The sequence below is a fragment of the Gossypium arboreum genome, chromosome 7 (assembly GCF_025698485.1).
Source record: "Gossypium arboreum isolate Shixiya-1 chromosome 7, ASM2569848v2, whole genome shotgun sequence".
Taxonomy (NCBI): domain Eukaryota; kingdom Viridiplantae; phylum Streptophyta; class Magnoliopsida; order Malvales; family Malvaceae; genus Gossypium; species Gossypium arboreum.
Window position 1 is genome coordinate 9,734,626 of NC_069076.1, and position 72,089 is coordinate 9,806,714.

The window sequence follows — 72,089 nt, forward strand, 5'->3', positions numbered from 1 at the left end:
ACCGAGTCTCATAATCTTCCTGGCCATAGTGAAACCATTGGCATGTGTCCCACAAATTCCCTCATGGACATTTTCAAGTATTTTTCTGGCTTTAAGAGCATCTACGCATCTCAGGAGCACTTGATCTTTTCCTCTTTTGTATAGGATGTCCCCATCGAAAACAAAACCCGCTGCCATTCTTCTGATTGTTCTTTTGTCGTTCTCATTTGCTTGCTCGGGATACCTTTGATTCTTGATCTATTCTAAGATATCATGAAACCATGGCCATCCATCTGGTTCTTTTTCAATGCTGAAACAATGTGCAGGGACTTCATATATGCTCATTTGAAGAGGCATTATTTATGTTTCTCTGTTTGCTTTAAACATTGAAGCCAAAGTGGCCAGGGCATCAGCTAACTGGTTTTCTTCTCGTGGGAAGTAATTAAAAGTTATTTCTTTGAATTCTTTAATCAACCCTGCCATGGGATCACTGTATTTGACTAATTTTGAATCCCTCACTTCCCAATCTCCACGGTTCTAATAAATCACCAATGTTGAGTCTCCGTATACCTCTAAAGTTTGGATGTTTCGTTCAATTGCTGCACGAAGTCCCATGATACAGGCCTCATATTCTGCTATGTTATTGGTACAGAAAAAATCAGCCTGGCAGTGAACGGATAATGGTTCCCTTCTGGTGATACTAAGACTGCTCCAATCCCATGCCCCAATGCATTCGATGCACCATCAAAGCTCATCTTCCATGACTTTTCTTTTGATGACTCACATTCTTTTTCTGTAATGCACATCAAGTCTTCATCTGGGAAATCAAATCTCAATGTCTCGTATTCCTCCGTTGTTCGAATTGCTAGGAAGTCAGTTATTGCGCTCCCTTTTATCGACTTTTGGCTCACATAGACAATGTCATATTCTGATAGTAAGATCTGCCATCGTGCCATTCTTCCTGAGAGTGCAGGTGATTCCATCATGTACTTTATTGGGTCCAACTTTGAAATTAGCCATGTCGTATGATACAACATATATTGCCTGAGTCTCCGAGCTACCTAAACCAGAGCGCAACAGTATTTTTCTATGGATGAATACTTTGCCTCATATTCAGTGAACTTTTTGCTGAGGTAGTAGATCGCCTTTTCTTTCTTTCTTTGACTCGTCATGTTGCCCCAGTACGCAACCCATTGAATTCTCGAACACAGTCAAATACAATATCAATGGTCTTCCCAGCATTGGCGGTACTAGCACTGGAGGACTAGACAAATACTGTTTTATCTTGTCAAAAGTCACTTGGCACTCCTCGTTCCATTCTTTGGGATTATGTTTTCGAAGGAGTCAAAAGATTGGGTCGCATTGGTTGGTAAGTTGAGCGATAAATCGGGCGATGTAGTTTAATCTCCCTAAAAATCCTCTGACTTCCTTTTGCGTGCGCGGGGGTGGTAACTCTTGAATGGCTTTTATTTTATTTGGATCAACCTCGATACCTCTTTCACTGACAATGAAGCCTAGCAACTTTCCCGAGGTAACCCCAAACGTACATTTGGCCAGATTGAACTTTAGCTGGAACTTTCTCAGTCTGTTGAACAACTTCTTCAGGTTCGCTACATGTTCTTCTTCCCCTCGGGACTTAGCAATCATATCGTGGATGTAGACCTCTATTTCTTTATGCATCATGTCATGGAATAATGTTACCATAGCCCTCTGATATGTTGCCCCAGTATTCTTTAATCCGAACAGCATCATCTTGTAGCAGAATGTTCCCCACATTGTTATGAAAGTAGTTTTCTCTATATCCTCGGGGGCCATCCTGATCTGATTATATCCCGAGAATCCATCCATGAAAGAAAACAATGAATGCTTTACTGTGTTATCCACCAACGTATCAATGTGTGGTAAGGAAAAATTATCTTTAGGACTTGTTTGATTCAGGTCACGATAATCCACGCACATTCGTACTTTGTCGTCTTTCTTTGGTACCGGGACTATGTTAGCCACCCACTCTGGATATTTGGAGGCTTGTAGGAAGCCAGCATCAAATTGCTTCTTGACTTTTTCTTTTATCTTTAACAGCATTTCAGGTCTCATTCGTCTTAGCTTTTGTTGAATGGGTTTGCATTCTGGCTTTAATAGGAGCTTATGGACCACTACATCTTCATCCAATCCTAGCATGTCCTGATATGACCATGCGAATACATCTTTGTACTCGCGGAGCAAAGCAATCAAATTATGCCTGGTATCCCCTGAAATAGAGGTCCCAATCTTCACTTCTTGCTTCCTTTCTTCAGTTCCCAAATTTATCATTTCAACAGATTCTTGATGAGGCAAAATCCGTTTATCCTCTTGTTCCACCATTCTTAGCAAGTCAGGAGATGAGACATAGTCTTCAGCATTTTTTTCGGCTTCGAATTCTCCTAAACAAACATCCTTCTCAAAATCGATTTCAAGACTCGTAACGGGTTTGTTCATATGGTTGATATCTGAGCACCTGCAAGTTGAATGGAAAAGGAAACTATAGAGGAGTATCAAATTATTAGAACCAACAAGCAGAATGTTATGACATGGCATGAGGCAAATGTAAGGATAGGCTATAAAATGAGGAAATGATTATGAAATTAGTGATAATGCAAAAGATCGTGACAAAATGTATCTTCATTGATGTTCATTTAAATGATAAAGAACGAATCATAAGCTCTTACAAAAGAATCCCTCTATTTACTTAGGGACACACAAAAAGAATAGTGTTAATATTGAGCATTACTCTGGAGAAGATTTAGAAACTACAAGGAGCTCCATAGCAATCCAATTGTTCAACATGAAACCAGGAGGACAAGGGCGTATCGTTGAAACATCTTTAATTGCCTCACTTCCTTTGTCAATGACATTTATACTGACATTCTGAAGACCCCTTTCAATTAATAACAGCGTGCTTTGTGTATTATCCTGTCCGGGGTATATCATCCCTGCAGATGTAAATGTTTTTGACAAAGGAGGGTACGTTATAGGCTCCCATTCTACTTCTCGGCCCAAAGTTCTTGCAATCCTTCTCTCCTGATCCTTCTTCCACTATTTTCTTCTTTGACGCATGTCTGGCTGGAACCCCAAACCGTATCGGGCTTGTGGTGCACTGGCTTTAGAGCCCTGACTATTCCTTACAGGTACCTTCCCAAACCTTTCCTTGCTCGGGCTCCCTTTCCTATAGTCAACTTGACACCCATCCTGGTATTTCTCGACAATTTTGGCTCGAAAATTCTGTTTCCCTCAGCGACGAATGTGGCATTGACAAATTCAATAGATCGGAAGGAACATTCCATAGCGTCTTTACTTACTTCAATGTATGGTGCGTCGGCAGAAATAGATGCTACAATGTCTTCTTCTCCCTCGACAGTGACCAAACAGTCATCCATGATAAATTTCACCTTTTGATGGAGAGATGATGGGACTGCTCCAGCAGAACGGATCCAAGGTCTTCCCAAGAGACAATTGTATGATGGTGTAATGTCCATGACTTGAAATTCAACATCGTATATGTAGGGACCCACTTCTAAAGGGATCTCGATTTTTCCCATGACTTCTCGTCTTGTTCCATCGAATGCCCTTACTGTAGAATGGCAGGGCCTTAAATAGGACAAATCCATCGGAATCCTGGAAAGTGTGGCCAAAGGCATGACGTTGAGTGCCGATCTATTGTCGATGAGCACGTTCGGTATTATATAACCCTTACAGCGGGTTGTGATATGCAATGCTTTCACGGAGCCCCTACCATTGGGTGGTATTTCATCATCACTAAAAGAAATGAAATTATCCACGTTTAGGTTATTCACCCATCTGTCAAGCTTCTCAACGGATATATTGTTTGCCATGTAAGCTTGATTCAACACCTTTAACAAGGCGTTCTGGTGCGGTTCTAAATTTAACAGCAGAGATAATACCGAAATTCGTGCTGGCTGCTTACTCAATTGTTCCACCACGTTGTACTCACTGTGCTTAATAAATTTTAAGAATTCCTGTGCTTCCTCCTCGTCCACAGGGTTTTTAGCTTCTTGCTCAGGCACAGTTTCATACTCATCTTCGGTCACACGCATTGGTGCTTTTCCTTTCTGTTTCAAGTCACTATTCTTCTTTGCCGGCTCAATCTCTTTCGAATAACATCTCCCAGTACGAGTGAAATGACCTACTTCCCCAACACTTCTAGTCATGGCTTTGGGTTTTTCATCTTCAGGTGTAACGATATTGACGTCGTATTTCCATGGTACTGCTTTATTGTCCTTGTAAGGGAAAGGAAATGGCACCTCGATTATCAATTTTGGTTTCGCTGGCTCCTTCTTTGCGTCGTAATAAATTATTAATGGTCGGTTGGAGCTATATGGGAAACCTGACGATTGATGGTCATAGGTGCATATTTCTCCTCTATCGGTCTCTTTGCCTTTATAAAAAATCCCAATCTCCTTATTATCCATCATATTTTGCAGTAACCTCCTGAACTCTTCGCAGGATTGAATGTCGTGCCCTACAATTCTATAGAATTTGCAAAAACTTTGACCTTTTGTATTTCTTCCCTCAAATACTCTGTTAAGATGACACAGCAACCCTTTTCAACTAGCACCTCCCAGATTTTCTGCAGAGGTGTTCTTATTTCAGAAACCCATCTTCTACTTTGTCGTTTGTCCTCCTCTCCCACTGCGCTTACATTCCCTTTGGCGTGGTTTGGGAATGGGTTCCTGGACGTACCACTAGTTCCATCAAATCGCAGAATACCCGCGTCGATGAGTCCTTGAACTCTCCTTTTGAAGGCCAGGCAGTTTTCCATAGAGTGCCCCTGATTCCTAGCATGGTATGCACAACTAACATTTGGATCGTACCACTTCGGGTATGGTGGTTTAAGGGGTGCCATGTAATGGGGAGATATTAGTTGTTTCTCTAAAAGTTTTGGGTACAATTCCCCATGCGACACAGGAATAGGGGTAAATTGCGGTCTCTCGGGATTGGGCCTTACTGGTCTTGGTTCATTTCTGGGTTGGCTTTGAGCGGGTAGAGTGTTTTGTGGGAATGTGGTGACGGGCCTTTGGTTGTTCGAGGCGTATATGGGGTAGGAAGGAGGTGGTGCTTGGTAGTAAGGGGTCTGAGGAGGATAATAAAAATTTGGAAGAGGATAATTTCGAGGTCGAGGTTGGTTTGGATATGGATTAGGGGTATAACGGCTTCCCATTCCCACCATATGGGCTTCTGGTTCCTTCTTATTCTTGGGCGCTGCCCTTTTTGAACTTTCTGAACCTTCCATCCTCCCACTTTTGATGGCGTTCTCAATAAGTTCCCCGGATATTACGATATCTGAAAAATCCTTCGTAGCACTTCTGACCAGCTTGTCATAGAATGGTGCTCTCAGAGTATTGATAAAAAGGACTGTTATCTCAGTCTTAGTCAATGGAGGCTCCACTTGAGCCGAGGTATTTCTCCAACTTTGCGCATACTGTCTAAAGGTTTCTGCTGGTTTCTTTTCCATTATTTGTAGGGTCATTCGATCAGGCACCATATCCGATACATGCTTGTACTGCTTACAAAAGGCTGACGCCAAGTCTTTCCAGGATCGGATCTTTTCCCTACTAAGCTGGTTGTACCACCGAAGAGCCGATCATACTAGACTATCCTGAAAACAATGTGTGAGTAGCTTGTCTTCATTCACGTAACCAGTCATTTTCCGATAAAACATGACAACATGCGCCTTTGGACATCTCGTGCCATCGTATTTTTTGAAATCTGGTACTTTAAATTTCGGAGGCAGAACCAGATCGGGCACCAAACTGAGCTCTTTGGCACTCAGTGCAGAGAAGGCTTCAGTACCTTCTATCGCTTTGAGTCTTTCTTCCAAACTCCTATACTTATCCTGAACATCATGATCATCCATTTTCAACCTAGCTATCTTTGCTGGATCGTCCAAATCTGGAACGAGTGGATCAGCAGGACTAGCCCCCGGGTTCGATACGAACACTCCCTGCCCTAGATTAGCAGGTGGTACAGGTCGCTGCTTCAGGCCTGTAGGTTCTCCTTGAGGGCGTTCTCTTTGCATTACATGTGCGTAAAGTAGAGTGAATCCTGGGGGATAGAGCGGATCTTGATCGTGATTAACCCTTGACTTTGGTTTCACAACGTCAAGATTCATAGGTCCCTTTCCTTTTACTAAAGCTGACATCATTTCCATCATCTTGGCCATTTGGTCTTTTTGTTCGAGTGATTCTTCTCGAGATCTCACCATTAAGTCTCTTGTCTGTAATACCCCGAAAATTTTTATGGTAAAATATTATCCGTGATATAGTAAAATAAGGAAATAAAGTGACAAAAAGGGAAATTTTGAGTTATGTCAATATTGGGAAGTATATTATGACATATTGATTCAAGAAAGGATTAAATTGTAAAAGTGAGAAAAGTTTTGTGGCCCAAAAGTAAATACTCAAAATTTGAAGGATTAAAGTGTAAATATAAAAAGTTGAAGGACTAATAGTGCAAATATTTTAAGGGTGGAATGATCTAGAAACCAAGGAAAATTGATGAATTAGGACCAAATTGAATAGGTGAAGAATTATGAGGGACTAAATTGTAATTTTACCAAATTAAGTGATGACTCAAGAATGGAATTTTAAAAGATCACAAAAGGCAAAATGGTCAATTGGAAGAGAGAGAAATCTAGAGACAATGATGATGTTGGAGGTATTTTAGATAAATTAAATAAATAAATATTAATTTATTAATACTTTAAAATTAATTTTTAAATGATATTTTATTATTTTATTATTATTTTATTTAATATATATATATATATATATATATATATATATATATATGTAAGGAAAGAAAAGGGAGGATGATATGACCACCTTTCTCATGTAACTAACGTGAGAAAAAGAAGAAGAAAGAAAGTTTTCCTTTTCTTACAATTTAGTCCTTCCTCCAAAAATTCATTATTTTCACCTAAAAATTGAAAGAATTTTCATAGCCATCAAGAGACAAAGATAGAAAGGAGATGATGGGGAGAAAGAATATCAAGTTGGATTCAAGAAATAGAAGCTGGAGGAGAGAGAAAATCAAGTTAAAGATTAGTATAAATAGAACAAGGTAAGTATATCAAGATTTCAATATGTTTTTAAGTTCATTATTATTGACAAAGCATGGAAATAATGTTATAGTAGAGTTTTATTACATAAGGTCCTATGTTCTTGATATGTTAGTGAAGAGAAAATAAGAGAAAGTGATGAGAAATGGTGTAGAAAAAGAAAATAAGGGTGTTAAACATGGTAATTAATATCTTGCACTAAAATAGTTCTGGACAGCAGCAGTAGTCTAAATTTAAAAAATCACCAAAAATTTTAGAAATAAAATTATAGAATGAATAAAATATTAGATTAAATCTTATTGAGTCTAGTTTCTTATAGAAGAAACGGTGTAAGTAATGGATTTGTAAATCATGAGATATAATGAATTTTGTGATACAAGGTCAGAATGAATTCGGGTTCCCCTGTTCTGACTTTGAAAAATCATAAAAAATTTGATAGAAATAATTAGGGGCTTAAATTTATATTTTTAGAATATTTAATGAGTCTATTTTCAATATAAATAAACAGGAATATCATTTGAATTCTGTACAAGGAGATAATTAATTTTTAGTGAAGAAGGGTCAGAACTGTCAGACAACAGAATAGGGGTAACTTTAAAGAATAAACTGTACTTATTGGCTAAACAAAAAATTATGAAAATTTTATGGTAAGAAGATATATGAGTCTAGTTTCAGGGAAAATTATAAGATCTTAATTTGGAGTTCTATATCTCCAGATATAAATAATTTAGTGACTATGACACAGATGGACAGCTTGAATATTCATAAAAGTAAATAATAATAAAAATATAGATAATGTTACTTACAAGTGTGTTATATACATTAAGGATGTGGAATGGAGTGGAGGGGAGGAAAACATATATGAATATTCATTTAGCATGGCTAATTTGCATATTTTAGGCTCGGGGACTAAATTGAATAAAAGTAAAACTTTATGGGCAATTTTGTAAAAATGTCGAAATGACCAAATTAGTGAAATGGATTAATTTTATTATTTAAATTTCAAAATTGAATGAAATTATTAATTTAGTTCAAGATAGGGGAAAACATGTTTTAGGATTAAATTGAAAAGTTTTGAAATTATTGAAAATTTTGATATTTTATAGAATTCATGGATTGTTATCAATATGTATGAGAATAATAGTTGGAAATAAGGATTAAATTGAAGAATTTTATTTTCCGACCCTAAGGATGAAATCATCATTAATTAAAGTTTAGGGAAAAATGGTAATTTTTCCTAGAGCATTAATTAAATGCATTAGAATATGAAATGAATGAAAATGATGATCAAATTTATTTATAAAGATCCGGACGACTCAAATATGAGACTTGATCGTGGAAAAGAAAAGATATCATATTAATGAAATTATAAACACAAACAAGTAATGAGGTAAGTTCATGTAACTTGAATTATATTCTTAAATGCTTGAAATGTATGTTATTGATGTGAATATGATTTGAAAGTTCATTGTATGAAAATTTATGAAACATTGATATATTTGATAAAAAGCGGAAGAAATCCCGATTGAATGAAAGGAAATTTCGATGGATCTCTGAAAAGGAATTGACGGTAAAAAGGATCTAGCCTAGACTGGTGATCCTATCCTGATATGAATATGTGGAAAATGGATTTAGCCCGGATGGGTAATCCGAATTAAGGTCTAAATTTAGCCTGGACTGGTAATTCAGACCAAGCTTATTAGAGTAATTGTCGTTGCAGGGGATTTAGCCTGGACTGGTAATCCCGACAATGCTCTATGAGTTTATATTACAGGGGATTTAGCCTGGACTGGTAATCCCACTGTAAGGATGAGGTTCACGGGAGTGTGCTCTCTGATATGAAATGTGTAAGACCATGGTTGAAAGATACCATAGCAACCTGATATGAAATGTGTAAGACCATGGTTGAAAGATACCATGGCAACCTGATATGAAATGTTTAAGACCATGGTTGATATGAAATGTGTAAGACCATGGTTGAAAGATACCATGGCAACCTGATATGAAATGTTTAAGACCATGGTTGATATGAAATGTGTAAGACCATGGTTGAAAGATACCATGGCAACCTGATATGAAATGTGTAAGACTATGGTTGAAAGATACCATGGCAACCTGATATGAAATGTGTAAGACCATGGTTGAAAGATACCATGGCAATCTGATATGAAATATGTAAGACCATGGTTGAAAGATACCATGGCAACGTGATATGAAATGAATAAGACCATGGTTGAAAGATACCATGGCAACATGACAGAAAATGAGTAAGACCATAGTTGAAAGACATTATGGCATCATGTCAAAGATAAATAAGACCGTGGATGGGAGACGCTATGACATCTATTGAACAATTGATATTCAGGTAATACGTATCAGATGACGAATGGTTATATGAAATGGTTGTGTGAAATGTTTACAAGAACTGGTCATATGGAAATATATGTACAAAATATTTGTATGAAATAATTATGAAGATAGATAAACGAAATAAGTATAAGTACATGGAGTATAATTTATGTTAAGTTTGATATAAACTATCACCGAATAAATATAAATAAAATATATGGAAATGATGGAGCATGAAATATTGATATAATGAAATGAATGATATATGCTTATGAAGAAACGGTAAGAGCATGATATGTTTCATGACATGTACATATATGATTATCTTTGATATGTTGATACAAGGAAATTATGTAAGTTGAGACGATTATTAAACTCAAGTGCGATATGTCAAGAAAATAAGTATATCAATGTTGAATTTAGATGAAATATGTGCAAGTATACTAACAATGATGTTGTTTGACGCTTAGACAAGTGTCAAGCTATTGATTGAATGGTAACATGTTTAATTATAAGAAGCATTGAAATAGTAAGTACTTAGATGAAAATAAAATTTAAGATTTTGCGAATTTTTTTTTTATGATCCCGATTTAATTTCGGTTGGTTTTTAATGTATGTTTGGGGCTTCGAGGGCCAATAAAGAGACTTTATGATTATTTTTAAAATATGAATAATAAATGACTCAGAATTATCCGAATATGTTCAGTAAACTCCGGTAATGCCTCGTACCTATTCCGGCAATGGATACGGGTAGGGGTGTTACATTGTCTCTTGCTGTGACTTAGCCAGTTGTTATTGTAACTCCCTTTGGACTCTTTCCATTCTTTCGATTCTTTCATTGAACTCAGCCTCCATTGTTCTAGCTTGTCGACGCATTCTATACGAATGGCGTGATTCCAGATTTGAAGTGTTGTGACTGCGAATTATATGATTCTAACCTTAGCGAATGATTATGGGATAGATATATGCAATGAATGAATGAGTGCATAAATGAATGTTAATTATGAAAGATATGCAAGAAATGGGTGTTGATTTCAAGATAGCCCCTATTTAGGCATTTCATTCATCAAAAGAGTTCATTACAAAACATTTTTCCATTTTCGATTCAACCATTACACAAACTTTTTAGCTATATTGCCGTATTTCTTTACTCGTGCTAAGAACTCTGATATGTTTGATCTTCGACTTAGAGGGAATTGGCAAATGAGAATTTCAGCTTCTTCCGATAATTGTACCACGTGCATGGCTACCCCACGAACTTCATTGATCAAATAGCTAAGTTGCATTTCTTTTTCTTGGAGGCCCTCTTCGTAAGCACGAATGTCTCTATCATACTGACTATCTTTTTCTTCCAAAGCCTTCAAGAGAGTATCTAGCTGTTGTTGACGATCTTGTAGCATATCTTCTAACTCTTGTATCCTCTCTTTTAGTTCTTAACGTTTAGATCGACTAGTCATTACCTCGGCAGACATAGCTTCATATTCGGTGTTCTTCTTCCTTAGCTCCATCATAGCTCGCGCAGCCTTTTCCTCCTCTTTCTTCGCTTTTCCTTTCCAAAATTTCATCCCGCATTTAATGTTGCTTATTTCTTCCTTCCATTCTGCCGACGACTTGCCCAGCCCACTATTCTTTATTGTGCTTCTTAACTTCTTATTTTCCAGATTAAGATCTCTTAAGTCATTCCTTACGACTTCAGCTTCTTTTTGCACTTTCTCTGTTCTGGATCTTTCAATCTGAACGTCGATATTCAATTGGTAGTTTTCCTTTTGAAGAGCACTAAGGTCCCGAGACATCTTGGCCTTTTTTCGTTCAAATTCTTGTATTGCCATTTCTAGCTCAGACGGTATTTTCTCCGAGAAAGGATTCTTGATGGTGTAATTCGTTGACGAGATTTGCTGACTATTCACCTGTTGCTTCCTCCATATATCGTAATCTTGGGTGAGGGTATCAGCATATAGAGCCAATTCCATCAGGTGAATTTTCTTCCAAGACTTTACAGTGTCTCAGACCCTCTTCATATACCCTTCACCCGCAAAAGCGAACTCGGACTGTGCTAATCCTCCAGTGGCGGGTATGAATTGTCGCGAAGAAAATTGCCTTTGGACTAATAGCGGGACGTATCCAACTCCTCCCCATAACCCGAGTAGTGGTACCCAATCTTGATTTCCAACCTTGTATCTCTCCAAGTTACATCTTCTGCTCGAAGGTTCTGAAAAACTGAAGCCCAATGTTCTTCGGTGACATCCTTTGGCTATTCTCTCTCAATATAGGCTTCCAATGGGGCGAAAGTTTTTGAAAACATGTGGTACGGTGTGCGCTCTACTTTCCAAAATGGCTCAAAATCCAAACGTTCAGCAACTGTGCGTATCCGATAAATCGTCCTTCCCCTTTTATCCTACAACTACTCAGGGATCTGAAGGTCTCGGCTAGGATAGTCGGGACAGGGTTGATTCCTTGTTTTAATTTTTCAAAGAAATCCACCACCGCAACTTCTATGTGTCCAAGGACTTTCGGGAAGATGATCAAACCGTAAATGGCCAAAGCAAATAGATTTACTCTTTTCAACATGTCGGGATGGTTCAGAACCAAATCTCGTAGGGAAGACCATGGGATGCAAATGGTTTCATTCTTCTTCTTTATCTATTTTTCGGCCCATGCGTCAGTCATGTCTGTCAATCTTACTAACTTCTTCTTGAAGGTCATTGGCTTAGGCTCCTTCACATATACTTTATGGAATTGCGCATTTTCAACACGAAGCAAAGCAACGTACTCCTCTATAGTTGGAGTCATATCTTCTTGATTGAAGGTAAAACATTGGTAAGTCGGATCCCAAAATCTGACCATGGCTTGGACCAATCATTCGTCTATGTTGACGGCAATCAAATTGGCTATGTCTCCATATCTCTCGGTGAAGATACCTCTAATGTCCGAGTCCCACTGATTCCAAACCCGAACCAAATCTTCAAGGTTATTCTGGCGAACATTCACAGTTACGTGCTCGGGTAGATTGGCAATACATCCCTCCACTAGACTATCCCCTTTTTCTTTCTGAGTTTTTAGAGACCAGTCCTGAACCACGGCATTCTTCTCGGTTGTTTGTATAATTAACTCTTCTATTAGAAACCCGTTTTTTGGCAACCAAATCTCTAATCAACACCTTCCTAATATGATGCCTATAATGCATGATGTAAAATAAGACTGAAAACAAACAAACTTGGTTAGTAACCACAACAAATATAAATTACGGTAAATTCAGATAAAAAGTGCAAATGTCAAAGAGATAAAAGGTAAGAAGCGTGTCTCCTATGTACTTATTTTGGTGACCATTAACAGACGGAGGTTCGGCATGGCTCTAATTAGGTGGCTCGTACGGTTCATTATATGCGGTTTAGGTTCTAGATAGGTAGTCGAATTGTCCGTACTGTCATCTACTAAGATTAGTACGAAGCCTCGATCATAGCCCATCACAGGCTCACGAGTTCAATTCGAGGGATTACATTTACTTATGCCTATGCAGAGGGACAAGTTAACTCACGAAAGCATAAGTCATATGTAACCCGAAAGTATTCACTAGCCTGTGCGGAGGGACGAGTTAACTCACAAAAGCATAGCGTTTACTTTCACTTAAACGGACGGAGCTCGGGTATAGAGCTCATGTTATGCAAAGATGCACGTGCACGGTGTGTGGGGAGAAACTCACAAACCTTTCATTTTATTTTAAAAAAACTACTAAACTAAAACCATAAAACTTAAAGTTGAAAAACAAAAGGACAAGATGAGTTAGAAAAAATATTTACAACATAGTGCGAATGCATGACTTTTTGAAAACAAAAATTTGAAAATCACGACTAAATGTCATTTTGAACAAGGAACTTTGAAAATTTTGACAACGCAAGTTTAATTCCAGACACGACTCTCAAAAGGCTCCCCAGCGGAGTCGCCAGCTGTAGCGACGTGAATTTTTTTTTGCTTGGTCGCTAATTGTAGTGATTTATTGAAAACTTGAAACTGAAATCTCGGTTTTATAAAAGGGGGAGTCGCCATCGATCCTTTTTCCTAGGTGTGATCGGACACATAATAAATTTATTTTTAAAACAAAAGAAGGCTGAGTTTGGGTCTACGTTAAAATCCAGAGAAAAAGTAGGGTTCGGGAGTTGGTTACGCGCGAGGAAGGTATTAGCACCCTCGCGACGCCCAAAATTGTTATCTCATAAACATGTGTCGTCTTGATTTTCAAAAATACGAATTCAATGTAACATTTAGTCGCGATCCAATTGAAAAGACATGAAATTTTAGTTTTTGATTTTTGAGAAGAATATACCGTTTTAACACGAGCCGACAAATTCCATCCAACATAGCGATGAAACTTACGGTTTAATATTAAATCGATACATTGCCTCACTTATTAAAAACAAAAATAAGATTTTCGAAATAATGCAAAGCAAATTGATGTGAAATAAAAATAAATAAAAGAGCCAGAAATATATGAAAGCAAATAACGAATATGACAATAATGAAAAAAAACAATAACAATGCATGCGAGGTTAAAAGTAATAATAGTATCAAATACGAGAAAACAATGAATATATATAATAATAATAACGGTATTAAGAATATGCACGCCAATATATATATATGTGAATAGTAATAGTGTTAGAAATATACTATACATAATATTTGAAATATATACATGAAATAGTCAAAATATATATATACTACTTATATTGTCAATATATACATGATGTATAAAAAATTTAAATCTTGAAAGATGTATGTACATAGTAACACTAAAATACACGCATAATGCATACCTATATAATATATAATGAATATGTACAAAGTACATTATAAATACTAATAACATAAAGAAAATTATATACATTGATAATACTATATAAATACATGTATATATATTTTAAAATGAATACATAATAACATTAGAATAAAATAATAAGTATAGTAATAACTATAAGGATATATGAAAATAATACTATATATAAAAATGTATACAAAAACTATAGAATATATGTACTAATATTAATAATAAATATAGTAGGAATAAAATAAATGTAATAATAATATACACACAATATGGTAATAAAAATATGCATATTCATATAATAGTATCTAGGAATATATATATATATATATATATATATATATAGGTGATATGGAAATATGTACATAGAATAGTATATATAAAAAACTAATAATATTGAATATATATATATATACATAATATATAAAAATGCATATATAATATAACATCAAAATATTTACATAATATATACATATTGGAAATAATAAAAAACCTATTACAATACTACATGGATATATACCTATATATATACTAGAGATATATACATACATATATAAAACATATACTAAGATTAACAACAATAGTAATAAAGATAAAAAAATGTATACATAAAATAGTACTAATATATATATAACTAATAAAATAAAAATAAAGAAACATGTATGACATGTATATAAACCTATATGATATATATATATATATATATTTATATTAAAATGATAATAAAAAACTATTCGATGCGCTATATAGATACGTATATATATATATAAATAATAATGATGTTAAAATATATGATGGTATTAGAAATGTACATAAAATAGTATGAAAGATAGATAGCTAATAATATTAAAACATATACATAATAATATAATATTAAAACATATATATATATATATTAATATGAAAAATGCATGTGTATATATGATATAGTATTAGAACACTTATATAATATACAAATATAAATACTATTAATGTTTAAAAAACTTAGTAATTATATTACATAGATACATTATAAATAATATATACGTAACATATATATATAGTAGTAACTATAATAATAATATATTAGTAATAAATATAAAAATAACAGTAATAATATATAAAAAGAAAATAAAGACAATACGAAAATAAACTTAAATCTGAAGAAAGGACTAAATTTAAAACAAAAACAAAGTTTTGGGGTAATTTTAAAAATAAAAAAAGAGAGGGACTTATTTGAACACGGGCAGCACTAAGGGGGGCTAAAAATGCAATTTTTTGAACTATTTTAAAACGCACAACAGTAAAGGGACTAAATCGAATCACGCAACAACTTTCAGGTCCAAATTAAAGTAAATTAAAATTTGATTGTAAATTAAAAAAAGGCGGAAGGGCTAAATGCGCAATTAGCCCTTCCATTCAAAAACACGCGGACCCTAGGCCGGACAGGTCGGGTTGGATCGGGTAAGAGCTTAAACGACGTCGTTTTGGGGCTTAAGTATAGCCTCCAAAACGACGTCGTTTCGGAAGGCTATAAATAGGCCTATTTCAAAAAAAAAAGTCATTTGTAAGGGGAAGAAGAAAAAAAAGGAGAGGAAGAGAGAAAAAGAGAGAGGAGGGAGAGGGGAAGGATTCCGGTGGGAGGAGGGGCACCGGTCCTGTAACGCCCCAATTTTCGGGAATTCTGTGAATGTTGACAAAATTTCATGCTTTGATTTTGTCATTTGTGAGTGAAATTATGAAATAGGACCTATGTGAAAATGTTTGAAAATGCTATAGGCTAAATTGAAGTGGCCAAATAAATAGGAGTGCAAAATAGGAGGATTTGCATGATAAAGCTCCCATTTTACATGAAGTGGCCAGCCATCATGTTGTTGTAGACAAAATGTACACTTGATATCCATAATTTATAGTACAAATTGATACAAATTGATAATGGGTTAGGTAAATGTTCCATGACAATGGATTAGGTAAATATTCCATGATAATGGGTTAGGTAAATGCTTCATGATAATGGGTTAGGTAAATGTTTCATGATAAGAATTACATGTCTTTTGTATTAAAGAATTAAATGGATAAAATATGAAGTTTTATTAAAAGAAAAAGGGGTGAAAAGAACAAAGTTTTGTCCATCTTTGTTCATCATAGCTGAAAGTTAGAGAAGAGAAAGGAGAGGAGAAAGCTCTTGAGTATTCGGTCATTAGGAGGAGGAAAATTGAAGGTAAGTTCTTGGTACCTTGCTTTTATTTTGAGGTTCATGAGTTCTTCTTGATTCTACCTTAACTCTTGAAGTATATTTTGATTTTTGGTTGTGTTGTGAGCATTTGGTCATGAATTAAAATGAAGGAAATGGTTGTTGTTTCATGTTCTTTTGATGAAAAATGGAAGATATGTGAAGTTGAGCCAAACAAATGAGCATGCATGTGCCTTAGATGCTAAAGGGAATGATGAAATGGAGATTATGCTTAAGTAAAAATCATAGATATGTGATGATTGATTGGTGATATACATGTTTAAATAACATGCATGCAAGATAGGTGTATGAAAGAGTGATTTGGTAATAAATCTGCTTGGGACAGCAGCAGTAACGTGACTTTGGAAAATCACCATAAATTGTGGGAGATGAATTAGAAGCTGAATAAATTATGTAATTAAAGATTATTGAGTCTAGTTTCTAATGAAATAAACAAGAACATATTTTGAATTCTGTACAATGATAAATTTGATTCGTAATGAAGAGTGGTCAGATTAGTCAAACAGTGAAACATGGGAAACTTTGAGAAAGATCTGGTATTGATTGGCTAAACTAAAAATTTTGAAAATTTTATGGATAGAAGATATATGAGTCTATTTTCAGGGAAAATTAACGGAACTTGATTTGGAGTTTCGTAGCTCCAATTATAAATAATTTAGTGACTGTTGCTCAGGAAGACAGCTTGCAGTGAAATTATGATTATGTGGTAAACATTGACAAAAATTTGTTAATGAGTTGCTTATTGATTTCTTATAAGCTTACTATGATCTGTAGGTGTGGTTGGCCGAATGTGGTATGGGGTTAATATGTAGTTCGTGTTTGAATAGTTAGATTAACATGATAGTAATCCAATTGTAGGCAGTTCGTGTGTGTGGATCTCGTCAGCATATCGTCGCAAAAGCCGAAATGCCGAAAACCGGTATTTTGTAGATTTGCGAGTGTGCGAATGCTCTTGAGGTAAAACGATTAATGTTTTTGGTAAGCTGCAATGTTTGGATTGCAAAGTGCATGATTTTTGTGCCCTCGATATTTTTGGGCTTAATGGGCCAAAATTGGAATGATGGGCCAACGGGCCCAATTCGGTAAGAACCCTCGGTATGTGATTCTGTTAGTACGTGAAAGGTAGGAATATGCATGAAAAACCCTAAAATAGATAAATTATTGAAATACCTTTAAAAGTGGAAAATTTACGCTTTACCCTAGTAGATAAATTACCAAATACCCCTAGGGTTAAATTGACCTAAATGCATGTTTGATTTGTTATTTATCGCATGCCATGTTCTTATTATCGATGCATGGGATGGGATATTGACGGAGGAAGTACTGAAAGTGGCTTGTCCACGTCTTGGAGGCTTTGCCTCAATTTATCGATAATCGAACGCAAAGAAGGTCGCAACTGTGGAGTGTTAATTTGGGTGGGTTGAGCTATTCCCACATGGAGTGTATGGTGGTACGGGTGGAGTATAGTGGTTGGTGGGTTGAGTAGTCTCCCCAAATGGGCTTGCATATGTTATTGATGTTGCATGTATTTTGAAACGGGCCTATGGGCCATACTGTTATCTGAATAAGGGGCTAAGGCCAAGTTTATTGTAATCTGAAAAGGGCTCTGGCCCAGTACCACTGTTACCTGAATGGGCTTAGGCCCAATAGGCTTGAGCTGACTTGGGTTTTGAATTGGTTTTCCTTACACACTGAGTTTCCCCAAACTCACCCCTTTTATTTTCATCCACGCAGAAATCCCCAACCATAGTGGGCTTGGAGTCGTGAGGGAATTCGAGTGGCCACCGCTCTAAAAGTTTGATTTTCTTCCGTGAACTGGACATCCTTTTAATTACGTTTGAGGTTTTGGGCTTTTAAATGTAATAAAGCCCTTATTTATTTTTGATGGTTTTAATATGTATTACTAAGATAGGTAATACTTATTTTAACTGTTGAAATTGGATAGCTTTAGGGCGCGTTTTCAAAAACAACAGTTGATTTCAAAATAACACGACAACAAGCAAAGCTTCCGCAATGAAAGTATTTTACAAAATTAATCACTTTTCCTAAAAATGACTTAATCGAATCGGTTTCCTAGAAATATCCATGACGTTAAGGTGTGGCAATGGCGGTATGCATGTCTAGGATTGGATCCGAAGGGAGCTTGGTACTTAAGCAGTCCGATAGACTCACCACCTCTTTTCCGGTTTCCTACCTGGTGTACAGCTTCCATTCACTTTAACCCTTAATGAATTAATCTTTTGAACATCAAGTACGATTTTCTGGACTTAGAATGGAATTTTTTTTTTACGTTTTTGATGTGGCATGCCGGATCAGGCCATAACTTCTGGGTTGGGTTTGGGGTGCTACATTTAGTGGTATCAGAGCCTGAATTACAACAACTCGGCTATGGAATGGGTTTACAAAAACAAAGATTTTTGAAAGCAAAAATTTTATAAAGAATGCGAAAAACTTGATTTTCAAAATTTATATCTTTAGAAGGTGGCATTCCGAATCTCCAGCTCAAGTCTGTAAGTATTCTAAATTTTTCTGAATATTTTCCTGAATTATCTATCTGTACTGAAACCCTACTAGGACACTCTAGATAGGATGATACTGAAACCATAGGAAAATCTGATAAGAGATTGAAACTGTAGCTAGACTTCGATTTTGCGAAAATAAACTCTGAACTACTGTCTGATTCATAAAACATCTGTAATAAACACTGGAATATTAATTGATGCATAAAAATTTGTAATCAAGATAAATCGATATGAGTACGAGAGCTACTTGGGGAAGAGGCCGTGGTCGAGGCCAAGGTAGTACTCAAGCTGGAACTTCGTCTTCTAAACACATACCCACTGAAGTAGCACGACCACCACCGACGGATGAGAATGGGCCGTATGATAGGGCCGCCGAGGATGATGCCCTGTCATAGGCAATGCTTCGTGTTCTAGAAAGGGTTGCCGGAGCAAGTTCGGGCAACGAAATTCAGGGATCTATTTCTGAATGACTTCGGGACTAACGGAACGGAGATCTTTAAGGGCGTGTCTGGTATAGCCCCGAATGTGGCGGAATATTGGTTGGAGGCCACAGAACGGATTATGGACGACTTAGACTGCTCTGAGGAGATTTGTGGGGTATTTGTACTAAGTCCCTTGGGTCACTCGGTTAGGGTAGACAAACTGTATAGGCATGTACCCTTAGAAACTCAAGGCAAGGTTTTTCCTGGAGATCTGATGGAGTTACCGTTCGGAGAGTTTGACCTCATTCTGGGAATGGATTGGCTTGTTAAGCATAAGGCGACTCTGGATTGTGCTGCTAAATGAATGGTGTTAAGAACTACAAAGGATGAGGAGGTTATGGTGATAGGTGAGAGAAGGGATTATTTGTCCAATGTGGTGTCGGCATTAAGAGCCGAAAAGTGGATTCGGAAAGGTTGTGAGGCCTAATTAGTATTTGTAAGTCAGTCGGAAGAGGAGGGACTGACAGTGGATAAGGTTAGGACCGTAAAGGAGTTCCAAGATGTTTTTCCGGAGAAGCTTCCAAGATTGCCTCCGAATCGAGAAGTTGAGTTTGGAATAGACTTGTTGCCTGGAATGGCGCCTGTGTCTATCACACCATATAGGATGGCACCGAAGGATTTAGTAGAGTTAAATGCTCAAATTCAAGAGTTGTTGGATAGGGGCTTTATTAGGCCAAGCGTATCTCCATGGGGAGCACCAGTGCTATTCGTGAAAAAGAAGGATGGTACGATGCGGATGTACATTGATTATCGCCAGTTGAACAAACTGACGATTAAGAATAAGTATCCACTGCCAAGAATTGACGATCTATTCGACCAGCTTAGAGGAGCTTCTGTATTTTCCAAGATTGACCTTTGATCTGGATATCATCAGTTAAGGGTCAAGGAGGCAGATATCCAAAAGACGACATTCAGGACTCTGTATGGTCATTACGAGTTTCTGGTTATGCCATTTGGACTAACGAACGCTCCTGTAGCATTTATGGATCTGATGAATCGTGTGTTCCAACCATTTTTGGATCAGTTCATAATCGTCTTTATCGACGATATCCTGGTATATTCTGAAACTGAAACGAAACATGATGAGCATCTCCGTATAGTGCTGTAAGTATTAAGGGAGAAGGAACTCTTTACAAAGTTCAGCAAGTGTGAATTTTGGTTGAGGGAGGTAACCTTCTTAGGACATGTGGTCTCTGCTGAGGGGATTAAGGTGGACTCTCAGAAAATTGAAGCGATTTTGGAGTGGAAGCCGCCTAGGTCGGGTCGGAAATACGGAGTTTCCTAGGGTGACGAGGATACTCTGAAGGTTTGTGGAAGGTTTTTCTGTGATAGCAGCACCTCTGACAAAACAGATAAGGAAAGGAGTATCGTTTGTATGGACTAAGAAACAGCAGGAAGCTTTTGAGAAGTTGAAAAAAGTTCTGACTGAAGCACTTGTGTTAATTTAGCCGAGTCAGGAATGATTTTATCTTGTGTACAAAGGACGCATCACACATGGGTTTGGGCTGCGTGTTAATGCAAGAGGGTAAGGTGGTTGCATATGCATCACGATAGCTTAAGCCTCATGAGGGAAACTATTTGACTCATGATTTAGAGTTGGCAGCAGTGATATTTGCACTTAAGATTTGGAGACATTACTTGTACGGAGAAAGGTGTATTATATACACTGACCATAAGAGTCTTAAGTATTTGTTGACTTAGAAGGAGCTGAACCTTAGGCAAAGGAGATGGATTGAGTTGCTTAAAGATTATGACTGTTCGATCGAGTATCACCCAAGCAAGGCTAATGTGGTAGCCGATGCTCTAAGTCGTAGAACAGATCTCGATCCGAGAGCAATGTTTGCTCGTCTGGTCTCAGATGATGATGGAAGTCTGCTTGGTGAGTTGCAAGTAAGGCCAACCGGTGGATTAGATTAAGGAAAACAGTTGAAAGATGAGTCTTTGGTCGCTCGTTTTCAACAAGTTAAGGAAGGAAACTTCGAGTTTGGGAGCTAGAAGAGACGATGCAACAAAGAATACCCTCATCTGTTTGGATTAGGTAAATTTCGAGGACGAAATTTCTTTAAGAAGGGTAGAGTTGTAACGCCCCAATTTTCGGGAATTCAGTGAATGTTGACAAAATTTCATGCTTTGATTTTGTCATTTGTGAGTGAAATTATGAAATAGGACCTATGTGAAAATGTTTGAAAATGCTATAGGCTAAATTGAAGTGGCCAAATAAATAGGAGTGCAAAATAGGAGGATTTGCATGATAAACCTCCCATTTTACATGAAGTGGCCAGCCATCATGTTGTTGTAGACAAAATGTACACTTGATATCCATAATTTATGGTACAAATTGATACAAATTGATAATGGGTTAGGTAAATGTTCCATGACAATGGATTAGGTAAATATTCCATGATAATGGGTTAGGTAAATGTTTCATGATAATGGGTTAGGTAAATGTTTCATGATAAGAATTACATGTCTTTTGTATTAAAGAATTAAATGGATGAAATATGAAGTTTTATTAAAAGAAAAGGGGTGAAAAGAACAAAGTTTTGTCCATCTTTGTTCATCATAGCTGAAAGTTAGAGAAGAGAAAGGAGAGGAGAAAGCTCTTGAGTATTCGGTCATCGGGAGGAGGAAAATTGAAGGTAAGTTCTTGGTACCTTGCTTTTATTTTGAGGTTCATGAGTTCTTCTTGATTCTACCTTAACTCTTGAAGTATATTTTGATTTTTGGTTGTGTTGTGAGCATTTGGTCATGAATTAAAATGAAGGAAATGGTTGTTGTTTCATGTTCTTTTGATGAAAAATGGAAGATATGTGAAGTTGAGCCAAACAAATGAGCATGCATGTGCCTTAGATGCTAAAGGGAAATCGGCTAACATGTTGTGCTTTAAAATGATGAAATGGAGATTATGCTTAAGTAAAAATCATAGATATGTGATGATTGATTGGTGATATACATGTTTAAATAACATGCATGCAAGATAGGTGTATGAAAGAGTGATTTGGTAATAAATCTGCTTGGGACAGCAGCAGTAACGTGACTTTGGAAAATCACCATAAATTGTGGGAGATGAATTAGAAGCTGAATAAATTATGTAATTAAAGCTTATTGAGTCTAGTTTCTAATGAAATAAACAAGAACATATTTTGAATTCTGTACAATGGTAAATTTGATTCGTAATGAAGAGTGGTCAGATTAGTCAAACAGTGAAACATGGGAAACTTTGAGAAAAATCTGGTATTGATTGGCTAAACTAAAAATTTTGAAAATTTTATGGATAGAAGATATATGAATCTATTTTCAGGGAAAATTAACGGAACTTGATTTGGAGTTTCGTAGCTCCAGTTATAAATAATTTAGTGACTGTTGCTTAGGAAGACAGCTTGCAGTGAAATTATGATTATGTGGTAAACATTGACAAAAATTTGTTAAGAGTTGCTTATTGATTTCTTATAAGCTTACTATGATCTGTAGGTGTGGTTGGCCGAATATGGTATGGGGTTAATATGTAGTTCGTGTTTGAATAGTTAGATTAACGTGTTAGTAATCCAATTGTAGGCAGTTTGTGTGTGGATCTCACAAGATATCATCGCAAATGTGTGTAACTAACACCCTCTTTCTTAGTCTAGATCGGCAAAAGCCAAAATCTTTGGCCGGTATTTTGTAGATTTGCGAGTGTGCAAATGCTCGTGAGGTAAATCGATTAATGTTTTTGGTAAGCTGCAATGTTTGGATTACAAAGTGCATGATTTCTGTGCCCTCGATATTTTTGGGCTTAATGGGCCAAAATTGGAATGATGGGCCAACGGGCCCAATTCGGTAAGAACCCTCGGTATGTGATTCTGTTAGTACGTGAAAGGTAGGAATATGCATGAAAAACCTAAAATAGATAAATTATTGAAATACCTTTAAAAGTGGAAAATTTACAGTTTTACCCCTAGTAGATAAATTACCAAATACCCCTAGGGTTAAATTGACCTAAATGCATGTTTGATTTGTTGTTATTTACTGTATGCCATGTTCTTATTATCGATGCATGGGACCGGGATATTGACGGAGGAAGTACTGAAAGTGGCTTGTCCACGTCTTGGAGGCTTTGCCTCAATTCTATCGATAATCGAGCAGAAGAAGGCTTCAATCTGTGGAGTGTTGGGTGGGTGGGTTGAGCTATTCCCCACATGGAGTGTATGGCTGGTACGGTGGAGTATAGTGGTTGGTGGGTTGAGTAGTCTCCCAAATGGGCTTGCATATGTTATTGATGTTGCATGTATTTTGAAACGGGCCTATGGGCCATATTGTTATCTGAATAAGGGCTAAGGCCAAGCTTATTGTAATCTGAAAAGGGCTCGCCCAGACCATCATACTGAATGGGCTTAGGCCCAATAGGCTTGAGTGACTTGGGTTTTGAATGGGTTTTCCTTACACACCGAGTTTCCCAAACTCACCCTTTTATTTTCATCCACGCAGAAATCCCCAACCATAGTGGGCTTGGAGTCGTGAGGGAATTCGGAGTGGCCACCCGCTCGAAAGTTTGATTTTCTTCCGTGAACTGGACATCCTTTTAATTACGTTTGAGGTTTTGGGCTTTTAAATGTAATAAGGCCGCTTATTTATTTTTGATGGTTTTAATATGTATTACTAAGATAGGTAATACTTATTTTAACTGTTGAAATTGGATAGTTTTAGGGCGCGTTTTCAAAAACAACAGTTGATTTCAAAATAACACGACAACAAGCAAAGCTTCCGCAATGAAAGTATTTTCCAAAATTAATCACTTTTCCTAAAAATGACTTAATCGACTCGGTTTCCTAGAAATATCCATGACGTTAAGGTGTGGCAATGGCGGTATGCATGTCTAGGATTGGATCCGAAGGGAGCTTGGTACTTAAGCAGTCCGATAGACTCACCACCTCTTTTCCGGTTTCCTACCTGATGCACAGCTTCCATTCACTTTAACCCTTAATGAATTAATCTTTTGAACATCAAGTACGATTTTCTGGACTTAGAATGGAAAATTTTTTTTACGTTTTTGATGTGGCATGCCGGATCTGGCCATAACTTCTGGGCCGGGTTTGGGGTGCTACAGGTCCGTCACCGGACCTTCGCCGGCGCCGGCGCCAGCCACCGTACACGGTGGCCGAAAAAGGTAAGAAATTTAAATTTTTTTATATTTTTTTATTTTTGAATATATGTATATATATATGTTAGAAAAGAAGAAGAAAAGAAAAAAACAGATTTAAGAAGATAATAAAGAAAATAAAAAAAAGAAATCACCTTCCGATTTATGTTTTCGTTCCTTGTTTCTTTTTGAATTTTCCTCCGCGTTTTATATTTGATCTATGCTATTTGTTGTTTGAATCTATTGATGGTATTGTTATTTTTGCTCAAAAGTCGATCATTTTTCTTGTTTCTTTGCTTGAATTGTCCAACCCTTTTACAAAGGTTGTGTTTTGCTCTTTATAGCCATTCTTACACTGTCTTGTTTCCCTAGAATTTGACGTTTGTGTGCTCCCTTTGTTTTGCGGTATATGGCTGTCTTTGGTGGTGGCGGTGGTGGTATGGTGTTGGATGGGACAAGGGCAGGTGCAAGTGGTCAGATGGGATGGGGTTAGGTGGTGTTAGGGATTTGGTTGTGAGCTGGTTAGGGTGAGGGATAATTTGGGTCTGCTTTTGGGTAGTGGGTTTTGATGGGTTAGTGGGCTGTTAATTTAGTGGGTTAGGTGTTGGGTAAGGGTTTAATGGGTTTATGTTGTATTTGGGTTTTGGGCATGGGGTTGTTAAATGGGTAGTTTTAGGTTTAATTTGGAAATGTAACTGGGCTGAGTAGTTTAAAATGGCCCAAAATTGGCCTATAACAACGTTATTTTTTAATTACATGACTATCAAGTAGGTATTTTTATTTAAAAATGTGACATCAACAAAATTGGCAAAAAAAATTAACGATATCAATAATTGGACTTAATTCTCAAATTTGAAAAGCAAAAAGACTAAATTCTTAAAAATAAAACTACAAAGACTAAATTACATATTTTAACCTTTATACTACAAAACATTTATTATTAAAATATTTATAATTGTAATAAATATTTATTATTAAAATATTACTATTGAATATTTTCAATAATATGTGAATAATATTATTTAAAATTATTATTTTAAAATTTATTATTAAAATAAAATTGAAATATTAAATAATTTATTAAAATAATAAATTATATTTATTAAATGACTAAATATAAATAATTAAATATGTATGTTTAATAGTATTGAAAAATATAATATTTTAATAATTTTAAATATTTTAAAAATAAAAATAAAATTATTATAAATATAATAATATTAAGTTTGATTTAAGCTAATTTTTATATAAAAAATTTATCTATAGAGGAGTTTTTTTGAAAAATAACTTACGCTTTTCAAAATGATAAATTATTTTACAGGAAAAATGATTTATTTTACGTTGAATTGTAAGTTATTTTCTATTGACCAAACTATTTTCTATAAAATAAATACAGAAAAATATAAAAAATATTTTTCAGAAAAACTTTGTACGTATAAACAAACGGACGCGGAGTGTTTGGATAACCTCCAATGATTCAGACCGGACCGTATTTTAAAACCGACGCCGCTTAGGAGAATTAAATGGCTTTCTCCAATAATGATTTCATAAAAGCCTCTAATTAATGACATATCAACTAAACACTTATTTAAGCTTATTAATGGCTTTCTCCAACGCATATCCAAAATCCCTATTCCTATGATAATGCTTCTGACAAACACTTAAGTATGTGCATGATAATGATATTTCTGAATAAAATAAAATAAAATAAAATAAAAGTTTATCTTATTAATACATAATTCCTGTATATTAAGGAAGCATCTTTATTTAGGACGTAGGAAATTGTAAGATTTGCTATGCCACTTTACTTATTTAGATACATGCAACTTGGAATGATTTTATTTTAGTAGTGAGGATCAGCATGTGTTTCAACATTCACAGCCTCCCCAGCGTAAGCGCAGCACCTTCGACAACCTCTTCCGTAATAATCTGAATGACAGCATCCATAGGCACAACCTCCTCCATAACCTCCACGTCCTCGTCCACCGTAACCACCACCATACCCACCGCGCCCTCCGTATCCTCCGTACCCACCACGCCCTCCGTATCCTCCGTACCCACCGCGCCCTCCGTATCCTCCATAACCTCCACGGCTCCCGTATCCACCATATCCATATTTGGACTCTTCGACCTCAGCCTCAGCCTCGGTTGTTTCAGTAGCCACCTCACCTGCAAAATCAATACCATATATATCTAAATGTTCCACATGGTCATTTACGCTAACATATAGATTTCAATTCATTCAATATAGTTGAGAGATGGAGGTACTAAATAATTAGCTCATTAAGAAGCCATGCTAGTTAGTTGCAGACCATTGTTCTTTTCAGTGGTGGTTTCAGCAAGGTCTCGAGCTGTCACTTCCGATGAAATGAGAAGAACAGCAGCAGCTAAAAGGGCAAGGAGAAGGAAACTCTTGGAAATGGAACTCATATTTGATTTCTTTCTTTCTTTCTTATGGAACTGATCAAAGTATTTGGAGAACAAAGGATGTTTAAACCAAGGCATTCCCCATATCTATTTATAGGCCCCGATGGATCAATATTCGAAGGGACACAAGGAAAATCTGATTGTGACCACATGCAATTAAAGATAGTGTGTCGAGCCCGCTTTGAACTTGGGTGTTAAAGAGTTTGAATGTTATTAAGTCAGTTCCCATTGCCTCGACTCGGTTCAACTTGCATACAGGAAGTGGAGGGTCAACTTTACATTAGGAAAAGAGAGCGAGAAAGAGGAACACTGATATCACTGAATAGAGAACAAATTGATGTCTGTCCAACCATGATTACGTGCGTTGCATGAATATTAGGGCATTAACGTGCTAAAGTATTAATTAATAATGGAGGTTGGGAGCTATAAATGTAAAGCCCTTTCATTTCGGCTTGGACTTTTTGCATGTTCTTATCCAAATTAATAATCACGGTTGTCCTTGAAAGGCTTCGGTCAAACTCCAACAAGGCAATGACCAAAAAGTGAAATAATTAAAAGCATTAGCTATCAAACATGAAACTCCTTTCTCCAAGTCACTTCTATCAAGCAAGGTTATCGTATAGAATAGTGGGTTTAATTAAATAAATTATTTAAAAATTAATTTAATTTTAGTTAAATTAATTTTTAATTTAATTCAATTAATTCAAAACAATTCATAAGTCAATCGATTTAAATTAATATCCTAACTAATTTTTATTTAATCAATTTAATTGACAATCCAATTTATTTTAAAAATATTATTTAATAAATTTTAATTTAATCAATTTAATCCGTCAATACCATCTAATTTAAACAATGGTTACAGGATTTTGATTGATAAATTAGATAAAACAAAAAGGGTGACATCCAATCGGTCCGCATGGTGACTAACCATCGCGAGCCATCAAATATTATAATAATAAATTAGTTATATTTAATATATTTATAAAATTAATCTAATATTTTAATAAAATTCTAAAACCTAAAATTCCAGATAGTAAAACTGCTAAACTTAATTTATAAAAAATCCAACGGCTCACAATTGTTTTAAGCAACTGTGAGATCATCATTTTCAATCAACAATCATTCTCTTCCAGTTTAGAGTAATTTGATTCGTTAATAGATATCGAATATGTTAATCATTAATCCTATTTTGTTAAACTCGCTTCTATTTCTACTAAATACATTTATCTATATTAATATCAAGTGTTTAGAAGTTACCGAGTTAATTAATACAAATCAGTCATTTAATTAATAAAAAATATATTTTTATAGATGTGAGGTTGCGTTTGTTTTACTAAAACAAACTTTTGAAAATGATTTCTGAAAAATATATTAATTTAATTTCTCGAAAAGATGATACTTTTAGAGTTTAGATAATTTTGTGTAAGATAAATCTCATTGTTTGACAAATTTTTCTGAAATCATTTTATAAAAGTTAATCTTAGTGGATCAAACACAATATAAATATATTTGCTACAAAATATTAGAATAGCATTTATTTAAACAAATAAATACTCATATTTATATTATTAAAATATTCATATTTATACTATAAAAATTTATTATTGCATATTGTAATACATATCATATTATTATAAGATTTTAATTTTAAATAATTTATTAAAATACTAAATTATATTGATTATATTAATAAATTAATAAATTATTATATTATTAAATATAAATAATTAAAATGTATGTTTAATAATATTGAACATTACAATATTTTGTATTAATATTTTTAAAAATTAGAATTAAAAATTTATTATTAATATAATAATATTAGGTATGATTCAAATTAATTTTTATATAAAATAAATTTACTCATAAAGAGTTATTTTCTAGAAAATTACTTACATTTTTAAAATGGTAAGTAAATTTTCAGAAAAAATGACTCATGTTCTAAGTTGTTATATTTTTTATATATTTAGAATTTAGTCCCCTCTTATTACTTTTTAAGTAATTTAATTCCTCTACTCTTTAGATTTAAAATTTTAAATCTAATTGTGAATATTGTAAAATTTCTTTTGTCAAATTATTATTCATTACAATGCCATTTTTTAGTTACATATAGTTATTAGGTGCATATATTTTTAATTTCATAATGTCACACCAACAAATTAATAATTTTTTTAATAATGTTAACAATTAAATTTGAATTTTGAAATCTAAAATGTAGAGGGACTAAATTCATGAAAACAAAAATATAGAGACTAAATTATAAATTTACAAAATATTCGGGATTTATAAAATAATTTTACCTTTTTAATAATCAATTTATTGTTATTTCTGTTTATTTTAATATATAATAAAATAAACTTTAATTAGTATTTTTTCTTATCCAGTAGATTGTAGTCTTCATATGAAATGAAAACAAAACACAAAATGATATTACTTAAAACTTGAATTGTAAAGATATAAGATATAGAAATTGTATTATTCTTAATCTTCCACTGCAATAATTATAATAAATTTAATATATATATATATTTTAAAATTGAATGTTTCATCGGAAATATATACACATTAAATATAATAATAATAACTAAAATTAATTAATTAATTAATTACTTTTTAATAAAATATCTAAAATACCTAAAGTACCCTTTGATTTTTTATGCTACTTAAAATGGCTCTGTTAACTACTATTAGAGGTTAGTAATGTATTATATGTAAAATACTTCTATTAACTCCTATATAGAGTTGTGTTATGATACTTGTTATCATTGGCCCAAGATTCGAATGGGTTCGGGTTGGACAGGCCGGTTTTCATTGAGGTCGCATGATAATAGTTGTTCGCAAGATGGGTACTTATATTTTCCTACGAGGTCACACATAAGATTGCACATAAGACTGCATAAACATATGTTAAGTTTAGGGTAAGATACATGTTTCTATGCATGAAACTCACCTAGTATGTCATATCAATTAACAACACCCATATCATATAAATAAACAAACACCACCATTAATATTCATATAGGTAACAAGGTAAGATTCAAGCGATTTCTCTTCTTGTTTTTTGCTTTCGTGTGTTTGCCTTTTATTCATTGAATATTATGGCAGTATTGTGGTTTGAGTGTTTACGTGTTATCGTGGCTGTTTCTCCTTTACTTTAAAGGAGTTATTCGGTGGTGTACGGGGCCTGTGGATTGACGTGAAGGGTCTCTGTCAAAGTCTGGCTTTGGGATGGGGACTTCTTGAAGGGTTTTCGAGTGTTTAACGGTGAACTTTGTTGCCTTTTGAGACCTGGCTCTAGGGTTGTGTGTTTTTTAGAGGGCCTCTCAAGGTATTCTCGTGGTTGCGTCTGTTCGCTGACATGTAACCAAGTGGACCCGAACTGCGACAAGGGTTACAATGGCTGATGACATAAATGCGATGCTTGAAAGATTGAAGTTTTTTGAAGAAGAGTCTGCCCAGGTCATTAGCACCAATACTGACAACAACTTCCAAGGGTTTGAATCATGGGCAGTGGGCAAAATAATGGCAGAGGAGAAATCGAATAAGGAGGCGATGTATAGAGTCTTCAAGTCGTTATGGTTCACAAAAGAGGAGGTAAGTTTGTAGCCCTGAAAGATGAGGCAATAATAGTTAAATGTGGATGTCTGGAAGATAGAAGCAGAATCCTCAACCTTATGCCCTAGCTGTTCAGCAACTGTTTATTCTCTATGATGCTTTTCATTAAGGGTAAAGACATAGATACATATGAGTTCAACCTGTCTCCTTTTTGGCTAAGGGTTTACAACATACCCTTGGAATAAATGGACCGTCAAACTGCGCTGGATGTGGGAAATGCCATAGGTGAGTTGGTGGCGATTGACTGGAAGGATAGAAATGGGGGTTGGACTGAATTCTTAAGGATAAAAATAAAAATAATGTCTTAAAACCTTTGCTAGGATTGTGAAGCTAGTGGGAAGAGGTGGGACTGAAATAATATCGCGCTAAAGTATAAGAGGTTACTAGCTTTTTGCTACTCTTGTGGCTTAATCGGACATACTAAAAAAAGTGCAAAAACAAAGATGAAGGCCCTAAATCAAATGTATTAAATCTCCAATATGGAAGCTAGATGATGGCTAATATAGTGGTCCAAAATCAAGATAGGGGAAAATGAAGAAATGGAGTTGAAATAATGGCAACAAATACTCTACCGAATGAGGACAAAGAGGAGAGCAAACAAAAACAAAGGACGATTATGGGCAATTTTTACAGAAAGAAAAAGATAAGGGATACGAAGAGGACTCAGTATCTACCTCTCCTCTGGAAAAAAGGAACTATAAATCTATGTGTGATGGACTAGAACGCTTTTAAAGCAAAAGAAAGAGACAGAGGGGTCTCAATGGAGACAACATAGACTAGAGCCCATCTAAAATCATGAGGAGAAGATTTCTAGACAATGTTTCACCATGCAAGGCAGCGGCTAGCGACTAGCCCCGCCAAGAGCAATGAGGATCCTTTGCTGGAATTGTCATGGGATTGGAAACCCTACGACAGTTCGTGAATTAAAGCAACTTCTCGTTGCAAATGACTCTGATATAATATTTTTTTGTGAAACAAAAATCCAAGCTAATAAATTTTCTCTTATTCGCTGTAAGTGCAGGATGGAAGGTTCTTCGCTGTTAATGCAAATGGGAAAAGTAGAGGCCTTGTTATGATGTGGAAAGATAGCATTTAAGTCAAAATTATAAACTATTCTAGCAACCATATTGACTCAATGATTCACCTGGAGAATGATAATCCCATTCGCTTTACGGTTTCTATGGGAATGCTGATCTAAATAAAAAAATGCTCGTGGGATAGGCTAAAAGGGTTGGTAAGTCGACTAAGGAACAATGGATCATTAGGGGATATTTCAATGTGATTCTTAACAATGCAGAAAAAAAAGGGGGCAGAAGGAAGCCAAATGTCCTTATAGAGGATTTCCGTGAGATCATTGATGAGTTTTTGATGTTTAACTTGAAAATGGATAATGGGTGGTTTACCGGGGTCAATAATAGGGAGGGTACAATGATGGTCAATGAGAGACTCGATCGTTTTTTGATGTCTACTAACGATGTGGCGAGCTTCCCTTTCATGGAAACCAAGGTGATTCGCCAATCCATTTCTGACCATGATGCTATTGTCTTAGATACTGAAGGCCGTAAGCTGAGAGATAGGAAAAGAGATCATATGCTTAATTTTATATATGACATCTGTTAGGCCAAAGAGAAATAAGCAAAAATATATATATATATATATATATATATTAAGGAAGCTTGGTAGAATGGTCTCTACGGATATTCTGGGAAAAATTGAGAAGATAGGTGAAGATCTTGGAGGGTGGCAGTATAAAAAGTTTTGAAAAATGTTCAACCAGATTAGTACTTTGCAGGTGAATATTAATAAAATCATTGAAAACCCTAAGAGTACTTTCGCGGGTAATAGACTTAAAATTGTGAGATTTAAACTTGGAAATTTATTGGATAAAGAGGAGAAGTACTAGGCTCAGTGTTCAAGGGGCAACTGGTTGAAGGAGGGGGACAGGAATACCCAGTTCTTTCATGTTAGAGCTACGAATAGAAAGAAAGAAAAAAACAACATAGTTAGACTAAAAGACATGAATGGCTACTGGAGAGAAAACACAACAGATATTTGCAAGGTGGCCAGGGAGTATTTGTAAAATTTATTCAAGTCAAATTTAAATACTAATGCTGTGTTAAACCTTGACTATATTGAGAATTGTATTTCAGAAGAAGTGAATGGTAGACTACTAAAGGAGTTTACAGACAACGAAATTAAGGAAGCTTTTAGTCAAATAGATCTTAGGAAAGCCCCGGGAATTGACGGTTTGTAGGGAAATTTTTTCAAAGAAAATTAAGACGTGGTGGGGGATGATATTATTAAATTGTGCCATGAGGTTCTTAGGGGTGTTAGAAATGTGGACAGTCTAAATGATACAATTATTGTTCTCATCCCTGAAATTAAAGAGCCTATGGATATGACTAATTTTCGCCCAATCAATCTTTGTTGGGTGGTGTACAAAATTGTTGCCAAAGTGCTTGCAAATCGGTTGAAAGAAATACTCCCGTTACGTATTAACCAAAACCAGAACGCCTTTGTTATGGGGAGGATGATCCACGACAACATTTTGATTGCCCATGACTTAGTCCATTATCTCCAAAGTGCAAAGAATAGGCTAAACAAAGGATTCGTAATTAAGCTCGATATGAACAAAGCATATGATCGAGTGGAATGGACTTTTATTGAAGAGGTGATGAAGAAGATGGGCTACGCAAATGATTGGGTGACAAAAATTATGAGATGCGTTCGTTCGATCCGCTATATTGTCAAATGCAACTCCACTCTTTCCGAAACGTTTGTACCGGAAATGGGCATTAGACAGGGAGATCCTTTCTCTCCTTACATATTTTTATTTTGCATGGAAGCGTTTTCAAAATTGTTAATTCGTGCTCAAAACAATAATATGCTTAAAGGAATTCGGGCTAGCATAAATGTGACGCGTATAAATCACCTCTTTTTTTCCGATAACACATTTCTTTTTATTTGTAACAGAATAAGGAATGTAGAGGAAATTTTAAATATTATTGCAAATTTTAATTGTGATTTGGGCCAAAAGATTAATAAGGACAAATCCATGATTATGTTTAACCCGAAATCCCCGTTGACCCAAAGGCAGCTGTTTAGTTCTATGATTGGTATGCGTATGGTTGACAAGCTAGATAGTTACCTAGGGTTGCTGATACCCGTTAATAGAAAAAAGTCATTAGCTTTTACTAACATTATTGATCGGTGCAATTGCAGAATAAATAGTTGGTCAAAATGTCTGCTATCTTACGGAGGGAAAAAGGTGTTCATCAAAGCTATTATTCAGTCTATATCGACCTACACTTTCTCAGTTTTTCTTGCCCCAAAAGGTATTATTGAGGACCTTTACTCACAAATGGGTCGTATGTAGTGGACTAATAATGATAAGACCCGTGGACTGGCTATGATGGCTTAGGATCGGTTATGTTTTTCTAAGGGTATAAGCGGCATTGGCTTTCGGGATTTACATCTTTTTAATTTAGCTTTATTGCGCAGACAAGCCTGGAGACTTTTTACTCAAAAGGAAACCTTATGTTTTAAAATGTTAAGTGCTAAATACTTCCCCGATGGTGATGTTTTCAGACATAAACACTGTGATAAAGCTTCTTTCACCTAGACGAGCATTGCTAAGGTGACCAACGCTTTAAAGGATGGCTTTATATGGCAAATAGGCGAGGGCAACACAATAGATATTCAGTGGGACCATTGGGGGATTAAAGACCTTAAAGGAGAGTCTATTTGTCGGTCCCCTTTTACAAATGACGAGAAGAAAGTTAATGTCCTGCGGGACCACAATGATAGGCAGTGAAAAAAGGAGAAGGTCATTGAGATTTATGGAAAAAATATGAGGGACTATATCTATAATTTATCCATTCCTCATAATGAGGTCAAAAACACCAAAATATGGATTCAAAACCCGCATGGTTTCTACAGGTCGAAGTTGGCCTACTCCTGGCTGATCCTTAAGAGAGTTGGTTTTTGCCTTCACAGATTTTTTTGAAAAGCCATTTGGAAACTTAAAATGCTCCCCAAGATTATAATCTTCAGCTGGAGAATCGGTCATAATATCCTGCCTACTTTCGATGATATTGCTCGTATTCGCCAGGGGTTCTCAAAAACCCGTCCAAGATGTAACAACAAAGACGAAACTTTGATTCATGCAATGAAAGATTGCCCAAATGCTCATGAAATCATTGTTATTAGGGGTTTAAATAGCAGGCTGCTCGACGGGAACTACAATAGTTGTATTGACTGGTTGGAAGATATCTTTCATGATCTCGACAACAACGATGTGGCAGATTTTTTTACTCTTCTCTAGAATGGCTGGAACGATAGAAACAAAATGCTGTTTCAGGGCAAGATGGATACGGCGTTGATGGTGTGGGAAAGGGCGTAAACACTAAGCAAAGACTTCAGAATCTTTAATCTGACTAAACCTTCGGTAATTCTTCCTATTTCAGCGAACAAGGGTTGGATAAAACTCCAAAATGGTTACACCAAAGTGAATGTGGACATTGCTGTTTTGTTTAGATGCAGTGGTTTGGGTGCTATCGCGAACGATCATGAAGGCTCTGTCCTTGGGGGCTATTATAAATTTGTTGATAAGTTTTTAGATGTGATATGGGCAGAAATGAAGGCTTAAAATTGGCCGCTCGGTTAAAAGTGGCCTAGCTTATTTTAGAGTCAAATAGTGCTAAACTGGTCAATACGGTCAAAAAGAGGTCGCAGAACGTCACTATTTTGGGATAGCGCATAAAGCAGGATTGCAAAGCTTTTAATATGTTTGATTCGATCCAAATTAACTGGATTAATCACAATAGTAATAATGAAGCAGATTTACTTTGTAACTTAGCCATTAAAAATAGACTTGATTTGTATTTTGATATGGATAATTTGTTGGATATTCATAACATTATTACTCATGAAGTAATAAATTAAGGTTGACCTTTGGGTCGTTTTTTTTCAAAAAAGAAAAAACATCACCATTTAAAGGATGCAGAAAAATACTCAATAAATTAATTTTATGTAATATATAGATATAAATTCTATTCAAATTAAAACATCAATTTTTTCCTTTTCTTTTATTTTGAATATCTTTCATTTTTAAATTTCCATTATTTTCACTTTCTTATAATACTAATATTTTATCCATATATTTATATAGCTAAGGATAAAGGTGCCTACTCACATTTAAAAAGAACCAACAACCCTTGGACTTTCACTCCCTTATTTTCTCTCTCCTATCTTTACTTCTATATATAAAATAGTGTCCCAAGGATTTTACAGTCGAACACGTGTCCTTGTTTTTTTGCATTGAGTAGTTTATATAGTGTTTCTGTTTTTGGTTGTGATTTTGAAAGTTAGTGGTTTTGTTTACATTATAAAAAGGTTTAACTTTCATCTTTATTATCTTTAAATTTCGATTAGATGTAATTTTATATTTTATAATATTATTAATTAATTGAAATAATTAATATGGTTAATTTTTTATTAAAATGTTATATTATTATATATAATTTATACCATTTTTCATTTCTTTTGGATTTGTCTTATTTTTTTAATTATAAGATAATAGTTTAATTTCAGTTGTTAAAACTTGAGATTTAGTCTATTTACCTTAACTTTTAACGTAATTCGGTCCTTCTACTTTAAAATATCATTAGTTAGTTTAAATATTATTAATTATTTCTATCAAAATGTTGATGTTAAATTTTAAGAACATTATTTTATCGAAACGAGTTCGAGCTGGTGTTTTTAAAGAAAAAATCAACATTAGTATTTCCAAAGTTGTTTTAATTGTTACATGACTATCAAGTGATTTATTTTTAAATTTTAAAATGTCACACCAATAAATTTAATAAAAGAATTTTAACTATGGTAATAATTGGACTTGAATTTTTAAATTTAAAAAGTAGAGGACTAAATTCTTGAAAATAAAAGTAGAATAATTAAATTCCAAATGTATGAAGCGTATAAAAACTTAGAACATATTTTAACTTTCAAATTTTTACTCTATAATTTAAGACAAACAAATAACAACCTAGCACAAAGCTTTGCTTAAACCATACTAGTTCCCATTGAATATAACTTTTTTTTTTCGTTGGTTGAGTCTTAACTCGATTGGCATGGGCATTATTACAAGTACAGGAGGATATGGGTTCGAGTGCGTTGAATTGCATTATTCTCCTATCTAAGGGTTGTTGGGGAGGAACTATGGGTAATTTTAAACATTGTATAAAAAAATATAACACTTTTTTCATTTTCTTTAGATTTCCTATTATTTTGAAATTTTTTATTTTTAAAGTTCCTTTATTTTCACACTATGAACAATTTTATTTCTTTTTCATTATTTTTTACTTCTTATTTTAAATATACAAGTTTTTAGAAATTCACAACGTGAGTGTGCACAAGACTAGTATTAATATATATTAAGTGTGGGTTTATTTCTTCATTACATTTCTGGATGAAAAAGTGCTTTCAGAAAAATGATGTAGAAAAGTTTTGGGAAAAAGTTGTGATTTGTTAATTTTAGCCGTAAAAATTGTAATGTGAAGTTATAATATCTTGACACGATATTAAAAATAAAAATAATTTAATTTAATGATATTTAAATAGTTTAATATTATGATACATGAAATATAAGTTTTAAATATTTTTAAGAAATTAATATAATTTTTGTAAAATTAATAATAAATAAAATATTAAAAAATTAAATATTAAATTAAATTATATTTAAATAATTTATATATAAAATATAAATCAATCTATATATTTAAATACCTTTTAATTATTCCGTATAAATAATAATTTTCTTTTATAATTTTATTTCAAAACACAAAATTAAAAATTAAAACCACTTAAATTCCACCTTTCCCTTTGACCCAAAAACCAATTATTCTTCGTTGCATTTATAGTTGAAAAATCCAACCTAAGTGTTTCACTCACTCTATGCCTATGCTCATGCAAATGCTAACACGCATCGCACTATTTTTTCATGAGGAAAAAAATCAAATCTCATTTATTATATCAAATTTATCTTTAATTTTAACATTATATTTTATTCTAAATATTAAATATTGTTAACTATTTTATTAAACCTTTTACACGAATTTTTTAAAATAATACCATTCTAATAAAAATTATTTTAACATAATGAGTTGGAATAAACGTTTTCTTTCAAATTCATATCAACTAACTAAATTATTAAGTTTGTTGATTATTTAGATTAAATAACGACACAATTTCTATTTTTAATTATTATAAGATAATGGTAAAATTACAGTTTTATTTCTCTACCATACTCGATTTGGGTTTAGCTTTTATATTATAATTTGGCATAATATAGTCCTCTACTTTTACGATGGTATTAGTTAGTCCTAATAATTAACATTCTTAATTACTTTAATTAAAATGATTATGTGAATTGCTCTTAAAAACACATTTCTAATACAATATATATATTTTTGTAGGAAGTTGGAATGAGCATTTTTAAGAAAAAATTTGACCTTACCATTTTAGCTAGAATAATTAAGGGTATTAATTATTTCGAGTATCTAATGATATTATATAGAGGATTCAATTATATCAAATTAAAATATAGATACTAAATCTTAATTTTAAACATAGCAGAGGAACATAGTCGAAATTTGATCTAAAATAATCTCTGTCTAACACAATCATTTATCATTTAATTTGATAAAAAATTGATATTTTTTAAATTTAATTGGTATAAATAATTATATATTTACTCTAAATGGAACAAAATGACAAACTAGTAATATATAGATTCTAAGTTTTATCTTTTTAACATTCTCAATATCCCATTGATCTGTTATGTACAAGATGTGGATCTATCGAGAGCATATATCATGTTTTATTGAGATGCTCGATTGCTACAGAGGTATGGGAAGGCCTTGGACTCGTGATTGATTCTTTGACCACAGTTTCTCTTTTCAATCTAATTCTGGTTGTGACCGATGTTGCTGCTAGAGTTTGGTTGTTGACTATAGCATGAAGCTTATGGTTGCACAGGAAACTTTATGTTTGGAAAGGTACTGTTACTTGGGAACTATCTATCATCTCGGTTGCTAATCAGTTTTTACAGGACTGCATTGACGCTCGCAACACTTCTTGATCGGTGAATCACTTCTTTGGCAGATTGCTCAACAAGGTGTGTCTTGGATCGGGCTTGAGTCAGAGCACCCCAAACCCGGCCCAGAAGTTATGGTCGGATCCGGCATGCCACATCAAAAACGTAAAAAAAAAAAATTCTAAGTCCAGAAAATCGTACTTGATGTTCAAAAGATTAATTCATTAAGGGTTAAAGTGAATGGAAGCTGTGCACCAGGTAGGAAACCAGAAAAGAGGAGGTGAGTCCATCGGATCGCTAATACCAAGCTCCTTCGGATCCAATCCTAGACATGCATACCGCCATTGCCACACCTTAACGTCATGGATATTTCTAGGAAACCGATTTGATTAAGTCATTTTTAGGAAAAGTGATTAATTTTGGAAAATACTTTCATTGCGGAAACTTTGCTTGTTGTCGTGTTATTTTGAAATCAACTGTTGTTTTTGAAAACGCACCCTAAAGCTATCCAATTTCAACAGTTAAAATAAGTATTATCTATCTTAGTAATACATATTAAAAACCATCAAAAATAAATAAGCGGCCTTATTACATTTAAAAGCCCAAAACCTTAAACGTAATAAAAGGATGTCCAGTTCACCAGAAGAAAATCAAACTTTCAGAATGGGTGGCCACTCCGAATTCCCTCACAGCTCCAAGCCCACTATGGTTGGGGATTTCCTGCGTAGATGAAAATAAAAGGGGTGAGTTTGGGGAAACTCAGTGTGTAAGGAAAACCCATTCAAAGCCCAAGTCACTCAAGCCTATTGGGCCTAAACCCATTCAGGTAATAGTGGTACTGGCTAGAGCCCTTTTCAGATTACAATAAACGGGCCTTAGCCCTTATTCAGATAATGACATGGCCTATAGGCCCATTTCAAAATACATGCAATATCAATAACATATGCAAGCCCATTTGGGGAGACTACTCAACCCACCAACCACTACACTCCACCGTACCAACCATACACTCCATGTGGGAATAGCTCAACCCACCTAGCCCAACACTCCACATTCTGACCTTTGCTTTGCTCGATTAACGATAATTGAGGCAAAGCCTCCAAGATGTGGACAAGCCACTTTCAAGACTTCCTCCGTCAATATCCCAATCCCATGCATCGATAATAACAACATGGCATGCATAAATAACAACAATCAAACATGCAATTAGGTCAATTTAACCCAGGGGTATTTCGATAATTTATCTCCTAGGGGTAAAAGCGTAAATTTTCCACTTTTAAAGGTATTTCAAATTTATCTATTTTAGGGTTTTCATGCATATTCTTACCTTTCACGTACTACGTAATCACGTCATCGGGGTTCTTATCGAATTGGGCCGTTGGCCCATCATTCCAATTTTGGCCCATTAAGCCCAAAAATATCGAGGGCACGAAATCATGCACTTTGCAGTCCAAACATTGCAGCTTACCAAAAACATTAATCGATTTACCTTACGAGTATTCGCACACTCGTAAATCTACAAAATACCAGTTTTTGGCATTTCGGCTTTTCGACTTTTGCCGATCTAGACTAAGAAAGAGGGTGTTAGTTACACACATGTTTGCGACGATATGCTGACGAGATCCACACACGAACCGCCTACAATTGGATTACTAACACGTTAATCTAACTATTCAAATACGAACTACGTATTAACCCCTTACAATATTCGGCCAACCACACCTACAGATCATAGTAAGCTTATAAGAAATCAATAAGCAACTCATTAACAAATTTTTGTCAATGTTTACCATATAATCATAATTTCACTGCAAGCTGTCTTCCTGAGCAACAGTCACTAAATTATTTATAACTGGAGCTACGAAACTCCAAATCATGTGCCATTAATATTCCCTGAAAATAGACTCATATATCTTCTATCCATAAAATTTTCAGAATTTTTGGTTTAGCCAATCAATACCAGATTTTTCTCAAAGTTTCCCATGTTTCACTGTTTGACTAATCTGACCACTCTTCATTACGAATCAAATTTCTCATTGTACAGAATTCAAAATATGTTCTTGTTTATTCCATTTGAAACTAGACTCATTAAGCTTTAATTACATAATTTATGCAGCTTCTAACTCATCTCCCACAATTTATGGTGATTTTCCAAAGTCACATTACTGCTGCTGTCCCAAGCAGATTTATTACCAAATCACTCTTTCACACCTAACTTGCATGCTTGTTATTTAAACATGTATATCACCAATCAATCATCTCATATCTATGATTTTACTTAAGTATAATCTCCATTTCATCATTTTAAAGTACAACATGTTAGCCGATTTTTCCCTTTAGCATCTAAGGCACATGCATGCTCATTTGTTTGGCTCAACTTCACCTATCTTCCATTTTTTATCAAAAGAACATAAAACAACAACCATTTCCTTCATTTTAATTCATGACTAAATCCTCACAACACAACTAAAAATCAAAATATACTTCAAGAGTTAAGGTAGAATCAAGAAGAACTCATGAACCTCAAAATAGAAGCAAGGTACCAAGAACTTACCTTCAATTTTCCTCCTCCTAATGACCAAATACTTAAGAGCTTTCTCCTCTCCTTTCTCTTCTCTAACTTTCAGCTATGATGAACAAAGATGGACAAAACTTTGTTCTTTTCACCCCTTTTTCTTTTAATAAAACTTCATATTTCATCCATTTAATTCTATAATACAAAAGACATGAAATTCTTATCATGAAACATTTACCTAAACCATTATCATGAAACATTTACCTAACCCATTATCATGGAATATTTACCTAATCTATTATCATGGAACATTTACCTAACCCATTATCAATTTGTACCATAAATTATGGATATCAAGTACTCATATTGTCTACAACAACATGATGGCTAGCCACTTCATGTAAAATGGGAGGTTTGTCATGCAAATCCTCCTATTTTGCACTCCTATTTATTTGGCCATTTCAATTTAGCCTATAGCATTTTCAAACATTTTCACATAGGTCCTATTTCATAGTTTCACCCCCTTTTTCTTATGGAACAAAAATTAACTAAAATTGTCGGGTTCTATCTTAAGTTTGGGCTTTCTAGAGGCCCACTAACATAATTAAACCTATGCCAACATTCACAGGATTCCCGAAAATTGGGGCGTTACATGAGCGGGAATGGATCAAGGGTGTTAAGGAATGAGAGCAGTTATGGAAGTTAACAGTTGGTAGTTAGAAGCTTAGCTGATTCCTGTTAGTTAGCTGTTAATAGTCAGTCAGTTGTTAAAGTCTGAGTATTATAAATTGATCAAGTTTGGCACTCTAAAAGCTATGAATGAAAAACACTATTGTGATTCAGTTTTCAATCTTTCTTGACTTCTTCCATAGATTTCATTATGGTATATGAGCCTTGATTTTTTTTTCTCTCTTTAATGGCGACTGATGCGGTTTCAAGGAATAATGGTGATAATCATCCCTCGATTCATACGACTACACCTGTAGTGGGTTCCTCCCCTGATCCTGGGTATGGTTCTTTGAGGAAAGTTCACCAGTTTCCCAAACATGATACTGTAAACCTCGGGGTGCACAACTTCCTTTTGTGGAAACAACAGATCTTGTTGATTCTTGAGGGGTACGGGCTACAAGATTTTGTTCTTGGCACTATTAGTGTTCCTCCACAGTCTCTTGTTGATGACAATGGTGATCTTGTGCCTAACCCTGCTTTCTTGGTCCACAAGCAGCAAGACAAGTTGCTGGCTTCATGGTTGTTATCCACAATCTCTGATGATATTTTGGTGCATCTTACTGCTGCTACTTCAAGTTTTGATGTCTGGAGCATAGTTATTCGAAGGTTTGCTACCAAATCTACTATGTCTGTTTCTACTTTATGGCATTCTTTGTATTATCAAAAGAAGGATCACCTCACTATTAAAGAGTACTTGGCCAAGATAAAAGGTCTGTGTGACACATTGTTGGCTGCTGGTAATCCCATCTCCGAACAAGAGCAAAACAGTATTATTCTCACTAGATTGCCAATATAGTATGAGTCCATCCGTATTGTGGCTTCAGCCATGAATGTTTCACTTGATTTCTTGCTGAAATGCTGGCTGATTGTGAAGCTCAACAGTAAGATTTAGTTTCGAGCATACATTTACAGGTTAATATAGCTCACCAAAGTCGATCCAATGACAAGGGTACTGGTCATGAAAAATATGTTGGGCAGTCTGAACGTGGCTCTCGACCACCTTTTAGGGGCCATGGTTCTCGATAATTTCGAGGAAGAGGCCGAGGAAGGAGGTTTGCTTACAATAAGCTACAATGCCAGTTGTGTGGTTGGATTGGTCACGTTGTTCAGAAATGCTATTACAGGTTTGATGAGTCATTGAGGGGGTGTCTGATCAGCCCATGCAAGTCCATTGTCGTCAGTTCCAAGATGTGTTGAGTTCATTCTGTCGAGATTCTCCTTGTTGTTCTCACCGCAATCTTGGCTTGCAAGTTAACACTGCTTCCACGAATGAACAGGAGTTGAACAAGAAGGTTTGGTACCCTGATTCTGGGGCTTCCAATCATGTTACAAGTGACCTGAATAATTTGCATGAGGCAACACCGTATACAGGTAATAACAGGCTATTCATGAGAAATGGTGCCTCTATGCCAGTAGCCCACATTGGCTCTTCTTCTTTTGCAAGTTCCACCAAGGTTCTCCATCTGAAACGTGTGTTGCATGTTCCACAAATCTACAAAAATCTCTTATATGTTGCCCAATTTGCTAATGATAATCAAGTCTATTTTGAATTTCATCCTTTTCATTGCTTTGTGAAGGATATCAAGACAGGAACCATCTTGCTGGTGGGCCGCATACATAATGGCTTGTATCAGTTCAATTTGTCAGACTCTCAATGTCCCCGTGCTGCTGCATCAACCTTTTCTGCTATTGCTCACACCACTTCACTGGAGTTACCTAGCTCTTCTAGTTTGGTTTTTGACCTATGGCACAAACGCCTTGGTCATCCTTGTAATAAGACTGCTATGACAATTCTTCAATAGTGTAATATTGTTTCAAAGCAATGTAAGATGACTTCAGTTTGTTCAGCCTGTCAGCTTAGTAAATCTCATAAGCTTTTATTTTTTCCCTCAACAACGGTGTACACTGCTCCTTTTGAACTACTTATAGCTGATATATGGGTCCTGCTCCTATGGCCTCTGAAGGGCATTTTTATTATATTTCTTTTGTTGATGCCTATTCCAGGTACACATGGTTAAATCTTGTCAAACATAAGTCTGAGGCTTTGACTAAATTTTCCAATTTACAGAAATTGGTGGAGGTTCAAATTGGTTACAAGATTAAAGCTCTCCAAACAAATTGGGAAGGAGAGTTTCGCTCTTTTCCAAAGTTTCTTTCTCAGCTTGGTATTCATCATCATTTATCTTGTCCCTATACATCTGAACAAAATGGTCTAGTGGAAAGGAAACATTGACATTTGGTAGATACTGGTTTGACCTTACTGGCTCAAGCTAATATGCCCATGCATTTTTGGGCTCATGCGTTCATCAATGCTGCCTACCTTGTCAATAGACTTCCAACTGCTGTTCTTGCTGGTCGATCACCCTATGAGGTGTTGCACAAGGTTGTACCTAGCTATGAGCATCTCAAGGTATTTGGCTATAGGTGTTATCCCTATCTCCGGCCTTTTAACACTCATAAACTTCAGTTTCAGTCTAGACCATGTGTGTTTCTTGGATAGAGTCATGTTCACAAAGGATATAAGTGTCTTGATGATAACATGCGGGTGTTCCTTTTAAGGCATGTGGTGGTTGATGAGGCATGCTTCCCTTTTGCAAGCCCTACTCATTCAATCGAAGGTTCACCTAGTTTTCAACACCAGTAGTCTTCAGTTCCTGTTGTAATACCCTCTGGGAATCAACATGTTGGGTCTAGGCCAGCTTCTGTTTCTTCAGCTCAGTCTGTTCTAGCTGTTGTGTCACCGACTACTCTTTCATCTTCTGGTCAGCTTCCTGAAGAGTCCACCAATCTCCATATGAGGTCTGATGTTCGTGCTTCATTAGAGGTTGTTTCTTCAAGTGATGCTGCTGCCTCGAACTCCCCTACCAATTCTCAAGAATCCTTGGCTCATTATTCTCTTGTTAATGTTCATCCTATGTTAATTAGGTCTAATAATGAAATTTTTAAACCCAAAGTTTTCTCTGCTGAGCTCAGTGAAGTCGAGCCTGCTATGATTGAAGAGGCCTTGGCCAGTAAAGAATGGATACTCGCAGCTCAGCAGGAGTATGACGCTCTTCTGAAAAATGAAACCTGTGATTTGGTTCCTTTACCTGCACACCGAAGAGTTGTGGGGTGCAAGTGGTTTTTAAGATCAAAAGGCATTCGATGGCACTATTCCTTGCTACAAGGGACGCTTGGTGGTTAAAGGGTATCTACAAGAGGCTGGCATTGATTTTCAGGACACCTTTAGTCATGTTGTGAAGCTCACAACCATTTGGGTTGTCTTGGCTTTGGCTGTTCAATTCGAATGGCAACTCAGACAGGTGGACATCAACAACGCTTTTCTCAATGGTGATCTATCCGAAGACATTTATATACTTCAACCACCTAGATTCTAGCAGAACCATGGTGATAAACCATTGGTTTGAAAATTAAAGAAGGCTTTGTACAGTCTTAAATAAGCTCCTAGGGCCTAGTTTTCTAAGCTTCGCGATTTCCTGCTCTCTTCACAGTTTTCTTTAGCTAAGTTAGATGGCTCTCTATTTATTAAGAAGATTGGGAATGTTCTTTTGTACGTCTTATTTTATGTTGATGACATAATCGTGACTGGCACTCATCAGGCCAGCATTGATCAGTTTGTTACTGATTTGGATACTCATTTTTCTCTAAAGGATTTAGGGCCTCTAAACTATTTTCTTGGCATTGAGGTCTCTCCTACCTCCAATGGGTTGTTTCTCAGCCAGAGGAAGTATGTGCTCGATCTTCTTCGAAAGGCTAAAATGGATCAGGCAAATAGCTATCCTACATCCATGGTCACGTCTTCCATTTTATCCTAGCACACTGGTTGTGTTATTGAAAATGCCTCTGAATATCGTCGCATTGTGGGAGCTCTATAGTATGTGGTCATAACCATACCAGATATCACCTTTGCTGTCAATAAAGTCTGCCAGTTCATGCATCGCCCTCTTGATCAACATTTCAGAGCAGTCAAACATATTCTTCGATACCTACAAGGTACCTTGGATTATGGTATTCGTTTTACTACAACTGCTACCTTAGATATGGTTGGCTATTCCGATGCCAATTGGGGCACTGATGTTGATGATCGAAGGTCAACCTTAGGATTTTGTGTTTTTCTTGGAGGTAATCCTGTAGCCTGGGGGTCGAAAAAGCAAGTAGTTTCTCGCTCAACCGCAGAGGCTGAATATAGAGGGCTCGCTCATGCAGTCACTGAGGTGATATGGCTGGAGTCTCTCTTGTCTGAGCTGCATGTTTCACCTTCACAAAAGGCAATAGTATGGTACGATAACTCTGGAGCTGTTGCTGTTTCTGCCAATCCCGTCATGCACTGTAAGTTTAAACATGTTGAGTTAGACTTATACTTTGTTAGGGAAAAGGTTGCTGCTGGTATGCTAAGTGTGGGGCATGTTCCAGCATAGGAGCAAGTTGCAGATGTGTTTACAAAACCTCTGTCGCTGCCTTTGTTTACAAAATTCAGGTCGTGTCTTAAGGTGTTTGCGAAAAGCTGTCTGGATGCTGGAAGCATGTTGAGAAGTGAGAATCAGGATGATGGGAGCATATTAAGGAATGGGAGCAGTTATGGAAGTTAACAGTTAATAGTTAGAAGCTTAGCTGATTCCTGTTAGTTAGCTGTTAATAGTCAGTCAGTTGTTGAAGTCATTATAAATTGATCAAGTTTGGCACTCTAAAGGCTATGAATGAAAAACACTATTGTGATTCAGTTTTCAATCTTTCTTGACTTCTTCCATAGATTTCATTAAAGGGCAACACCAATGCAACAATGAACAAGGTACAGGGAGTGTCTTCTTTTGCTGCTGTTATCTTGGGCTTTTATCAGGGCAGTATCCGACCCTCCCCCTTATGGATCGGATGCATGTCAAGCAGAGATGTTAACTATCCGTGAAGTATTGTCATGGCTAAAGAATGAAAGTATGATAAGGTGCTTGTTATTTCGGCTTTGAAAAACCCAACGTAAATTTAACCATGTCCAGCACATAAAGAGAGAAGATAAGCTTTAAATTTAATTAGTTCCGTGGTGGTACGTTTCGAACATGACAGTAGCAACCAATTAGGGATAAAGTAAAAGCACAATTTTATTGCTTTATACTTCCACTTACATCACTATATTAAGGAAGCATTTTCATTTAGGACGTATGCCCATTTATTTATTATCATACATGCCATCTGTAAATGCAAAAGGCTACATTAGGCGTGAGTTTCAACTTCGACAGCCTCGCCAGCATAAGAGCAGCACCTTTGGCAGCCTCTTCCGTAATTTGAACGACAGCAGCCATAGGCGCAGCCTCCTTTATAACCTCCTCCATGTCCACCGCCACCATATCCTCCGTGGCCACCGCCACCATATCCTCCGTGGCCACCACCACCATACCCTCCGTGTCCACCACCATACCCTCCGTGTCCACCACCATACCCTCCGTGCCCACCTCCATACCCTCCGTGGCCACCTCCATACCCTCCTTTACCTCCGTGTCCTCTTCCATTATAAGCTGAGCGTTTATCTTCTAGCTCAGGCTGGGTTGTTTCGGTAGCCACCTCACCTGCAAAACCAGCACTATATTAGAATATAAATGTTCGACATGGTCATTTACGCTAACATGTAGAAGCTAAATAAATAATTAAGAAGCCATGCTAGTTAATTAGTTGCAGACCATTGTTGTTTTCAGTGGTAGTTTCAGCAAGATCTCGAGCTGCCACTTCCGAAGAAATGAGAAGAACAACAGCAGCTAGAAGAGCAAGGAGAAGGAAACTCTTGGAAATGGAACCCATATTTGATTTCTTTCTTTTTTATGAAACTGATCAAAGTATTTGAAGAACCAAGTATGCTTAAACCAAGGCATTCTCTATCACTATTTATAGGCCCCGACGGGACAATATCCAATGAGAAACAAGGAAATCTGATAAAAGATTGGGGTAATATAAATGTCGACCCCGCAATGTAGCTGGGTGCTGAAGAGTTTCAAACTTAATAACTCAGTTCCCATTGTCTGGATTCAACATGGATGTCAGAGTTTGGAAGTGGAATTTATTGGGGCACATATGATCAACAAATAGTCGAAGTTTTTACATGGAGGGTAAACAGAGGAAGGACTCTGCCTCACGGAAGTACATAAAGTTGCATGGATATTAGGGCACTTACGTGGAGAAGTTCCACAAACGGTGGTTGGGAGCAATAAATAATTTATGTCTGGCTGAACTCCTTATCCAAAGGAATTCATGGTGAACTTAATAGAATTAACTAGAGGATAAGAAACTCATATTTTATTTATATATATTTGTTAAAATTTGTGCACAAATTTTTCAATGTTTTAACATTAGAATAAATTTTAAATTAAAAAAAAACTATGATTAAAAGTTTATAATTCAAAAAATGAACAAATGTTGTCAATGTTCCAAAATTTGAATTATAAGTGTTTTTTTTAAATTACATTGAAAATTTATATTATGAGCACTATAAGGGTGTGTTTACCATTGAATTGAAAAACATTTTTCAACCCAAACTATGATTTCAAGCAAAACATTTTGGTAAACAAACAGCTTTTCAAATTATAGACCCATGTGAAGATAAGGTGAATTTTATGGCTAAAACAGTGGCCACAACTTGAGGCAATGTTTCATTGCTTTACTTGTCTATTTTCAACGTTGACAAATTTTTTTTTAAAAAGCATTGTACTATCTATTTTGGAGATATTTGGACGAGTTAGAGCCTAAACCATGAAGACCAATTGAGTTAAAATTGAAGATTTGAAGATTGATTACTTGCAAAACAAGTAAAGTCACTTTCTATAGTTGAAAACATTGAATTATAGCGAGACTCTTATGAAATTATTATCCTATGCTGATTTTTAGCTTTACTTTAAAGAAAAAAGATTATACTATGTCTCTTATGTAAGCAAAACTTAAGTGGTATATAAACTTAAGTTTTGTCTAAGTTAAAATGTAACTAAGAGACTAAGAGAGCACAAATTTCTTCAAGTTAGGAATATTTTATGTATGTATTTTTTGTAAGCAATCAAGAGAGTCTCTTGTATTGTAAAAACCAAGCTTTTGAGGCAGAAGCTTAATGAGAGAGTGATTTAGTCTTTGTACAATGGTGAGGTCGTTAAATTGGTAAGAGTTATATTGATGTTAAGACTTAAATAATTGGTTGATTGCGATAAAGATAGTGTATCATCGCTCTAGGCAAGGCCCTGAAGATGTAGATTGAAGTCGAACTATGTAAACAATCTCAATGTTCATCTTTACATTTTTGCACTTTTAATTTTGTGGTTGAAACTGTGACCATAATTCCAAGCACTATTTTAGCCACAGTTTATGTTTGTAAAACAAGTACTCACTCTTTTCTATAATTGGTATCAAAGCCTCTTACTCAACATAAATAGTGATTATCTTGGTTGATATGCTTGCTTGTAATGAAAGGATCTTTAGTCTCATGCCGATCTATGATCGTGGAACAAATTATGAGTATTGGAAAGCTAAGATAAAAACATTCATTAAGTCAACGGATGAACGAGCGTGGAGAGTTGTTTTAACTGGATGGACACATCCCTTCACTAAAATAGAAGAAGTAAAAGCTCCCTAGGTCAAGTTGTTTTAACCAAATTCTATGAGAAAGAGGCATATGATGAATTGTTGAAATCCTACAATCTCATGTTGGAAAAATGGAATCTTCTATGTGATGTTAATTCAAAACTTCCCTATGAGAATGATTTTCTAAAGAATGAAGTCTTCATATTGGCCAGTCAATTAGATGAAAAAATGATGGAGCTTGATTTGCAATAAAAAAAAAGGTTAGAAAAACTTGAGGAAGAATTAAAAGATGCAAGACAAACTCTTGAAAAGTTCAGTTGCAACACTAGCAAATTGAATGTAATGATAGAAACTCGAAAAAGAGATCTAATAAGAGGAGGCCTAGGCTTCTTATATAAAGGAAAATTTGTTGTAGGAACTCCTAGAGTGTTTGTCAAAGATAACCCATTGCCCTCGAAGCCTTGTGAGGTGGTTGGACCAAAGCCGCCGTCGTCGCCCTTGGTTAGGGTTCTTTTAACTGTCGTTCTCTTTGTTAGAGGACCTAAAAGCGCCGTTTCAATGTTCTATCATTGTCGCCCTTGGTTAGGGTTATTCTTGTAGAAGTTGTCATTTTCCTTGGTCTGTGGTCAACATGAAAAAAGGCTTATTCCACCATCAAGTATGGTAGCCAACTGTTTAGGGGAAAAACCCTAATAGAAACCCTTTAAAAAAATTACTTACAATTTTAAATAACCCTTAAACCCTTACAACTGAAACTTAAAAACATTAACTGAAAATTACTCAATAGGGAAAAAGCTGAAGCTCAATATTCCTTGACCTAAAAGTGGATTTTGACAATATTCTTAAGCAAATTTCAAACAATGGGTACTGGTAAGCACTTAGAATATATAATTATAATTTATTATACATGGAAAGCATATGTTTTGGGTTATATATTGAATAGTGGTCTGTCATTACATAGTTTACTTTATCTAGAATAATAGGTGTGGACTAGCTTGTATGGTGGAGTGAAATTGATTTTTCTTTATTTGTTCTATGTTAACATGTGGATGTAGTGCAATTGTTTTGGTGTTCAAAGCATGAGCTGGTGAAATTTGTAAAAGAAGAGTACCTCATATGGAGCAAAAGTGAAAATATTTTTTATTTATTAAATTGGAAATAATGTCAGCTTTGTTTGTTTTCTCTTATGTGTCATATTGTGTAAAGTTTTCTATATTTGACTTGTTGGTTGTAATTAATTTTTTTTAAAAAAAAAAGTATTTGTGTATGATATGTATGTAGACATAGCTATGAAAATATGATGCTTCAAATATATGAAAAAAAACTTAAAAAGAATCAAGCATATCACGTTGAGCTCGATTCTGATTAGTTTTTTTAATGGTCTATGACCCAAAATATTTTAGTTTGTTTAGGCTTAAAATAAGCAATTATTTCGTTGTCTTCTTCACTCAACTTGAAAATCCTCTTTAAATTTTAGTTATTTTATGTATATTTCAAAAGAAATTTTGATAGAATTTAGAAGATCGATTATTGTTATCTTAGTACTTATTTTAGTTAATAAAATGAAACATTGGCGAGGAAAAAGTAAGCATAACATAAAAATGGAAAATGGAAATTCATATTATTCCATTGAACCAATAATGATACCTAAAATAAGTTATAATCTATCCTTTTTTTAATTTAATTTTTAAAAGAAAAAGAAATTCTGAAATAACATTAGAAGATGATTATTTAAAAATATTTTAATTTGCAATTTAATATAAACAATTCACATGATTGAGAAATAGTAAAGAAATACTAAAGAGGTTAGTTTGTTGATCATAATGCCACCTCATGCTGATGAGTATTGATTTAAAATTTAATTTTCTTTAGTTAATATGCAAAGTTAAGAATTATTCTAATTATTGTTATTATGTTTTTTTTTATTAAGTGAAGATCCGTATTTTCCAGACAAAGTTAAAATATGCTTTCATCATGATGGATCATTCAAGGGGAACCCACCTTCAGAATATGTTAATTGGATAATGGAAGTGGTTAAGCATAATGACTTTGATGAGTTGTGCTATTGGACTTTGTTAGCAATGGTGCACGAGTTGAAACATAGGATAAATGATGTGAAGCGACTATATTATTTGGAGCTTGGTAAAACATTGGACAATGGTTTGAGATTAATTTTTGATGAAACAAATGTCTTAGAGGTGGCGAAGCATGCGAGGGCGCTCGATGCAATAGATGTGTACATTGATCATGTCGATGACAAAGATTGCCCTTCTTTGAACATACCCTTACGAAAGAGTTTCTTTGAGATGATCATTGATTCGTTCAATGAAGAAGTAAATTTTCTTGAAGATGTGATTAATTGGACTAGTGATGAAGAGGATGAAAAGTTATTTGCTACACATAAGAATGTTCAAGAATTCAACAAGTATATAAAAATGACAACTCAAGGGTTAGGAGATGGTGGTGGAGACTTGAATCCTAAGCCTACAAAGGAAAAGTCATCCAGAACACAAAATATGAATGATCCGCCATCTGCAGGTGATGCAGGTCCATCTACATGCAATATGACGGACGTACCAATGACTATATGGAGTTTGATGATCCGGGTGGTTATAAGACAACATCAGATGATTTTGATGTTGATGATTGTTGAGTGATGCCGCCATGTGAGTTGTATTAAAGTCTAGAACTCGAAATTACCAATTCCTATGTTGGGCAAATATTTCGAGATGGTGTTCATTTCAATACAACGGTAAATGATTACTTATTAATGAAGAAATTCTGTAATAGGCTTAAAAAGAATGAACCCGTTCAAGTGAGAGTTAAATGCACAAGTGCCAATTGTAGTTGGGAGATACTTCATCTAAACATGGGAATGAAAACTTATTTAGAGTTCAAACTTTTTACTCCGAGCATTCCTACTTGCCCACAACATAAAATAAAAGATTTCATACTTTGATTACTAGAAAGAAGTTCAGGGATGAAATTACTAGAATTCCTTATATGAAGGCCACACTTGTAAGGGCTTTAGTAAGGTAGAAATTGGGAGTTACAGTTAATATTTAGAATGCTGGGAGAGCTAAACTTCTAGTCATGAAGAAAATTCAAGAGAGATATGTGGAGGAGTTTAGTCGGTTGAGAGATTATTGTGCTGAGCTATGTGAAACAAATTCTGCTAGCATAATTAAACTCAAATTGAAGAGGAACTATGATGATTCACCCTATTTTTATTGCATATGCATATGTTTCAAAGCATTGAAAGATTATTTTAAGGAAGGATGCGGACCTGTAACTAGGTTAGATGGTTGTGGGATCAAATGAAGAACTAAAGGGTAGTTGTTATCTGCAGGCGGAAGAGGCAGGAACAACCAAATGTTTCCAATCGCTTGGTTTGTCATAAAGGGTCAAGAAAACATCGACCATTGGACTTGGTTGTTAGGGTTGTTGAAGAATAACCTCAAAATTGATGATGAGATTGGGTAGACAATGATGAGTGATATGCAAAAGGTATGATTTTATTTCTCTCTTTTATGTTATGGTCTATTATAATTATATAACATTTATTTATTATAACACATTATGTTTATTTGTTTTTACAAGGTCTTCATGTTGCTAATGACCTTCTTTCATATGTTGAGCAAAGGATGTGTGTTCAATAGATTTATACTAAATGGGGAAAGACATTCAAAATTGCATAATTGAACATATTGTTTTGGATATGTGCGAAATCTCCAACCTAGCAACAATATTTGAAGTACATGGAAGTCCTTAAGGCAAAAAATTTAGAGGGTTATCAACAATTGAAGGATAATTGGAATGCAATTTATTGGTCTCAAGCTTTTTTCTCACATATAAGCAAATATGATATCATAGACAACATGTGTGAGACTATAACAGCCCATTTTCAATGAAACCAGAATAGTGATTTCGGGACCAAAAATCTGAAGTCAAAAAATTTATTTTAATATTATTTTTTGATCTACAACATGATAGTATTATAGTATTAAAATATCGTTAAGAAGTTTTACTGTTTGTATGCTCAATTTGATGAAAAGGACTAAATCGCATAAAGTGAAAAAGTTATGTTCCATTAACTAAAGGTGTTAAATAGCTATAAAAATTTAAAGTGGAGGTCCTTATATGGTAATTAGACCATTAAAGGTGATAGTGGATGTGCATGGCTTGGCAATTATGAGAATTTTAAAGTTAGGTAAGGTTAAAATGGTAATTAGGTAATAAATGAATAAAAAAAATAAAACAAAAGGATCATCTTTTTCATTCAAACACCAACTGAAATTTACAGCAAAGAAACACCATTTTCGGAGCTTCAATGCATTTTTGTCTCGTTTTTACTGATTTTTATGTTTCCAGGATCGTTATAGCTTAACCTAGCTAGTGCGGGGACTAATTTGCAAAATGATTTTAGGTTTTTGAAGTTTAATGGAAGAAAATGAATCTTTGTTGTTAGTTAAACAACTTTTGTTAAGTGAATTTTAATGAAATTGTCAATTAGGGGTTAATTTGAAAAATGTGAAAATTGTGTGTTAAATGTGTGAAATTGTGAAATGCATGGGCTTCTATGAGCATATAGGATATTTGGCTAGGCTTAGGTGTGGTGAAATTGCATGAATTTCATTTTTACGAGCCTAAAGACTAAATTGTAAAGAAGTGAAAAGTGTAGGGGTAAAATAGTAATTTTTCCAAAACATGAATTTTGGATTGAATAGAATAGAATAAAGATTAAAGTAGTTAAATTTGATTATACAGATCAAGAAAAGCAACGTACAGAATTAGATCGAGGAAAAGATAAAGTATTGGATTGAACGATCGTTTTCTGTCGTACGTGTTCGAGGTAAGTTCGTGTAATTAAATTGCGCATTTGTATGATTTAATTGAATATATGTATATGAATGGTTTAATTATTTTGTATAATTATCAAGCATATAACCGACGACGTACGAAGAATACTGAGCCCCGTTTGAACCTTAGGAATTCGTAGGATACAAATAACATGTCATTAGGGTTACCGATTCCACCTCTTATGAGCTTATCGATACTCAGCTCATATGAGCTTACCGTTATTCAGCTCGAAGGAGCTTACCATTTATCACTCGTATAAGCATACATGTGCAGGAATTGACGGATTACAGTTCAGTACACCTCGTGTAACAACCAAATTTTTTAGTGGTATTGGAAAACAGTGATTCGAGATTACAAAATCCAATGAGTAAGTTTAGAAATTTTAATAAATAATAATTATGGGCCAAGCGCGGATTTAAAAGAATTTTTGAATTAGTGAATTTTGTTATTTTAAAAGAATTAATTAGGTAAATTGGGTTGAAAACGAGGTATCGAGACCTAAAATTCATAAACCGAGCCATAAATGTTTTTAGAAATATTTATGGAGTGTTAGTAAGTCAGTATTAAAGTTTCGTCAAGGAATTTTAAGGTTTCGGTAATCAATTGGGTAAAAAGGATTAAATTGAATTAAGTACAAAATTATGAAATGTGATTAAATAGCTCTAGTGCTTGCCATTATTAATGGATCCTGCACATCAGAAATATTGAAACTCAGAATTATGATGTCAATCTTGTTGTGATTAATATAAGATTCTGGAGTTAAGACTTTGTAGCTAAAAGGCAGTGCCTGTTAAAATGCCCGTGTGGATTAAGGGCTTGTGTTGGCATAGCATACCTTTGGGCTGGACGGCATGTGTGTGCAGGAAAAATAAAAATCAAGTGTGAACAAGGGGCAAAATTGGAAATTTTGCAAATTAAGCATATAAAACAAGACAAAATTGAAAAATCTAGAGATATCATCATTCTTCTTCAGCAAAAACGCCATGGGAGGTCTGAAAGTTGATTTTTTTTCATACTTTGACATATTTGAGTTCAATTCTTGCCCTTTTCTTTGAGATTTTTATGTTTTTGTGACTTTTACAATTAGGTCCAAGTGTTTAATTCATTAGTTTTTGATTTTATGGACAAAATTGAAAGCTACCATTGATAAGTGTTGGTTGTTTATGATGAAATAAAATAGATTTGAAGCTTTTACTTTGTTGTTTGATGATTTTATCAAGTAATTTCAATAGAAATTGATTTTAGAACTTACTTGTGAAAAAGTTATGAATTAAGGTTTAGTGTTGAAATTCTGATTTTTAAAGGTTGTGTAATAGTTTAGAATGATGGAATAAAATGTTAATTGAGAAAAATTAGCTTAAGTGATGCGCTAATTGAGCAAGGACTGAATTGTATGACCAGTGAAATTTAGAGGAAAAATGGTAATAAACATCTTGAACTAAAACAGTTTTGGATAGCAGCAGTAGGTTAACTTTGAAAAATCACCATAAATTGTAGAAAATGAATCAGAGGATGAAAAAAAATTGAATTAAAGCTTATTGAGTCTAGTTTCTTATAGAAGAAACAGTGTAAGCAATTGAACTGTAAGTTATGAGATATAATAAATTTTGTGAGACAAGGTCAGAATGAATTCAGGTTCTCCTGTTCTGGCTTTGGAAAATCACAAAAATTTGGAGAAAAATAATTAGAGGCTCAAAATTATATTTTTAGAATCCTTAATGAGTCTATTTTCAAGATAAATCAACGAAAACAGTATCTGAGTTCTGTATTTGAGATAATTAATTTTAAGTGAAGAGAGGTTAGAACTATTGGATAGTGAAATAGGGGAAACTTTAATGAATAAACTGTACTAATTGGCTAAACAAAAAATTCTAAAAATTTTATGGTGGAAAGATATGTGAGCCAAGTTTCAGGGAAAATTTACGGATCTTAATTTGGATCTCTGTAGCTCAAATTAAAAATAATTTAGTGACTATGACATGAATGGACAGCTTTAAATAAATTTACAAGTAAATAGTGAGATCATAGATAATGTTACTTATAAGAATGCTATATACATTTAGGATGTGGAATGGAGAGGAGGAGGAGGAAAATAAATATATGAATTTTCAGTTAGTAAGGGTTTTGTTGGGTTTTTCACACAGGAAGAAAAACATAACTAAGTTATCCGGATAAAATATGAAGCTCTTGTTAAAGCTCGAGCAATAAAGTATTTATTCCGGATGAAATATGAAGCTCTTGTTGAAGTTAGAGCAACAAGGTAATAATTCCGGATAAGTATGAAGTAAGTTTGAGATTCAAAGACTTAGGAGTTGTAACCAAACGAACAGAATACATACTGTTGTTGGTTGCCACCCTTGATAGGTTAACATTTAAAATGGATAATTTGTATGTTTTAGACTCAGAGACTAAATTGAATAAAAAAAAATTATAGGGGCAATTTTTAAAAATTTCAAAAATGACAAAAGGAAGGAAATGAATTGTTTTATTATTTAAATTATAAAATTGAATAAAATTATTAATTTAGATCAAGATCGGTGAAAATATGTTTTAAGGAATAAATTAAAATTGTTGAAATTGTGGAAAATTTTGTTATTTTATAGAATTTATGGGTTTTATCAATATATATATAAGAATAATTAGGTTCGAAACAAGGATTTAATTACAAGAACTTTATTTTTCTTTGTCTAAGGATGAAATCGTCATTAATCAAAAGTTTAGGGGTAAAATGGTAATTTTGCCTAGAGATTAATTGAATGTATTAGAATATGAAATAAATAAAAATGATGATCAAATTTATTTATAAAGATCCGGGTGGCTCAAATATGAGACTTGAACGTGAAAAAGAAAAAGTTTTCGGATTAGTAAAACTATAAATACGAATAAGCAATGAAGTAAGTTCGTGCAACTTGAATTGAGTTATTGAATGTTTAAATTATAAATTTATGTGACATGAATGTTTAAATGTATGTTTTGGGCTTTAAGGGCCCAATAGAGGGACATTATGATTATTTTCAGAATATGAATAATAAATTATTCAGAATTATCTGAAAATGCTCAGTAAACTCTGGTAATGCCTCCTACCCTATTCTGGCAACGGATACGGGTAGAAGGTGTTACACCTCTTGTGTACTACTCGCATATCTAACGATATTCTAAGTAGTTCAACAGGCATAGTATTATTACGAGATTATACAAGTTCAATACGAACTAGTACAAGTATTTACATGGAAATAGTTTATATATGATATATGGATACACGTTATAGATGTTACATGTACATGGAATTTAATAATTGTTAAATTCATACATGATTCTCAATTTTTAGATGAATACATGGCTAACTTGGTTAATGATTATGTGATAGGCTTTGGCCAAATTAAATTGTGTTATGCTTTGAGTTACTTACCTAAATTTATGGTTAAACTGTAAGTTTAATTATGTGTTATACGAACTTACTAAGCTTAATTGCTTACTCTGTTTCTTTTTCAGTGTTTTATAATGTTTCAGAAGCTCGTTCAGATTGGAAGTTGTCAGAGATCTCATCACACTATCAAACTTTATTTTGGTACTTATGACTTTATATTTTTGATTAAATGGCATGTGTAGGTCTTATTGGCTAATGCTAGTGTTTTGTCATGTATTTAGCCATTTGATATGGCTTAAGTTTGATATATTTTGTTATGTAAATTTATAAATAGTCTTATTGTATGTGATGTATGGTTTCCATGTGAATGTCTTGATTGTGAATTGGTATTTTGGGTACCAAATGGTTGAGATTGATAAATGGCATACATGTTAAGTTTTAGGTACAATGATGCATGTAAGTGTTTGACCATTTATGTATGTTTGAGATACATAGTTTGCATGAACATAAGTGGTCAATTGAGGTGCTTATGGACATCATGTTGTACGTGTGGATATTACATGTTATAAGCTTGACATTGGTTGGTTTTGAATGTCTAATTAAGACATGGTTGTATGTAAATTGTTGAACTTAGATTGGCACCAATTTGGGTGAGACATATGACTTTGAAAATGACCTATTTTTGTCCACACGGGCAGAGACACGGGAGTGTGTCTCAGCCGTGTGTGGCATAAGACCAAGTGACACGACCGTGTGTACCTTGTAACTTCTTGAGAAAACAAGTCAATAGCTTCACAAGGCCTAGCACACGGGCGTGTGGCTTGGCCGCGTGGCACAAGTCAGTAGACCTTTCAGTTTTCACACGGCCTGGAACACAGGTGTGTGAGGCCATTTCGAATGGTACACAGCCTAAGACACGGTCGTGTAGTTTGGTCGTGTGACCCAGGTCATTATGCTCAGTAGTTTGGACACGGGCTAGGACACGGGCAAGGGCACGGGTGTGTGGCCCCATTTCGAATGTCTACACGGCCTGACCACATGGGCGTGTGTCCCTTATACATTTGAAAATTGCACATGTTTTCTGAAAAATTTCTTGAGTACTTAGTTTAGTCCTGAACTATTTTTAATGTCTATTTGGGCCTCAAGTGCTCGTATTAGGAACTATATGAATGAATTTGAATGGTTTTTGATTCAAATGAGAAATAAGTATGAAATATATGATTCTTTGATCTATAAGTCCGGTAATGCTCCATAACATTGATCTGGGGTTGGATACGGGTTAGGGGTGTTACATTTATTGGTATCAGAGCTACAGTTTAGTCGATTCTCAGACTAATGTAGCGTATGTGAGTCTAGCTATACATGTCGTTTTATAACTTGTGATAGTGGAATGTCTACTGATAGTTTAAATCATGTTTTCATTTAGTAATAGATTCCAACCGAGTAGACTCCGATGATGTAGAAGGTAACGCACCAACCTCCGTTCGTGGAGCTGCTTCGTGTAGGTCGAGACCCGTATTTGAGGGTTGTAGAGGAGAGGGTAAGGAAGCCTTCTTCCTAATGATAAACGAATGGTTCACTGAGTTTGTTCGAACTAATTCAGTTGCTCAGTAACCTTCACCCCAGCCTTTTCCCCAACCGATCCCTGTAGCTCCTTAAGTTCTAGAACCTGTATGCATGAGCAAACTTCCTGTTGATAAAATTCAAAAATATGGAGCCGAAGAGTTTAGGGCTATAGTTGATGATGACCTTGAGAGAGCCGAGTTTTGGCTAGAGAATACGATAAGGGTTTTCGATAAATTATCCTGTTCATCAATCGAATGTGTTAAATGTGCTGTGTCTCTTCTGAAAGATACCGCATACCAGTGGTGGAGTATGTTAATCTCTGTAGTACCAAGAGAACAAGTTACATAAGAATTCTTTCAACCAGAATTCAGAAAGAAGTATATAAGTCAACTATTCCTCGATTAAAAGCATAAAGAATTTGTAGAGCTGAAACAGGTTCATATGACCATATCTGAATATGAAAGAAAGTTTGTCAAATTAAGCAAGTATGCCCAAGAGTGCATTCCAACCAAAGTGGTTATGTGTAAACGTTTTGAAAACGGGTTGAATAAAGACATTAAGCTTTTAGTTAGAGTAATTGAACTGAAAGAATTTGTTATGTTTGTTGACAGAGCACATAAAGCCGAGGAGCTTAGTAAAGAAAAGAGAAAAGCTGAATTTGAATTTAGAGATTCGAGAAAGAAATTTACGGGAAAGTCTCATCAGTTAGCATTGAAGAAATCTAAAGAACATCACTACCATCTTACTATTTCTGTAGGGCATCCTAATAGAGATAGAGATGCGAGACACTCCAGTCCTAAACCCCAAGCTACATCTATAGCGAGTGTGGGTAGTGTTAGAAATGCTAGACTTGAGTGCAAACACTACAATAGGCCACATTATGGCGAGTGTCGAGTGAAAAGCGGAGTATGTTTTAGATGTGGCTCCTTCGGCCACTACCTTAGAGATTGCCCAGAGAAGCCTGAGAAAAAGAAAGCTCAAACTGCAAGGCTGAGCAATACAGCTGCTAGAGAGAGACCACCTCGAAATACTGGAAATATGAGTGGTAGTTAAGGTGCAACGAGAGATTCTACTGTGTGATCTGAGGCACGGACGCTAGTTAGAGCTTACACTATTAGCGCTCGCGAAGATGCATTGGTGCCAGATATTATCATCGGTACTTTTTCTTTTTATAACACTGATATAACTGCTTTGATTGATCTCAGATCAACCCATTCTTATGTATGTACGAATTTAATGTCTAGTAAGAGTTTACCTATAGAGTCCACTAAATTCGTGGTTAAGGTATCGAATCCCTTAGATTAGTATGTCCTAATTGATAAAGTTTGCAAGAATTGTCCTTTGATGACTCGGGGTTACAGTTTTTCGACCGACTTGATGCTTTTATCGTTTGATGAATTTGATGTGATTTTGGGTATGGGTTGGCTGACTCTGCATGATGCGGATGTAAATTGTAGATAAAAGCTTATTGTATTGAAATGTTAAAATGGTGAGACTCTTCGTATTAAATCTGATAATTCCAGTAGGTTGTCTATTGTGATATCGACTATGTTAGCACAAAAGTATGTGAGAAAAGGTTGCGATGCTTACCTTGCATATGTACTAGATACTAAAGTTTCTGAATCGAAGATTGAATCAGTGCCAGTAGTTTGTGAATATCCAGATATGTTTCCAGAAGAGTTACCCGAGTTGCCACCAATCGGATAGGTTGAGTTTGCTATTGAGTTAGTACCAGAAACATCACCGATATCAATAGCTTCATAGAAAATGACTCCTATAGAGTTGAAAGAGTTGAAAGCTCAGTTACAAGAGTTAACAGATAGTGGTTTTGGACGACCTAGTTTCTAGCCCTAAGGTGCACCAATTTTGTTTGTAAAGAAGAAAGATAGATAAATGAGATTGTGTATCGATTATCAACAACTTAACAAGGTTACGATTAGGAATAAGTATCCATTACCGCGAACTAATGATTTGTTTGATCAGTTGAAAGGTGCAACGGTATTCTCAAAGATTGATTTACATTTCGGTTATTATTAGTTGCGGGTTAAAGATTCGGATGTGCTGAAAACTGCATTCAGGACCAGGTACAGACACTATGAATTTCTTGTTATGCCATTTGGATTAAGTAACACCCCGACAGTATTTATGAATTTGATGAATAGAATTTTCAAACCGTATTTAGACAGATTTTTTGTTGTATTCATTGATGATATCTTGATATACTCCCGAGACGAGTCTGAGAATGCCAAGCATTTGAGAATTGTGTTACAAACTTTGAGAGATAAACAACTATTTGCTAAATTTAGCAAATGCGAATTTTGACTCCGAGAAGTTGGATTTTTGGGACACATTGTTTCGACAGAAGGCATCAGAGTTGATTTGAGCAAGATTTCAGTGGTTGTTGATTGGAAACCACCAAGAAACATATCCGAGGTCAGAAGTTTTTTAGGATTAGCTAGCTATTATCAGAGATTAATAAAAGGGTTCTCGATGATAGCTACACCTATGACTTGGTTATTGCAGAAAGATGTAAAGTTTGAATGGTTTGAGAAATATGCCAACAGAGTTTTAATCAGTTGAAAGCAATGTTAACCGAAGCACCAGTTCTGGTTCAGCCTGATTCGAGTAAAAAATTTATGATTTTTAGTGATACGTTATTGAGCTGCTTGGGTGTGTTTTAATACAAGAAGGCAAAGTGATATCGTATACTTCCAGATAGTTAAAGCTGCATGAAAAGAATTATTCGACACATGACTTAGAGTTGGCTATTATTGTGTTTGCATTTAAAATTTGGCGACACTATTTGTTCGGTGAAAAATGCCACATATTTATCGATCACAAGAGTTTGAAATATTTGATGTCACAAAAAGATCTAAATTTGAGACGATGAATATGGCTCGAACTATTGAAATATTATGAGTTAATGATTGATTATCATCCGGGGAAAACAAATGTAGTAGATGCTTTGAGTAGAAAATCTTTGTTTGCTTTGTGAGCGATGAATACACGATTGACTTTGTTAAATGATGGTTCAATCTTAGCTGAGTTAAAAGCTAAATCGATATTTTTACAGCAAATCAGTGAAGCTCAGAAATGTGAAAATGATTTGCAGGCTAAAAGAGTATAGTGTGAGTCGACTTCTGATTCAGAGTTTCAGGTCGGACTCGATGGTTGTTTATTGTTCCGAGGTAGAGTTTGTGTGCCAAAGAATACAGAACTTATATAGAAAATTCTACACGAAGCTCATAGTGGCAGCTTGTCTGTTCATCCTGGGAGTAACAAAATGTACAGTGATTTGAGATAGATGTACTGGTGGTCTGTTGTGAAACACGACATTTTTGACTTTGCGTCTAGATGTTTGATTTGTCAATAGGTTAAAGCCAAACATCAAGTGACTTCAGGACTGTTACAGCCAGTGATGATACCAGAGTGGAAATGAGATAGAGTATCCCTATCTTCGAAAAAGAAAGATGTTATCTGGGTTGTTGTTGATCGGTTGACGAAGTCCACACGTTTTATTCCGGTACGTACAGACTTCTCACTTGATAGATTAGCTGAGTTGTATATTTTTGAGATTGTCAAATTTCACAGAGTGCCAGTCTCCATTATTTTGGATAGAGATCCACGGTTTATATTACGATTTTAAAAGAAGTTAAAAGAAGCTTTGGGTATGCGGTTGCATTTTAGCACTGTATTTCACCCTCAAACCGATGGTCAGTCTGAGAGAGTGATTCAAATTCTTGAAGATATGCTTCGTTATTGTATTTTAGAGTTCAAAGGCAATTGGAAAAAATATTTACCGTTGGTGGAGTTTACGTATAATAATAGTTTTCAATCGAGCATAAAGATGGCACCGTATGAAGCTTTATATAGTCGTAAATGCCGAACTCCGTTATACTGGACTGAGCTCAGTGAGAAAAAGAGACACAGGGTTGATTTAATTTGAAAAACCGAGGAAAAATTGAAAGTGATTTGTGACAGTTTGAAAGCAGCTTCAGACCGACAAAAATAGTATGCAGATTTAAAATGAAAAGATATTGAATTTCAGATTGGTGACAGAGTGTTTCTAAAAGTATCACCTTGGAAGAGAATTCTCTGATTTGGTCGCAAAGGGAAATTGAGTCCGCAATTTATCGAACCATACGAGATTATTGAGAGAATTAGGCCAATGGCTTATTGACTTGAATTACCGTCAGACTTGAATTATACAAGATTATGATGGTACCAATCAGACCCTTCGCATATAATTTCTCCAACAGAGGTTGAGATTCAGCTTGACATGTTGTATAACTAAGAACCGTTTAGAATTATGGCACGAGAGATTAAAGAGTTAAGAAACAAAAGCATAGCTTTAGTGAAGGTTCTTTGGCAACGTCATGGGATTGAGGAGGCTACTTGGGAACTCGAGGAAGCTATGAGAAAACAATACCCTAACCTATTCTCTGGTAAGATTTTTGGCTACGAAAATTCCTAAAGGGGAGAGTTGTAACAACCCATTTTTAGTGAAATCAGAACAGTGGTTTCGAGACCATAAATTCGAAGTTAAAAAATTTATTTTAATATTATTTTATAATCTAAAGCATGATAGCATTATAGTATAAAAATTTTGTTAAGAAATTTTATCGTTTGTATGCTCAATTTGATGAAAAAGACTAAATCACATAAAGTGCGAAAATTGTGTTCTATTAGCTCGTTTGAGCATACATATACAAGAATTGAAGGATTACAGTTCAGTGCACCTCGTGTGTACTATCCACGTATCTAACGATATTCTAAGTGGTTCAACGAGCATAGTGTTATTACGGGATTATACAAGTCCAATATGAACTAGTACAGGTATTTACATGGAAATAGTTTATATATGATATACGGATAAATGGTATAGATGTTACATGTACACGAAATTTATTAATTGTTGAATAACGATATTCTAAGTGGTTCAACGAGCATAGTGTTTTTATGGGATTATACAAGTTCAATACGAACTAGTACAGGTATTTACATGGAAATAGTTTATATATGATATACGGATACAAGGTATAGATGTTACATGTACACGAAATTTATTAATTGTTGAATTCATACATGATTCTCGGTTTTTATATAAATACATGGCTAACTTGGTTAATGATTATGTGATAGGCTTTGGCCAAATTGAATTGTGTTATGCTTTGAGTTACTTACCTAAATTTGTGGTTAAATGGTAAGTTTAATTCTGTGTTATACGAACTTACTAAGCTTCATTGCTTACTCTGTTTATTTTTAGTGTTTTATAGTGTTTTAGAAGCTCGTTCGAATTGGAAGTTGTCGGAGATCTCATCACACTATCAAACGTTATTTTGGTACTTTTGACTTTATATTTTTGGTTAAATGGCATGTGTAGGTCTTGTTGGCTAATGCTAGTGTTTTTTTCATGTATTTAGCCATTTGATTTGGCTCGAATTTGGTATATTTTGTTATGTAATTTATAAATAGTCTTATTGTATGTGATGTATGGTTTCCATGTGAATGCCTAGGTTGTGAATTGGTATTTTGGGTACCAAAATACATGTTAAGTTTTAGATGATGCATGTAGGTGTTTGACCATTTATGTATGTTTGGGATACATAGTTTGCATGAACATAAGTGGTATGGACAGCATGTTGTACGTGTGGATATTACATGTTATAAGCTTGACATTGGTTGGTTTTGAATGTCTAAATAAGACATGGTTGTATGTAAATTATTGAGCTTAGGTTGGTACCAATTTGGGTGAGAAATATGGCTTGGAAAATGACCTATTTTTGTCTACACCGGCAGAAACACGGGCGTGTGTCTTAGCCGTGTGTGACACACGGCGGGTGACATGGCCGTATGTCCCCTGTAACTTCTTTAGAAAACAAGTCAGTAGCTTCACACGGCCTAGCAGTCGGGCGTGTGGCTTGGCCGTGTGGCACAAGTTAGTATACCCTCTAGGTTTCACACAGCCTAGCACACAGCCTGGCACACAGGCGTGTGAGGCTATTTTGAAGGGTACACGGCCTGACACACGGTTGTGTAGTCTGGCCGTGTGACCCAAGTCAGTATGCTCATTAGTTTGGACACGGGCTAGGACATGGGTAAGGACACGAGCGTGTGGCCCCATTTCGAATGCCTGAGCCTAAAACCCTAACCCAATGTGATTTAAACTTGTATTAAAAGCCTGAAATTAATAATTCCCATCATAATCCCATTCAGAAATTCTGCTCACGCAGTCTGTACTAAAACGGTCATATCTTTAGCTCCTGAACTCAAGATCGAGTGATTCAAAATGTGTTTCGAAGATAATAGGTAGATCTTCCAATGCTATGAAGACGTTTCAACCCAGAAATTCTTGGATCCCATCCAAAAAGTCATTGCAAGTTTGTTGATTTTTCAAGCTTGAAAAATTGCATCTTTAGTGATTGGAATTTAATAAATTTCACCCCATCCGTGCATGTATCATTCTCCCTTTCCTCAAAAAGATTCATCCTCGAATTTTGTCTTTAATAGAATCCTGATTTGATTCGCTAGCCTTTGACATTGTTGTTGGGCCTTAAGATAGTGTGAGCCCATCACATTCATAGGTCTAAAATTATGCATTGAGACTTGCATCATTCCCCCCTTCCTCAATAAGATTCGTCCCCAAATCTTTAGCTACATAGAAAGAAAATGGATTTGAATAAAAAACAATAAAATGAATAAAATACTTACCTAAGCTTTCTTGTGAGCCAAAATTATCTCTAAGATCAAAGATATAATTTTGATCTCCCAAATTATCATGGATCAAGTATCTCTCCTTAAAAAACAAACCATCAACACTAAACAATGAAATATTAGGCACTTAAGTGTTCAAGTAAAAAAATAACTTGGAATTTTCTTTGAATATGCATGGTCATCCATAAGAATTTCCAACGATGAGTTAGGAATTTCACATAATTATAGAAATCAAGAAATTTAATATTTTTATATAAAAATTTCATCGTTAAATGTCAAGATAGAAATTTTTGTTACAAGAGAAAATCTATAAAATGCTTTAAAAAACATAGTTAATGCAACACAATTACTATTTTTAACCTTTACAAAGGTAGATAAATCCATACAATCAATTGAACTTTCAGACCAAGGTTTAATGAAATTTGACCAATGAGAAAATATGTTGTGAGGAAATATTTGACAAACAAAATCAGTAGCATACTTATAAAAAACATTCAAGGTATGCCTTCTTAAATTAATTGCTATTGTTTCCTTACATTCTTTACCTTGTAGCACTTGTGGGGAATTATCAATGTTCAACATACCTTTTTCCCATGAATAAAATCATCTATTGATGGTAGAATAATATAATTGAGAGTCTGTCAATGGATCCTAGAAGTCCTGTAATGAAGAAACCCACTAAACAAATTTGAGTTAGGGTTAGTTAAAACAGAATCATTCCTCACTTTTGTATAGGTATTTTTTTGGTTTTTATTTTCTTTTTCCACTTGAGAACTCTAATTTTAACTCATATGGATTTTCACTCACTAAATTTGGACCATCAAGTAGACTTTTATCTCTTAAGGTCTCTTTTCTTTTTGTCTTTTCACATGATTCTTCCTCTCTTCCCATATCCCCCTCACAAGTATTATGAATATTCAATTCAGTACAATATATCTCAGTAGAAGAACATGACGTTTCTATTTCATCTAACTCTAGATTCAAGGAAAAAAAATTCTCATTATCATTTTTTTCTGGTTCACAAAGTTCGCCATATTCTTTGATCAATAAAAGTCTTGTGCTGGCACAATCACGACTATAGTGCCCATGCCCTTTACAAATAAAACATTCAATGTCACAAGCTCTTTGTTGTTTTCATGAAAAATTAGTAGAAATGAGCTGCTTGAAAGATATTGTAACACCCCGTACCCGAGACCGTTGCCGGAGTCGAACACGAGGTGTTAACGGACTTAATTCATTAATTAAACAGCTCATACAATTCATTTTAAAATTTCCAGACAAGCTGGCTAACTGTATCACAGTCGCTTTAAAAATCATATCTCGAGTTGCGAAACTCGAAATCCAATTCCGTAAATTTTTCCTGAAACTAGACTCATATATATATCTACTAATTTTTTTCTAGAATTTTTGGTTGGGCCAATTAGTACAGTTTATTAGTTAAAGTCTCCCCTATTTTAGGGTTCAACTACTTTGAACTCTGTGTATTACGAATCAGATATCTCCCTATACAGACCTTCAATGACTATGCCGTTTGTCTCTAATAAAACTAGACTCAATAAGGAATCTGTAAATATAAAGTGTGACTTCTAATTATCTTTTTAAAATTTATGGTGAATTTCCAAAATCAGAACAGGGGATCCAGAAATCGCTCTGGCCCTGTTTCACAAAAATTTAAACATCTCATAAAATATAGCTCATATACCTGTTTCGCTTATTCCATATGAAAATAGACTCATCAAGCTTCGATTCCATAACTTATTCATTATTTAATTCCATTTCTACTATTTTTAGTGATTTTTCAAACTCACGTCACTGCTGCTGTCTGAATCTATTTTATGGTAAATTTTACCTATTTCATGGTTTCCATGGATTAGCTAGCAATTTGACATACATAATACCAAATATGATCATGATTAGCCATTCCAATGGCTAATCATTACCAAGCATTTCTATCTCCATACCACTCAATAACCATATCATAAGACCATATATACAAAATGATTATAATGCTATACATGCCATACTCAAAATATACAAGCCATTATGTCAAGATGGTATACGGATAGTGTGAGCGTGCCTCCGACCGTTTCCGATTTCCGAGCTGGCTTGTCAACACTACAAGGAATGAAAAGGAGGGAGTAAGCATAAATGCTTAGTAAGCTCACATGCAAATAGCAAGTAACATATCCATATAAGCAAACATAAAACATCATTTGCATAATCATCACCAAGACATTCATATCACCTTTTCATTTATCATCTTACCATATTGTTGTTATATCGAGTTTTCAACCCGAGGGTTAAGTACATACCTGTTCAAAGTATCCATTTCACAGCACTTACCAATACGTCCCTTTCATCTTGAGTATTCCTCCATTTGAGTAGAACTTTACCCGTTGAACACATCGGAATATAATTCGGATACATGGAAAGTTTGCACATAAGTGCCACATATGTAGCCAAGCTACCATGTAACCCGCCCATAAGTGAACTCGGACTCAACTCAACGAGCTCGGGCGTTCGCATCCATAAGTGAACTCGGACTCAACTCAACGAGTTCGGATGCCTAGTTACATCTCACGAACTCGGACTCAACTCAACGAGTTCGGACGCCGCATCCATAAGTGAACTCGGACTCAACTCAACGAGTTCGGATGCCCAAATATCCCAGTGACATGTCACTTGTATCCTAATCCATTCCTAAGGTTCAACGGACCTTTTCCCAATCATGTGTCTCAACCATCTTCTACGGAATGCCGATACCGATACTCGGTAGTATTTCATATTTTCCAAGTATATCACATAATTTGACATATTATCAAACAATTATCACAAGTATAATATTTCATAATAATTATCATATCATTTAAAAAACATTAAAACATTTAAAATAATAACTATGTTACCAACATTTACATATGAACTTACCTCGTATGCGAAAATGGCTATTTTTACCATTTCGTCCACAACTTGGTATTTTCCCCATTTTAGCCCAATTTCAGTTTTCCTTGCTCTATCATTTAAAATATAGTCTAATTAGGACTCACATTATTCAAATTGACCCAAAATCATATTTTGAAAAATTACAATTTTGCCCTAAACTTTTGCATATTTACACTTTTTCCCCAAAGCTCGTAAATTAAAATTCAGCCTATTTTCTTATGTTTTATGACATGCTGATCATTTTTCCTTCTATGGCAACATCAAATTCTCACTCTAACATGTACTTATGACTATTAGGTATTTTTACCGATTAAGCCCTTTTGCTCGTTTTCACTTAAAACCGAGTAGCACAAGTTGTCTAACATAATTTAAAACCTCACATTCTATCATAAAACACCAAAATACACAAATTTCACCTATGGGTATTTTTCCAAATATAAACCCTAGGTTAAATTATTGCTAGCATAAGCTAAATCGAGCTAAGGGACTCCAAAACGTAAAAATCATTAAAAACGAGGCTAGAACGGACTTACAATCGAGCTTGGAAGCTTGAAAACCCTAGCCATGGTTTCTCCTTGCTATATTCGGCCATGGGGTTGAAGATGAGCAAAATTGGCTTTTAATTTTGTATTTTAATTCATTTTACCCCTAAATGACCAAAATGCCCTTACTACTAAACTTTCCAAAATTCCTTCCATGTCCTAATTTTTGTCCATAGACTTAGAAATTGGTAAAATTCTCTTTAAGGACCTCTAATTAATAATCTAATTCAATTTTATGCAAAATACTTCTAGAACACAAGTTTTGCAATTTATTCAATTTAGTCCCAAATTTCAAATTAAGCACTTTATGCATAAAATTTCTTCACGAAATTTTCACACAATCATGCAATCATATCATAGACCTTAAAATAATCATAAAATAATTATTTCTATCTCGGATTTTGTGGTCACGAAACCACTATTCCGACTAGGCCCAAAATCAGGATCTTACAGATATAGAAGAATGTTTTGTAGGAGCCCTACTTTTCCACACAAAAGGTTTAGTCTCAGCATGTTTTGGCAGCAACTTATTAATAGCTTAAGAAGGTTTTGAAGTCTTGAAAGTAGAATTAGAACTTGTACCTTGATAATAGCGTGATGCGCCAAATGGATGAGATTGATGTTGCCAAAATTGTTGCTCAATCTCAATTGCCTTGTGTACCATCTCCTCAAGATCAGTATAGGTTTGAAGATTAAAAGCATTGGCTATCGAAAAGTTCAAGCCATCTACAAATCGCACCATGGTAGTTTCTTTATCCTCTCGTATATTTGCTCTTTGCATAAGCATATCCATCTCCCTAAAGTATTCATCAACAGATCGATTACATTGAACAAGGAGTTGAAGTCTCGTTGAGACTTCTTTATAGTAGTAAGAAGGAAAGTAACGCTTTCGCATCACTTGCTTCAACTCGTCCCATGTTTCAATTACCCTTTCGCGGTTTATTTGACGACCAATTCCAAGTTGAATTCACCAACTTAACACATAAGTTAAATTTTTTATTCCCACTCACAATATGCTTCGGATCATACTTCCCTCAAAATGGTGGAATGTTGAACTTTGGTTTAGCTAAAAAATGTTGCCTACAGTCATTATTAACCAAAGTTTCACCATTTACACGAGAGACACGTCGAGCATTATTTGTACGAAGACGAGACTGATCAACCTTAGCTTCTCAATTGTGATTCTGACACTTAATTTTGGTACGTAGACGTTCCAAATTTTTGCTGATCATATCTAGAATAGTGTCACGTTGCTCATATCGAGCATTTTGAACCTCTTGATCCCTTCTCAACTTCCCAATCATAGTATTGCGAATCATTATGAAAGCCTAAAACAACACAACATTCAAAAAAAGAAAAAGTAAGCAAACCTCACTATTATGCACTCAGAAATGAAAATAAAATTCTCAATGAGGTAAGAATTAATCTTGTGAGTCTTGTAAAAAGTGCCTATATCAATCAATCAAAATGTATTAGAATTAAACTAACAAAGCAAATCTAATAGCACTATGAGTCCAAAATCGGCTAGACATCAAAGAATTCTGTTGCACGGAGGAAGGATTGTGCAACGTGCTTTAACCTACTAACATAAGAAAAAATAAAGTGTTAGAATGCATAAAAGAATAATAAAAAGAAAAAAAATGAAAACCTAAGGCTAAGAGTCAATGAAAATTGCTCAAACCCGAAAATTTGAAAAATTGCAAAACAACTTGACAAACTTTGTTTGAGGTGTTCCCGATTTCCAAAAATTACAAAATTTAAACTGGATCCTCCTCAAATAATATAGATCTGATCTGGAAAGTTTTAGCACAAAATTTAACCCACATAAATTTTTTTATTTTTTTCTTATTTTCTTTTTTTTGTACTTTTTCAATCACTTTTTTTTTGTGGGAAATATTTTTTTATACTCTAAAATAGTGCCAAAATATAGCATGTAAAATTTCAAATCATTTGAAAAAAACGTTTATCCACTGCAAAAAATATTTTTTTTCTAAAAATTGTTGGAGTAAAAAAATTTGTTTTAAGGCTGTTTGCTAGAAATCAATTTATAAAAACAAAAAAAACAACACCTAAAACACCCAAATCTTATATGAAATGATAAAGAATGAGATGGATGAATGCGGATCGTAAAGTTTGTCAAAGTTGCAAATTTGACTTAGGGCTCTAGAAGTTCGGAAGGAAACTTAGATTTTGACACAACCTGAAATGAAATCGAATCCAAGTCAGATAAAACAATTAAAATAAATAACTAAAATAAAATAATAAATCAAAGATTAGAATAATAAGGAAGCAAATAAAGAAGATAAATGAAAAGATAGAACGTGACAAGTAGAAGTCCAAAGAAGCCTTGAAAACACGAAGAATCCACAACCCCCTTTAAGCAGCTCTAATTTCTCATCCAAGATAGAAACCTTGGCAATAAAAGGTTTGAAGATGATCTCCACAATCTAAAAAGATTGTTAAAACTTTTCTAAAAGAAACTCAAGAGAAATTCTTGAAAAGAAAAAGCTCAAAAAGAATTTATTAACTTAAAAGAGAAATAGAATAATAA

General features: G+C 34.8%; 3 protein-coding genes and 2 long non-coding RNA genes across 5 annotated transcripts; 1 reads left to right on the plus strand and 4 right to left on the minus strand.

The window, feature by feature from the left end:
- Positions 1–26,299: 26,299 nt before the first annotated feature.
- Positions 26,300–27,134, minus strand: LOC108484325 (glycine-rich protein-like). The gene is made up of 2 exons (XM_017788072.2): positions 26,927–27,134; positions 26,300–26,783 (listed from the first exon to the last, which is right to left on the minus strand). Exons 1-2 carry the CDS (start codon positions 27,117–27,119, stop codon positions 26,458–26,460), a joined length of 519 nt encoding a protein of 172 aa, XP_017643561.1. The 5' UTR covers positions 27,120–27,134; the 3' UTR covers positions 26,300–26,457.
- A 12,099-nt stretch (positions 27,135–39,233) lies between these two features.
- LOC128295193 (uncharacterized) lies at positions 39,234–41,455 on the minus strand. The gene is made up of 3 exons (XR_008285532.1): positions 41,309–41,455; positions 40,351–40,392; positions 39,234–39,474 (listed from the first exon to the last, which is right to left on the minus strand). It is a non-coding gene; the product is annotated as an uncharacterized LOC128295193 (long non-coding RNA).
- Positions 41,456–47,066: 5,611 nt separating this feature from the next.
- LOC108470662 (cold and drought-regulated protein CORA-like) lies at positions 47,067–47,872 on the minus strand. Its single transcript, XM_017772065.2, has 2 exons — positions 47,668–47,872; positions 47,067–47,556 (listed from the first exon to the last, which is right to left on the minus strand). The coding sequence occupies exons 1-2, from the start codon at positions 47,783–47,785 to the stop codon at positions 47,204–47,206; spliced, it is 471 nt and encodes a 156-aa protein (XP_017627554.1). The 5' UTR covers positions 47,786–47,872; the 3' UTR covers positions 47,067–47,203.
- Positions 47,873–59,780: 11,908 nt separating this feature from the next.
- LOC108475826 (uncharacterized) lies at positions 59,781–60,392 on the plus strand. The gene has a single exon (XM_017777804.1). The coding sequence runs from the start codon at positions 59,781–59,783 to the stop codon at positions 60,390–60,392; it is 612 nt and encodes a 203-aa protein (XP_017633293.1).
- A 7,492-nt stretch (positions 60,393–67,884) lies between these two features.
- LOC128295297 (uncharacterized) lies at positions 67,885–69,042 on the minus strand. The gene is made up of 2 exons (XR_008285652.1): positions 68,982–69,042; positions 67,885–68,168 (listed from the first exon to the last, which is right to left on the minus strand). It is a non-coding gene; the product is annotated as an uncharacterized LOC128295297 (long non-coding RNA).
- Between the last annotated feature and the right edge of the window lie 3,047 nt (positions 69,043–72,089).

Coding starts and splice junctions, on each gene's coding strand:
- LOC108484325 (XM_017788072.2), bottom strand. CDS start 27,119: ATGCCTTGGTTTAAACATCCTTTGTTCTCCAAATACTTTGATCAGTTC. Junction 26,784..26,926: donor CACCACTGAAAAGAACAATG/GTCTGCAACTAA, acceptor TTGATTTTGCAG/GTGAGGTGGCTACTGAAACA.
- LOC108470662 (XM_017772065.2), bottom strand. CDS start 47,785: ATGGGTTCCATTTCCAAGAGTTTCCTTCTCCTTGCTCTTCTAGCTGCT. Junction 47,557..47,667: donor TACCACTGAAAACAACAATG/GTCTGCAACTAA, acceptor CTGGTTTTGCAG/GTGAGGTGGCTACCGAAACA.
- LOC108475826 (XM_017777804.1), top strand. CDS start 59,781: ATGACCATATCTGAATATGAAAGAAAGTTTGTCAAATTAAGCAAGTAT.